Source organism: Gossypium raimondii, chromosome 5 (assembly GCF_025698545.1).
Source record: "Gossypium raimondii isolate GPD5lz chromosome 5, ASM2569854v1, whole genome shotgun sequence".
In the NCBI taxonomy this organism is placed as follows: domain Eukaryota; kingdom Viridiplantae; phylum Streptophyta; class Magnoliopsida; order Malvales; family Malvaceae; genus Gossypium; species Gossypium raimondii.
The window spans coordinates 45023227-45095315 of record NC_068569.1 but is presented as its reverse complement, the minus strand read 5'-3'; the positions used below and the strand labels follow the sequence as shown (position 1 = coordinate 45095315).

General features: G+C 32.0%; 2 protein-coding genes and 1 non-coding gene across 11 annotated transcripts; all 3 read right to left on the bottom strand.

Moving 5' to 3' along the window:
* Window positions 1-35889: 35889 nt before the first annotated feature.
* LOC105766194 (plant UBX domain-containing protein 11) lies at window positions 35890-40615 on the bottom strand. 2 transcript variants are annotated; one of them, XM_012585561.2, is made up of 10 exons: window positions 40473-40613; window positions 40082-40187; window positions 39893-39945; window positions 39713-39794; window positions 39101-39166; window positions 38919-38986; window positions 38574-38792; window positions 37870-38362; window positions 37094-37363; window positions 35890-36304 (listed from the first exon to the last, which is right to left on the bottom strand). In XM_012585561.2, exons 2-10 carry the CDS (start codon window positions 40185-40187, stop codon window positions 36090-36092), a joined length of 1572 nt encoding a protein of 523 aa, XP_012441015.1. In that variant the 5' UTR covers window positions 40473-40613; the 3' UTR covers window positions 35890-36089. The 2 variants fall into 2 exon arrangements, with proteins under 2 accessions (XP_012441015.1, XP_052487784.1); XM_052631824.1 differs by having other exon boundaries at window positions 36272-36304; window positions 37073-37363; window positions 40473-40615.
* A 10118-nt stretch (window positions 40616-50733) lies between these two features.
* On the bottom strand, window positions 50734-60692 carry LOC105766193 (uncharacterized protein At3g49140). 2 transcript variants are annotated; one of them, XM_012585555.2, is made up of 12 exons: window positions 60509-60691; window positions 58992-59115; window positions 58348-58579; window positions 57869-57971; window positions 57604-57668; window positions 56817-56933; window positions 56620-56724; window positions 55764-55917; window positions 54797-54906; window positions 54216-54365; window positions 52587-52682; window positions 50734-51245 (listed from the first exon to the last, which is right to left on the bottom strand). In XM_012585555.2, exons 1-12 carry the CDS (start codon window positions 60540-60542, stop codon window positions 51135-51137), a joined length of 1401 nt encoding a protein of 466 aa, XP_012441009.1. In that variant the 5' UTR covers window positions 60543-60691; the 3' UTR covers window positions 50734-51134. The 2 variants fall into 2 exon arrangements, with proteins under 2 accessions (XP_012441009.1, XP_012441011.1); XM_012585557.2 differs by lacking the exons at window positions 57604-57668; window positions 57869-57971 and having other exon boundaries at window positions 60509-60692.
* Window positions 60693-67599: 6907 nt separating this feature from the next.
* Window positions 67600-70933, bottom strand: LOC105766191 (uncharacterized). 7 transcript variants are annotated; one of them, XR_001125081.2, is made up of 5 exons: window positions 70736-70933; window positions 70369-70619; window positions 69150-70025; window positions 69023-69074; window positions 67600-68770 (listed from the first exon to the last, which is right to left on the bottom strand). It is a non-coding gene; the product is annotated as an uncharacterized LOC105766191 (transcript). The 7 variants fall into 7 exon arrangements; XR_001125087.2 differs by having other exon boundaries at window positions 67600-68773; window positions 69023-70025; XR_001125079.2 differs by having other exon boundaries at window positions 69023-70025.
* Between the last annotated feature and the right edge of the window lie 1156 nt (window positions 70934-72089).

Sequence of the window (72089 nt, the reverse complement as noted above, 5' to 3'; positions counted from 1 at the left end):
AACCCGATTATCGATACCTCTGGCCCAAACCTCAAAAACACAGCATATATGAGTAATAATCCATTTCAATTAAGTTCCTAAACATCTTACATCAATTACTTCAACAAATAATCATTCAGTGACCCAATTAACAGTTCAATATCACAAAACCGTGTTCGAGCAAGTAACGGCAATCCATTCTCATGTTCATGAACCCAAGTATAATAATAACATGTAACCTTCATAAACCAAACCAAAAACCAGCAAAATCTCTAGAATTTAACATGGCTATAAACAAGTCTATCATATTGTCTTTTTCCCGAAAATATACATAATATTGAACACTTACAAAATAATGCAAAAGTTTTGCTTGGATCACCTCTCAGGACCACACCGCTCACGCTGGCACACAACTAATCTGTGATGATTAAAGAATGGAGTGGGTGAGCTTATCAAGCTCAATGAATGCCTAGAACAACTACCATGCAAATAGTTCATCAAGCATTAACGAAACAACCATATAGTCTAACCTTATAGTTTCAAATTTAGTGACATAATATACTTACTCGTGCATTATTATTAGTTATTTTACATGGTAAACATATTCACTCTTAAGCATATATCCTAACATTCGAGCATATATCACAATATTCAAAAATAGGTTTATAGATAAATTGCATAATGGTCACGCGTCATATACACACATATCACAATACACACGTATTCATAATTTAAGATAATGTGGCACTTCAGCTATGAAACATAAAAGTGAGCTCTATCACCGCTCATTGGATATGCGGATCTCCAACACACCAAATATAGACTCATAGAGACAAACATATCCCAAAAGTGAAGCATAAAGCTAACACTCTCCTTATTTCCCTCACATGTCCCATTGAATGGAGCTTAGCTCACATTCCCTTGTCCCTCCAACATGTCCCAGGGCCTCAATGCCTGAAATCACTGTATATATAGGTGAGTACTCATAATCCTATGGCATGCCAACTATATCCAACGGTTTCAATAATTACAAGACCAAAATATCTGAAATCAAACACATATCACTTACCAATTATCCGTGCACAATCACCGTATATTTTCATCTTTAGCTAAACATTGTCACTAACATTTAACATGTACATATTTGCACTTTCTCAATAGTTATCATAACCACATATCACACGTTATAGCATTTTATCTCAATTCACATATTCACAAACACATAAGCACTTTGTTCACAAGATAAGAAAGGTATGTGAAAGCTTACACTCAGAATTTAGAGTAGGGGTTTAGGCTAACACTAAATTCCCAAATAATGCATTGAATCATGTCCACAAGCCATTATTCCAAACACTCACCAATTACGCTTTCATCGAAAAGTCGAAAGCTCAAACTAGATTTTCCTTTCCTTTATCTCTACCCGTAGAAGGTTTTATTGAATTCAAAACTTCAATGCGATAAATTCACGCAACAATACATCCAAAAATTAGTCAAGGACTCATTACAAGCATACAAAACATAAGCCTAAACTAACTTCTCATGAAACCGAAACCTTTAACATAGCCAACTTAAAACTCAAATATCTCGGTCTATACTCAATATTTTCACCTAAAACCAATTTTATTCATCTTATTATTCACCTACGACTAATTCCCAACCTTTAAAATACAATAAAATACTCAATTCATAGTATTAACTTTTTCAACATGTTTTATGGCTATTTTCTGAAAATTCATTAAAACTCAAGAGATCTTTAACGAAACTTCAAAGTAAGTTTAGAAACCTTCTAATCATGTTAAAACAAGTTGAAAAACACTTTGAAACCACATTTTTATGCAAAATCCTGAAATTCACCATTAAAGACCCGATTTTTGGCTTTTATTTAAAACATATGTTTCAATGGCTACAAATTCAGTTTAAGGGACTAGATATCATTTAAAACTTCTAGAAAATCGAATGGTTACCTTTGATGGAAGAAAACAAGCTTTGACACAAATGTAAAAAAACCCACGTTTGGAGAAGATGATGTAGATGATGAAGTTTTTGGGTGATTTTCTTGGTTTTTATAGAGGTTTATGGTTCAAGGGTGATAGAAATCAAAGAAGATTAGGAATTGGAGTTCAAAATTGATTGGAATAGGAAGAGAGAACAAGGGACGACAAACACTAGTTTTGGGGGGTTTTTTTACGTGAAATAATTTAGAGAATGCGGGGTTTTTAGCTTGAATTATAAAATCAGGTTCAATTGCTTCATAAAAACTCTAATTTTTTACTCTTTTACAAGTCAGTTTTTTTTACAAAATTAAAGGCATTTAGAATTCATTTTCTGAAATTTATTTAACTTTCTAAAAATCATAGTAAAAAATATTACTAATAAAACATGTCGCAAAATTCTGAACACTCCAATGCTAAAATTCCTAAAATACCCCTAAAACTCCTAGGCCCTATTTTGGGGTGTGACATTTTCTACGCGTAATTGTGTATTGTTGTCAATTCAGTTATTTAATTGAGTTATTGAATGGTCGTTTTAGGCTTCGGAAGTCTTCTACATTGTTCGTACTTCGAAACTACTTCAAGTGCGTACCGAAAACTCAATTTTTTGTGAATTTTGAATGCCAAAAAAATGGTTTTTGACACCACATAGCTGTGTGGTAGGCCGTGTAACCCACTGTCCAATAATAAAAGATGTATGGGCTAGGGACAAGGGTGTCTATCCAGACTGTGTGCGGTTATGTGATGTGCAGGATTCACATGGGCGAAGGACATGAACGTGTGTCCAGGTTGTGTAACTCACTGGTTGTGAATTAGGACCACACGGGCCAGCTATCCAAGACGTGTGAAACCACACAGGCATGTGGACCAATATTTGGAATTTTTTCCTCTGGCCACAAGTGTCATTTGAGATGAATGTTGGCCTTTTGTGGGGTCCTTATAAACTGAATTAAACTATATAAACTATTATTCTATGACCTAAGACTCAGTATTAAAAATCTATGCATGTATTGTATATGGAAATTGTTAATGATATTGATTTATTCTGTACAAGTATGAATTGTATCTAAGTTGTAGTATATGCCTCTATATTAGCTGTCATTTGAAATATGCAACTGCACTGGGTGGTAATTGAGCAAAGGAGAAAGTATTTTATTCTGAGACAGTGGTTAAACCACTGGTATCTGTATTCTGATATGGCAGCTAGTCTGTAATTACTAAAACATGTCAGACCGACACTATGTGGTGTGTAGGGTTAGATGGGTATTGAATACCCTATTTTGGTGTGTTGGGCTGGTCAGAGATGGTGTGTAGTGGATGGAGTTAGGAAAATTGCATTAGTCTTGATCTATTCTGTATTTGAAAATGATTCAATTTATTGTATATCTGAACTATCCTGATTTGTTAAATTGAACGAATTGTCTTCTGAATCTAATTTAGCATTTGAATATATAATTGGTTCCTTTATTGTAGTATTAATTCATTTTGTTTTTGAATGAATTACAAGTAACCCATAGTCTTGAGGAGGTTGACGGATCAGAAGCTCGGTCACGCTGTTTAAAACATCTAGTACTACTAGTATTATTAGTTAATTTCCGTATTTTCAACTTTGTAAGATAATAAACCTCAAACTACTTGTTATATTTTCTTTTAAGTCCTTTATGACAGACTCTGGAAGATTTTAAAAGTTAAGTTTCGAAAGTTATGTTTGAGAAATGTTCAATGTGACTCTCCAAACTTGGCATTGTCGTCTAGGCCGGGTATGGGGTGTTATATTTAGTGGTATCAAAGCTAGGTTTGCAACACTTGGGCTGTGTTCTAGGCTCCTATTTTTTGTACGGTGTTGAAATGAGTAATCTTCAAAATCAATTTTATAGAAGACTAAGTCTCCTACGCCGGACCTATAAGTATTTTTGTTCAATTATTGTGATTAGTTGAGATAATATAGGAATTGAAACGATTGTCTGGTTAAATATTTTAATATGAACTGGCATGAGAACTATGATAAAGACTTTAAACTGATCGGTGCACTATATGGTAAAATATTTCATAAGACCAAAACACGATCGAGAATAAAAAATTGAAGAGATATAGAGAAGTAATGGGTTAATGTTGAAAATATATGTTGAATAAGGATGTGAACTTGGTATGTACGAAGGTAGTATATGTCATCTGTGTATGTGTTACTTCTTGAATCATGACGAGTGCTGGCTCAGAGTTGAAGGATGCAAGTGATATATCGAAGACATTGAATGAGAAGGAAATAGTTTCAAAGTGAGGTATAGTAACTAATTTGTATAAAGGGATAGAACTTGAGGAAGCACTCGCAAGACAAAGTTGAAGGTTAAGAATAATGTAATCATTTATATAATTTATCAGTTGCAATGTACAAATATGACTCAGGTAATGATATTTTCCTCACTAAGTTTTTGTGAACTTATCTGTGTGCGCTATGTTACAGCTGAGTTGATGTGGGACTGTTGTAACACCCCAAACTCGGCCTGGACATTATGGCCGAATCTGGCGGTGTCACATGGCAGTGTTTTTCAAAAACTGAGTTGTCGTCAAAAACCTTTTATCTCAACCACCTCTTTACACTCTCTTATGCTTAATTCCAAGACGTGCTGATTAATTTCAACGTGATTCATATTCAAAAGTTATTCTTTTTCAAAACGTTATTAATTTTCAAAACGTCACTTATTGCAGAAGCTTTTCAAAATAGTTTGCATGTTTGTGCGAATTTTGTTAAAATGTTTGATCCATTTTGAAAACTCGATTACCCCTACTACTAGCAGTTGTAAATCAAAACAATAAAAACCCCAAATTAAAAATAAAAATCCAAAGAGGCCATTATTAGAGTAAAATACCCCAAAATAAAATCAAAATTTTAATTAAATACTAAGTCGAACTAAATAGGTCGTGTGGCCACCGTTGAGTCCTCTGTCGCACCGATCCGCCTATATTTGGGGATTACCTGTACAGTCAAATCAAAAGGGTGAGTTTACACAAACTAAGTGTGTAATCCCATATAAAGCAAACATTCAGAAGGCAATCGCAATCTGGGCCAAAGCCCATTTCAGTACAGTTTCAGTTTCAATTAGGGCCTTAGCCCATTACAATACAGAAGCAGTCATGCATTGGGGCCTTGGCCGATTACAGTATCAATATTCAGTACAGTAACAGATAAACAGTATCAAATCCAACCCATCCAGCCTCTACACTCCAACTCCGTCCAACCCTACACTCCATGTGGGGATATAATCAACCCACCCATCCCTACACTCTAAAAAGTACCGAATGCGGCACTAAATAGTAGTTCGTAGCAGAGCTATCAGTAACTTAGGCTCGAGGCCTTTCAGTACACTTCCTCCGAACATTATAATTCTCCAACCCAATGTAATGCAATATACAAATATGACATGCTGTAACATAATATCATGCATGTAAACAGAGCATACAATATCAAATCATTGGGACATCATCAGGCTTAATCATATCAGTCATACAATCACTTCAGTCAATTAGGGGTCTAGGTAAACTTACCATCCCTACAGTAGGTTCACAGTCCACTTGGGCGACCCGTGCAACCTTATCAGTCAAACAGTGAAATTGGGCATACGAGCCCATGAAGTTCGCTCGTGTGGGCCAATATGCACGTGTGGCCCACATGGCCCAAATTGGCCTTGGTCTCTTGATCCAATTTAGTGTAACCCCTGCTAGACAACTATTCATATGTGTTTCCACTATTTACTTATATAATCCTTCAAAGTTGTCTACTTGAGTCACTGTTACTAAATTATTTGTATCTTAAGCTAAAGAATTCTGAATTAAGATCCGAAAATTTTCCCTAAAACTAGACTCACATATCTTCTTACCATAATATTTTTAGAATTTATTTTAGCCAGTAAGTATAGTTTATTCTTTAAAGTTTACCCTACTCTGCTGTTTGGTAGTTTCGACATTTTTGCACTAAAAATTAATTATCTTCTCGTACAGATTTTAGACAATGTTCTTGCTTGTATATCTTTAAAATTGACTCATTCAGGATTATAAACATATAAAATATAACCCATAATTATTTTTATACAATTTTTAATAATTTTTAGAAGTCGGGACAGGGGATTCCAAAATCATCCTGACCCTGTCTCACTAAAATTCCATTATCCCATAATCTGAAATTCTTTTTCTTACTTCGTTTCTTCTATGAGAAATTAGACTCAAATGTCTTTAATCCCATATTTTTTCACCCTCTAACTCGATTCCCACAATTTATGGTGACTTTTTTAAAATTAGCCTATTGCTGCTATCCAAACAGCAAGCAATATCGGCTTTTCACCGAATCCCTTATTTTTGTGTTTCGAGTACACACCTGGTATCAATTGATGCTACAACGATCCTCGAGCACTCCAGAACCTATAATTGACCAATTCCACTCAATTTCTCACTTAATCGATAGAACCAAAACTAAATCTGAAACGACAAACGCAACCCTTAGGCAATGAAAAACTTAACCCAACACCTCGAAATTGTTGGTTATGCAATAGCACGATGAGACCCTTAATCCACGCGAGATGCTGCTACCAAACGTCACAAACCCCTAAATCAAAGTTGGAAAAAAATTGTAAGTTCAAGAGAGCAAAAACTCTACTTACCAGAACGTGCGACGAAAATTGACCCAACGGAACGAAGGTGTGGTAGCCAACAAAAGAGACGGGAACAGAAAGAATAATGGAAAGAAAAAATTCGGGTTTGACAAAAGAAAAAAATGTGAAAAAGAAAGGGAGAAGAGATGGCGTCAAAAAAGTGATGAGTTTTGGGAAAATCAAAATTTTACAAAAAGGAAACGATAATGCTCAGAAAATCTGATAACCCCAAAATCCACTCCCCTAAATTCTCTCTACCAAACTCCCACTACTCAGATTTCAAATACAACTCAAACTCTCCAACTCACGACCAAATAAAAATATATTTGTCTTTACACTCACGCAAGGATTCGAACTCCTAACCCTCTGCCAACCAACACTCCCCTTAACCACTAGACCAGCAAGCCCATTCTAGTAAGTACTTACAAACTTTTAATTAAAAGCCTACTAGCCAGAAATAGGGGTTAAGTCAGAAAAATACTAGAATTTACCAAAGTTAGGGCTTGAACTCAAGACCTCCCTTAACCACAAATGCCGATGCACAATTGTGTCACATTTTCACAATAACAAAAATAAGAATTTTGGGGCATTACAACTGCGCCAGAAGGGACAATACCAGGACTACACCAAGAAGTGGTATATCTAGTGGTAAGTTCGAAATCTGAATTGTTACATAGAAATCGATACTTTGGGGTATCTGCAATAGATTAGGATTTCAATTTAGATATTGTTGTAATTTAATTACCATGTATAGTAGTTGTATTTTCTTGTTGTATATACTTAGGTAATTTAGTTTGAAATCTTAACTAAGAGGGTTTAATTAATTGTAACTTGTTTAAGTAGATTAAGTTTTTGTATTTATTCTTTTGGTAACACCTAAGATCCGTATCCGACATAACGGATTAGATTGAAGGTGTTACATTTAATGCCCTAATTTTGTTTTAGTTACTCGATGACATATATTCACAAATCTCGTTATTGACGCATCACATAGATTATGATATTTCAATTAGGCAAGCAGATAGATTAACATTATCATTAATAATTTCTAAATCAAACGACAAATAATATATGGTTACAAAAGCCTTTTCTCTCAAGATTATATTTTTAGTTATCATGACCATGTCACAAATCGAAGGAATTTTCCACTTCACTTTTTCCTAATAATCCAACAAAAACCAAATAGATTTAGACATTAAGAATATGAAGTGCCCCACTTAAACTGAAATCTTTCTAGATGTAGAACCTTGCATTTTCCAAAAACATGTGTAGTTTCAAGAGTTTCTAAGATAGTCAACCTTTTCTCCATCTTCCAATAGGGAGTAGGACAAAAAGTATTTTAATTACCACTAATGTGCTGAGTGACACCACTGTCTATCAGCAACTATTTCACATTAGCCAAAATATTGACTTGAGAAATGACCACACAATTATATCATCTACTTTGAGCAAATTGACATTCGACTGAATAAGATTTTCATTTCTCCATTATTGATTTCTGCACCAAGTTATATAGTGGCCTAATTTGTCATCACAATTAGTTCACTACAGTAAAACAGGTTTTTAGAGCACCGCTAAACCAATTTGTGGCATTTTAATAAGTGCCGCAAAAAATGCCGCTATAGATAACGCCGCTAAAATTTGAGGCATTTATGTGGAAAAACGCCGCTATAGAACAAGACATTTAGCGGCGTTTTCCCTACAAACGCCGCTACAGAACATGACCTTTAGCGGTGCTTTCCCCAAAAATGTCGCTAAAGAACATGACCTTTAGCGGCTCTTTACCCAAAAACGCCGCTAAAGGTCATGTTCTTTAGGGTGTTTTTAGTAAAAGCGCTGCTAAAAGTCATGTTTTTTAGCAGCGTTTGTGAAAAACTACTAACTTTAGCAGAGTTTTACCAACCCATTTTCATTCATATAGAACCCGAATTGTCAACATAATTTCTTGTAACATCAAATCTAACCAAAAACTGTAAATCTAAATGATGCTGCAAGTCCAACGAAAGAAATACGTATATGATCTAAATTAATAAATGAAATAACAAAATATATTTTATTCAAAAGTTATATTGTTAAAATATTCTCACAATAAGAAAACAAACGTCTAAGATGGTAGATTCTACGGTTGCTGAAACATCTTTATCATATTCGTAAGTTGTAGCTGGAGTTCGTCATATTTTTTGCTTGCCTCTGCTTCCCTCGCTGCTGCCTCCACTTTAAGTTGTAGCTGGAGTTCTTCATATTTTATTTGAGCCTTTGCTTCTCTCGATGCTACCTCCACTTTAAGTTGAGCAATGTGATCAACTGTACTTGCTTGCATCTAAGCCATGTGGTCTCTTAACCTTTGAACTTCATCTTTAGCCGGATTCCCCGAAGGCATGTATTGATTAGGAGCTGGATCTAATATATTGGGTTGGGTTAACAAAAGATCCTTGAAATCAAACCCGACCATACCTTTCAGGACCCAAAACATCAGTAATAATTCAGTTATCAATGTTGTCAAGATTAATAGAACTATTACTTGAAGCGATCGCTTCACACTCTGCCTTTTTATCCTTTAGTTTCTCCTAATAAATCAATCAAAGAGCTAGAAACGAAATATATAATAAAAAAAATGCAACATAACTTAATATTATATGCATTACAAACGGCGAATTAAACCATTATAATTAAACATGATAAATATTTAAAATAATACAAATTTTATTAAGTAAATATACCATAATTTCTGCAGGTTCAGTAGTCATAGAAGATCCATCTTTCTTTCTATGAGTAATGTCAAAAAGCTGAAGGCGTCTAACTTTTTGACCAGACGACAGTTCCTACAATATAGTAGGAAAAATATTATTTAGTAGAAAGTAATTAATATTTGACACAATTAATAAATTCAAAATACCTCGTCATCAGCTACACAAGCAAAACTTTTTGACCCAGCTGTGTGCGTGAATTTTTGTTTTTGCGTACTTGAGTTTCAACTTGCTCACGATCCTACATTATGAAATTATTATTACGTATATAGTAAATACTATAAACTGAAATAATTCTAAGATTTTGGAAGAACGTAATACCTCTCCTTTCTTTGAATTCCAAAATCTAACTACATCTTCCCATTGGTACCTCAGCATTCCCAGCGGGACATTTCGCAATTTCTCTTCAAGGCTTATATTTTTCTTAAAATGTTCCTTCTTTAAAGCACTTTTATGGTCTCTCTATTTTTTTCCTAATGCGTTCTTCACATAATTATCCGAGACCTCTAAAGCAAATCTCTCCTGCAAATAACACAAGTTTAGAAAGTAAATATAAATAAAACTTAAACCAAAGTATTATAAATTACATTCACGTTATTATCTTAATATTATCGAAAGCTTTATTTTGTTTACTATCAGGCATATGATGCCATGAGTCGTAGTTGATAGGCAACAGATTGGTATTTCATGCTATAATGCCCAAGTATTCTGCTAAAAGTCGAGCTTCTGATCCAGTAGGCTGACCAAGACTGTTTCTACCTACTTTGACATGCTCGACAGAATTTAATTCGTATAAATCTTTTAATAGCGTATGTCCTTGAGTTTTGCGCCTCCCACCACTTTCAGCTAAAAAAATGGTATATTCTAATATAAGAATTTGAAACAAAAATCAATAATAAAAGTCAACATGCAAGTAAATTAAAGTTAACATTACTTTGAATTCCTGCAGGTTCATCACTTGTATTTGGAACATTCAAAGATCCAATAGCAGTCTGTTGTTCACTATTTGTTTCTTCTGAATTTGGAGGATTTTGAATAATACTGAGATCTTGCAATCTTCTTCTAGGCATTTTATCTGCAATACACATAAAATAGTTGAAATATTAGTAACTAATTACAACAATAATAGTACATATAAAATAGTTGAAATATTTAACAAGATCAAGATTTAAATTATAATATTACATATAATTAAAAATCGTAAAATCTTACTACATCATGATTCATAAATACCTTCATCCACATCCTAGCGAACCCATTGAAATTGTGTACTAGTACTGGGGATAGTTTAAATTAAGTTTTGTTCTGGAAAAGCCAAAGTTTCTGATCTTCCATCGATGTTATCTCTACTTCCATTGCCCATGTCAAACAAGTCTCTAGGGGTGTTACGGAGCACAACGTACCAACCCTCATTAGTTGGATTTTTCGAGTAAAAAACTTGTTTGAATTGAGAAGAAAATACATACGGCTCGTCTACCAATTGTTTTCCAGTGTGAATTAATCGAGAGAAGTTCACCATTGTAAAACCAAATTGATCTTTTTTAATTCCGCGAGTAGTATTAACATCACCCCAATCACATCGAAATAAGACAACCTTCCGTTTGCCATAGTAATCCAACTCAATAATGTCAGTAAGAAGTCCGTAATTCTCCACATTTCCCTCAACAGGATTACTGTCCCTAGCACTAGAATAACTTCTAATTGAATACTTAACAACTATTCCACAATTTTGAGTCCTCCTCAATCTTTCGCAGGATTTTGTATGAAACCTAAATCCATTAATGAGGAAGTCAATATATCTTTTTACTACTCTATTCGGACCTTGGGAAAGTCATTTAACTTCATTATTGACGTCTTTTCCACTCCAAACCTATTGAATCGAAAGTAAATTGATTAATTATAAATGTTATACGAAAACATTATTATTTGTCAATGAAAGCTTCAGTTGCATACCGTTTGCCCTAACCATTCATGAAAAGATTATGTGAATAACTTATGAATCTCTCGATGTTGTAATCTTTGAGAGTGTGAACGAGATCTCAAGACTTGTTTGTACTCACTACGTTAAAAAGTGGATTACTTGGTTAGAAGATAAAAAAATTAAAAAGATGAATATTTATCAAATTCTAAAACTTACTTGCGTAATGGTTCAATTGAATCATGGTGAAAAAGAACATATCGATGTGCTTGTACCCAAGATCTATCATCTAAGTGTGCAATTTCAACTTTACCGATTGGTTCTCCATAACTTCGAAATAGATAAGTTTCAACTAAGTTATGATTAGTGAGCCTAGCATTTCTACTTGGTCTACTCAGTCTTGTTTCAACATCTTCTAAATATCTAGAGCAGAAAGTCATACACTCCTCTGCCAAGTAACCTTCAGCAATTGATCCTTCTGGATAACGCTTATTATGACAATAAAGCTTCAATTTGCATAGGAACCTAAACACGATATACAACATTATCAAAAGTTGTAACTAAAGGTATATTCATGAATGAATGAAAACTTTACAAACAAATTAGCACCTCTCTATAGGATACATCCACCGATAGAAAACCGATCCACCAAGTTTTGCTTCATGAGGGAGATGGATTAGCAAGTGCACCATAATAGTGAAGAACGAAGGTGGAAAGATCTTCTCCAAATTGCATAAATTCAAGGTGGCTCAATCTTATACTTTCTCAAGTTCTTCAACAATCAAAACTTTGCCACAAATAGCTTTTATTATATTGGATAGTTCAATTATACAAGACGCCACATTTTTTGACATACAACACCGTAAAGCAACTGGTGGTAAATCTTACTTCAAGATGTGGTAATCATGTGATTTTAGGGAATATAGTCTTCGATCTTTAAGACTCACACATTGAGATATATTTGATGCATACGCATCTGGGACCTTTATACCCTTTAACACCGTACAGAACACTTCTTTTTCTTTCTTCGACATTGAAAATATAGAAGGCAACAACTGAGATTTTCCATTCGAAAGTAATTGGGGATGAAGATCACACCGAATTCCTCTGTCAACTAGATCAAGCCGACTCTGAAGATTGTCTTTCAATTTTCTATCGACATTCAGAATTGTCCCAATGATGTTCTCATAAACATTCTTGTCAATATGCATGATATCAAGATTGTGTCGGAAAATGTGATGCTCCCAATAAGGCAACTCAAAAAAATACTTATTTTTTTCCACAAGTCCTCCTCATTAGGATCATCCTCTTCATCAAATTCATCATCAATTTGTCGGTCAACATCGCCATCATACGCCTCCCTCAGTCTTCTCTTTGTTTGCGTGTTGGGTGGTTGATTCATCTTCCCATAACTGAAATTGATATCTTTTAACATGAACAAGATTTTAGATCCAATGGTCTGCTTCGGAGCTTTTCTGAACTCTTCAGTACCATTAAATAGATTCCTCTAAAATTTAAATCAATGATTTTCATCTAACCACCAACGATACGCTATATAAGAGGAATTTTTCCCATTATATAACAACTTCGAACATGTTTGCGCCGTACAACAAGGACAAGCATAATGTCCTTTGGTACTCCAACCAGATAAATTGGTATAAGTTGAGAAATCATTAATAGTCCATAACAAAGTTGTACGTAAATAAAAGTTCTCATTTCTTAAGACATCATATGTTTCAACACCCGCCCATAACTGTTTCAACTCTTCAAAAAGTGGTTGCATATAAATGTCAATATCATTCCTTAGACCTTTCTCTCCAAGGATAATCATAGATAAGATAAAAGAATATTGCTTCATGCAAATTCATGGAGGCAAATTGTAACGAACAAGCACTACAGGCCAAGTACTGTACGAAGTACTCATTATTTTAAAAGGATTAAATCCATCAGATGCTAGCTCAAGCCTCACATTTCGAGGATCGCTTGCAAAGCTTGAAAATTTAGTTCAAATGATTTCCAAGCTAAAGAATTCGCAGGATGCCTTAATAATCCATCATCAGTTCATTGATCATGATGCCACATCATAAACTCAACTGTCTTTGATGACATGAAAAGCCTTTGAAGCCTTGGTATTAGTGGAAAATATCGCAAAATCTTTATTGGCTTCTTTCTTGACTGTGTCTCACCTTCATTCTCATTCACATCTTCTGTATTCCTATTCATCCAACAAGATTTACCGCAAACATGACAAGACTGTTGGTTTTTCCAGTCACCCCAATACAACATGCAATCATTTAGGCAACTATGAATTTTGTCGTACCTAAGGCCTAAATCTTTTATCAGTTTCTTCATATCTTTGCATGAATGATGGATTTTTTACAAACGAAAACATACCTCTCAAAAACTTTAACAACGGTGTCAAAGAGTTTCTGGTCTACCCTCCCAAACATTTTAAGTGAAAAAGACGAATGCAGAATGACAGTTTTGAAAATTTTGATCCTTCATAAAGTTCTTCATTCATTCCATTAAGTAACTTGTAGAACTTTGTCGCCTCTCCATTTGGCTCTTCATCAAGTACACTTGTTCCCGTTTCGGTAAAAGAATTTCCACCAATATCACAATCATCGGATGAAATAATTTCAAGTGGAAACGATTGCAAACCATTACTATGCATATTAAATGTATCCCGCAACATACCTTCCACGTCATCTTCTCTAACAGACCGATGGTAAGCATTATGAGGATATGTCGGATTAATCGTTGAAAAGGTTCTACGAGGTGTACACTCCCCATGGAAAATCTATTTTTTATACCCCCTGAATAAAGCCATCAACAATTAGATGTTCATAGACAACTTCACGAATATGCAAATTGATGTTGCCACACTTCTTACACGGGCAAAGAATCATATTCTCTTGGCTTACATTTTCAAATGCAAAATTTAGAAAAGTTTGTACTCCATTTGGATAGTTGTTGCTTACCCTTGACAAATTCATCCAACTCTTATCCATTTCATAGTTCTTGAAGTCTAAAGTTGACAATAAATTACGGTTACTTAAGTGTTCTAAATTGATTTAAATCATGTCATTGTACTAAAATAGACAATACATATCAAGTATCAAGTATCTAATGGGTGTAAACTAATTTAGGTAAGTTGTTTACTTATAAGTATAATTAAAAGTAGGGAAAAACAATAGTGTTGCCCAAATTTACGTGATTTTTATATATTTTGATCCAAAGTTTTATGGAAGTTATTATATGATATTTATTTATGTAAGTTATGTAAGTTATGTAAGTTATGATATGATATATATTTATATAAGTTATGTAAGTTATGATATGATATATATTTATGTATTATGTAAGTTATATATTTATGAATTATGTAAGTTATATAAGTTATAATCCAAAGTTTTTTTATTCTTTAAATGTTTATGTAAGTTTTGATAATCATAAACTTTAAATATTTTTGTAAGTTATGATTATCATCTTTAAATCTTAACTTTAAATTTTAACCCTTTAATTATACTATTTTAATTTATAAATTTGTGTTTTTATCACCTTTATGTTACTATACCTAAAAAACAAAATTAACAAATTAATAATTATATGTTAATAAAGTTAATATTTGTTAATTTTTCATCTATTTTGAGTTAATATTTAAATTAAATTTCGATGAACATTTTAACTTTATAATACACATTAAAATCGATCAATTTATTTTTATGATAATATTTATGAAAATATTAAAATAATTTTAACATTAAGATAAAAATTATTTTAATTAAATAATATCTATTTCTATGATAAATGTTATATTATGTTTTATTTTGAAATTTGAACTTTAAACTATATACTTTTAAGGATAAACAAAAATATTATTTAAATTAAATTTTATATGAAAATTTTAACTTTAAAACTAAATATAAAAATAATGAATTTAAAATTAAAATTTAAAATAATAAATTAATAACACAATTAAAATCCAAAAGTTAGAACTCAATTATCTTCAATTTTAAAATAAAATAAAAATTTAGAATCAAAACTAAAATAAATAATAAAAATTAGATTAAATATAATGATATCAATAAAATAAGATATTATAATGAAGTTACTAAATTAAATAAGACTTATATCATAAACATGTAAAATATAAGATTTGAATATCCATTCCCATGTGAAATATCAACATTGATTATTTAAATTGATTATTCTCTTTTTTATTAAAGATATTAAAATTTGTCACTTTTTGTTTACTTGTTTTCATTTTGTTTATTTTGTCAATACTAAAATTAACCATATAAATAATATCACCGAATAAACGATTTTACTTAATATCACAACTCAATAAATCAAATTAATTTAATCTTCTCAAAACATATAACTTGAATAAATTGTTTTACTTAATATCGAAACTCAATGAATTGAACTAAAATAGCCTTTTAAAAACACATAATTGAATAAACGGTTCTACTTAATATCAAAATTCAATAAATTGAACTAAATTAACTTTTTTTAAAACGCATAATTGAACAAGCTGTTTTACTTTGTATCAAATTTCAATAAATCAAACTAAATTAAGCTTCGAAAATGTATAACTAAATAAACGGTTTCGCTTAATATCAAAACTTAATAAATTGAACTAAATTAACCTTTTAAAACACATAATTAAATAAATAATTTTACTTGATAATTAATCGAACTAAACTAACCAAATTTATTCAATGACAATCAAGTTTTAGTGCAACTAATGCTAAACCCTAATTATTGAGTTAAATTAATCATTAAAATGTAAGAATTAATTTGAATGTCACAAAATATGTACAGTAATAAACTTGAACATTTATAGACTGAAATGGAAACAAAAAAAACCCTCTGAAATGGAATCTTCAACACCATGGAACATTATGAAACCAAAACCGATTTAATACCTAAGGAGCAAAAGAGATCTCATACATACTCCACCAGCATACAGGCAAACAGTTTGCAAGTATAGGACAATGAAAGCTTTAAATATAGGACAATGAAGGCTTTAATAGTTTGCAAGTAGCATATCCAAAGAAAGACAATAGCATGCTCAATGTAAATGTTTTCACTAATCTTCAATTTCATTAAATGGCAAAGCATGCAAAAAAGAGAAAGCAATAGTTTTAAATATAATGGTGAAATTCATTGCTATTAACTTTACAAACTTTGGTCTGCTTAATTCAGTCTGACCAAAAAAGAGAAAGAAACAGAAATTTTGGAGCTCAGTAACTGCCCTGCAAAACCGTGCTCTATATCAAGAACTTGCTGATGTAAAAACTCAACTATACTAGCCTTAGTCAACAAGGGAAAATGATTGTCTACACTGATATGGACTAAACACCATTGTAAAGAACATATTTATACATGGGAAGCCCCTAATAAATTAAAAGCATATCCGAGTTTCGGTAGGTAAAAATTAAAAAAAATGAACATGAACGTGCTGATCATTTAAGAATTGTTCTGCATACTCTACGTGAGAAACAATTGTATGCTAAATTTAGAAAATGTGAATTCTGGCTTTGAGAAGTTGGTTTTCTTGGACATATAGTATCTGCTGAAGGCATTAGAGTGGATCCGAATAAAATATCAGCTATTGTTAATTAGAAACCCTCGAAAAATGTATCTGAAGTCAGAAGCTTTCTAGGATTAGCTGGTTACTATCAGATATTCATGAAAGAATTCTCGATAATAGCTTCGTCGATGACACGGCTATTGTAAAAAGATGTGAAATTTGAATGAACTGATAAATGTCAGCAAAGCTTTGACCGGTTGAAAGCCCTATTGACTGAAGCACCAGTTTTAGTCCAGCCTGAATCAAGTAAGGAATTTGTAATTTATAGTGATGTGTCATTGAATGGTTTAGGTTGTGTTTTGATGCAAGAAGGTAAAGAATAGCCTATGCTTCTAGACAGCTAAAACCACATGAAAAGAATTACCCGATACATGACTTAGAACTGGCTGCTGTTGTATTTGCCCTGAAAATTTGGCGACACTATCTCTTTGGTGAAAAATGTCATATATTCACTAACCATAAAGGTTTAAAGTATCTAATGTCACAAAAAGATTTGAATCTGAGACAGCGCAGATGGCTTAAAAAATTATGATCTGGTTATCAATTATCATCCGAGAAAAGGAAATGTGGTTCTAGATGCTTTGAGTAGAAAGTCTCTGTTTGCTTTGCAAGCAATGATTACCCGATTGTCATTGGTAGATGTTGGCTCAATCTTAGCTGAGTTAAAAGCTAAACAAACATTTCTACAGCAAATTTGCGAAGCTCAGAAAAATTATGATGAGTTACAGGCTAAACGAGTACAATGTGAGTCGACATTCGATTCAGAATTTTAGATTGGAATTAATGATTGTCTATTATTTCGGGGCAGATTTTGTGTACCAAAGAATTCAGAACTTATACAGAAAATTTTGCACGAAGCTTATAATGGTATTATGTCTATTCATCAGGGGAGTAATAAAATGTATAATGACTTGAAAAAGATGTACTAGTGGTCAGGAATGAAGCATGATATTTCTGAATTTGTATCTAGATGTTTGATATGTCAGCAAGTTAAAGCTGAACATCAGGTACCTTCGGGATTATTACAGCCAGTCATGCTATCGGAATGGAAATGGGAAACAGTTACCATGGATTTTGTGTAGGGATTACCCCTATCTCCAAAAAAGAAAGATCCCATTTGGGTAATCATTGACCGTTTAACGAAACCTGCGCACTTTATTCCAGTACGTATAGATTTCTCCCTGGACAGATTATCAGAGTTGTATGTTTCAAAAATTGCCAGGTTACATGGAGTGGCGGTCTCCATTATTTCTGATAGAGATCCGCAGTTTACATCCCGATTCTGGAACAAGTTACAAGAAGCTTTAGGTACGCAATTACATTTCAGTACTACATTCCATCCTTACACTAATGGCCAATCCGAACGTGTAATACAGATTCTTGAAGATATGTTTCAGTGTTGTGTTTTAGAATTCGAAGGCAATTGGGAGAAATATTTGTCGTTCGTTGAATTTGTATATAATAACAGCTATCAGTCAAGCATTAAGATGGCACCGTATGAAGCTTTATATGGACGCAAATGTAGAACTCCATTGTATTGGACTGAGCTCAGTGAGAGAAAGATACATGGAACTGATCTGATCTGTGAAACTGAAGAGAAAGTGAAAGTGATTCGAGATAGTTTAAAAGCAACTTTTGATCACCATAAATCTTATGCAGATCTTAAACGTAAAGAAATAGAATTTCAAGTTGGCGACAAGGTATTCTTGAAAGTTTCACCTTGGAAGAAAATTCATCGGTTTGGCCGTAAAGGAAAACTAAGTCCATGATTTATCGCACCATATGAGATTACTAAAAGAATTGGACCTGTTGCGTACCGACTGGCCCTACCGTCAGAGCTTACCAGAATTCATTATGTTTTTCATGTATCAATGTTACGACATTATTGGCCTGATCCTTCACATGTTATCTCTCCGGCGGAGGTTGACATGACTTACAGTGAAGAACTGATCAAAATTCTGGCACATGAGATGAAAGAACTAAGAAATAAAAAGGCAGTTCTAGTAAAAGTTCTCTGGCAACGACATGAAATAAAAGAAACTACCTGTGAACCGGAAGAAACAATGAGAAAGCAATATTCAAACCTCTTTACTGGTAAGATTTTTTAGGACAAAAATTCTTAAAGGGGGAGAGTTGTAACAGCCCGTTTTCAGTGAAATCAAAATAGTGGTTTCGAGACCACAAATTCAAGTCTAAAAATAATATTATTTTATAGTCTGCATTATGATTGAAATATCGTATTAAAAATATGTAAAGAAATTTTACCGATTACATGTTTAATTTAATAGAAAGGACCAAATTGCATAAAGTGAAAAAGTTGAATTCTAGTAGTTATAGGTATCAAATAGCTATGGAATTCAAAATTTGAGGTCCTTATATGGTAAATAGATCAATTATTGGGGTTAGTAGATAAGTGTGATGATTCATCATTGGAAATTTAAGAAAAGAAAAGGATTAAATTGGAAGAGAAATAATTAAAGATGATAAAAATCTAATATCATCTTATTTCATCATCTTTCCCAAATCAAAATATATGGAAATCCTAGCTATGGAATTTGGGTTTTGAGCAAACTATTTGGCTCAATTAGGTATGTTTTCTTGTCTCGTTTTTAGAAAATTTTATATTTTCGAGATCGTAATAACTTAATCTAGCTATCTTGGGGATTAATTTGTAAAGTTATCAAAGTATTAAAGTTTTTCCATGGATGAGTATGTAAGAATTGTGAAGTTTTATGGTAGAAACTGAAAGGTTGTTGATAGATAAACAACTTTTGTAAAGTGAATTTTCATGAAATTGTGATTTAGGGACTAAATTGAAAAGATGTAAAATTCATCAAAAATTTTGAATTTTATGAAATACATGGGCTGCTATTGTTATATGTAAAAATTAGTTAGGCTTGGAATAAGGATTAAATTGCATGAATTTCATTTTCTGAGCCTAGGGAGGAAATCAAAATTAATTAAAAGTATAAGGGCAAAATGGCAATTTTGCCTAAGATGTGTATTGGATTGAATTGAATATGAATTATGTTAAATTGATGTTAAACTCATTCATAGATCCGGATAGATCAAATACAGAATTAGATCGAGGGAAAAAAATGTATCAAATTAGTAAATGTTGCATACTCGAACATTGTCGAGGTAAGTTCATGTAACTAAATTGAGAATTCATATCTGTAAATTGAATTATATGTATGTGATTGGTTTGTTGCTATGTATATGAAATTAATCGCATATCCGAAAATGCCCGAGAAACATTAAATCCCGATTGAATAAAAGAAATTCGATGGATACAGGGTTCCCGTATTGGTTGTGGTCCTGCATATGTTGCAGACACACCACAACTCGAAAGAGCATCCCATTACTAGCCCTTTCCAGCTTCCCTTTATATGGTTCTTGCGAGCTTCCTGTTACTAGCTCTTCAAAGCATCCCGATTTGGTTGTGATTCTACGTGTGTTGTAGACACACCATAGCTCTTATGAGCGTCCCGTTATATGGCTCTTCGAGGCTTCTCGATTAAAGGCTTTTTGTGAGCTTCCTGATTAATGGCTCTCTAGAGCTTTCCGATATGGCTCGCTTGAACTTCCCGATATATGGCTATCCGAAGCTTCTTGATTAATGGCTCTTCAGAGCTACCCGTAATTTGCTCACATGAGCTTCTCGAATATGGCTCTTATGAGCTTCTCGTTAGACAGCCCGGATAAGCTTCCCGTTATACAACTCACATGAGCTTCTTATTATATGGCTCGAGAGAGGGTTTCCCGTTTATGTGCTCGTATGAGCATTCCCGAATATGAATTGATAAATTACAGTTTTGTACACTTCAAGTGTACTACCTGTGTATCCATCGATATTTCAAATAAATTCAACGGGCAAAGTTCCGACATGGGATAATCTCAACTTGAGATGAATTATTATGGAAATGTACATGTTATATGAATATATGATGTGGAAAGCATATATATATGAAAATTGTTACATGATGAGCTCATCCTTGTTTCTTGATATTCACATGAAGTACATGACTAACATGTTTCTTGAGGTTATATGTGTTTAGGAAAATGTCAAATTTCTTTGGATGAATTTTGTGTGCTTACCTTAAATGTAAATGAATGGTAAGTTAATTACCCATTATACAAAATTACTAAGCATAAAATGCTTATTCTGTTTTACTTTCCTCTATTCTTTAGTAATTCAGAGGCTCATGGGTTGAAAGCTTGACTGGGATATCATCACACTATCCTTCGGCCCATTTTTGTATAAATATAAAACTAATTTTGGTTATAATGGCAAGTACAGGTTAAATTTAGTCAATGTTGGCATGTAAATGTTTTGGTTGTAATTAGCCATTGGCATGGCTTGTGATTTGGTATATTTTGATATGTATATATAAGGCTTTGTCATGATTGATATGTGTTTTGTTATGTTAGAATAGCTAATAGGTATAATAAGACATGGTTTGAGATAGTATATTTGGTATAAGTAAGCAAATAGATGTTTTGATTAATATGGTAAATTCGCATGCTATTATATGAGGTATATGACATTTTTATGACTTGGTTTTGTCTTGGTTTAAATATCTTGGATTGGCTTGTGAATGTGTTAAAATGTTAATGTAGGTGGAAGATCAGTTGGGTGAGAAATATGGATTGGAAATGGCCTTATTTTGTTCACACGGGAAGCGACACGGGCGTGTGTCTCAACCGTGTGTGACACACGGCCTAGCACATGGGCGTGTGTTTTGTCCATGTGTCCCCTGCATCATTAAAATTCAAAACAGAATGCTCAATATTTTTCACACCGCCTGGCACACAGGCGTGTGGCTTGGCCGTGTGACCCCTGCACCTATTTAATGCAAATCATCATGTTCACACGACCTAGCACACGGACGTGTGACTTGACCGTGTGATCTAAGTCATAGAATTACACAGGTATAGACACGGGCTGGGACACGGTTGCACGCCTACTTCGAATGCCCACACGGCCTGAGACACAGGCGTGTCTCTTGGTCGTGTGAGCCACACGGCCTGACCACACGGGCATATCTCTTGGTTGTGTGAGCCATACGTCCTGACCACACAGGTGTGTCTCTTGGCCATGTGAGCCACACGGGCTTGTGTCCCCTGCACCTTGGATAAATTTTGACATTTTGCGAAAAATTCTTTGAGTACTCAGTTTAGTCCTGACTTGATTCTAATACGTATTTTAGGCCTCGAGGGCTCATATATGGGACAATATGATTGAATATGATTGATTTCTGATATGTATGTGAAGTGGTATGAAATGTTTGTATTTGATCTGTAAATTCCGGTAATGCTTAATAACTCTGTTCCGGCGATGGATATGAGTTAGGGGTGTTACAGCCAACCAGCATAATAACACAATGTACTTAACTGAAACATCATTTTGAGTCACTTCTTGGGTTTGAATCATTTTGAGCACCAGTCATTTTTAAATTTGAAACAAAATTAACATATTAGATAACATAAATAAGTAGATTAACATAATAGAACCTAAACTCTAATACCATATAAGCCTGTAACATAAAACTAATTGCTTTGGTATAAATGCTATATTCTAACTTAAAAATGAATACCACCAATTTTGAATTAAATAATTCTCAAATTGGTTTCCCTTGCCTTTTTAACTATGCTTCCTCCTAAAGGGGTTTTAACTCAATCAGCTCAAGCAATTGACCATGTCTTCTCTAATTATCTAAAAGACCATGCCTGCAATATTTTTTCACTTCTCTAATTATTTCAACCAGGCATTGAAAGCTAAATAGTGGATGACTTCAACTAGTCTTCTTTTAGCTTATTTGAGGCATTGAAAGCAAATCGAATGTTCAGTTTTCATCTGCATGTTCTGAATATGTTCTTCTGGTACTCCCTTATTGTGTTGGAGTGTATAAGTGTACATTTGAATATAACATACAAAAAATAATTAAAGCATAAGGTTTGGAATTAATTAACAATAAGTGCGCAGATAACGAGGTTGAGGAAAAACACAAAAATAAAAACCCAATAAAAAAATTAAAAACAAAGAAAGAAAGGAAAATAACCTATAGTATTTGTTCTATTACAACTTGATCCTTCTGCTCGTCAAACTTCAAAAACCAGGCACCTAAGATTAATTACTCGACAAAATTACAAATATCCAACCACGAGAGGAAAAAATACAAATAGTTAGAGAAGCAATCAATCAATAGTATATATGGTGAAATTTACAATTGTGTATCACACAACGGCAAAAATACAACCCAAAATATTATTGAAAAACCGTGCATGCCTCTTTCAAAATTAGCCCAAGATCAGCTTTGAGAAAAAAAAATTCTCATCCCATCAAGCATGCACATAAGCAGCCTTCAAAAGGCCATTTACAATAATGAAAAATAGAATGAATTTTAAAGAAAAAAAAGATATAAAAAATGTAGAATGAAATGAAAACTTACCAGAATTTTTTAGGTTTCGGTGAAGAGAACGGCAACGATGAGAAATTTTTGGTTGCTATTTCTGATAAAGAATTTGTACAAAAGAGAAAAGGGTTAGGATTTGAAAGATGACAAAAATGAGGGTATTTGGAGAAAAAAGTTAGGGATTTTGATCAGTTAGGGGAAATTGGGAAAGAAATAAAAGGATTTGGGAAAAAATAACTTAGGAATTTCGGGGAAATCTGATTTGGGAAAAACTAAAGGAATTTTGGGGCTAACAAAACGACGCTGTTTAAGTCAAAGCTAATAAATATTCGTGGCATTTATGAAAAACGCCGTTATTTCTTACCTTTTGCAGCGTTTGTGAGAAAACGCCGCTATAGTTCTAACCTTTTGCAGCATTTATGAGAAAAATGCCGCTATAGTCTAGCCTTTTGTGGCGTCCTTTTGCGGCATTTTTCTCATAAACGCCGCTATTGCTTTACTTATTGTGGCATTTTTCAGTTAGCGCCACTAATGTATAACCGTTACGGCATTTTCAGTCCAAACGCCACTAAAAACACCGCTAAAAGCTTAATTTCCTGTGGGGGATACTAGAATATTGAGCATAGTTGATATAGCTGATGAATAAAGTACCAAGTAGATTTCTTCAAAAGAGGGGTGGTGTATATGACACTCTGAAGTATCAATGTTTTCCTAACCATAACTGTTCTTAGACATGCACTTTCACACTTTCACATTTATTTCCAGCAACCAACTATGAATTTGCCACACAAAATAGCTTTCCTCTTTTTTATTCTTTTCTCAAAATTTTTTATTTTGAGTTTGTAATTATATATCATACATCATGTTTAAACATAAACTCAACTCACATGGGAAAGTAAATAAATTGAACTTGCATTTTCAATAAATATGATAGCATGGTAAATGAGAAGCTCTTATCATGGTTATAAATTAATATATTATTATTAAAACTGTAGTTTATATATATATATATATAACTCGGTGTTTGATCTAACCCATATTAATGGTAAAATTAATTTGAATAAGTAGATTCATATTATTACTATATTGATAATTTCACTTTTTAAATTTCAATTTAAAACCCACTAATCTTTTTAATAATAATAAACAAGTTGGTGCAATCTAAAATTGTCGATTCATGCTTCATTTGGACAATTAATCATAGAAACAGCACACTTTATATGCGATCAAAATTTTATTTTTCAAAATTAAATATTTTAGAAATATTTAGATCTTTACCCTTTTTAATACTAGTTAATGATTAGGATATGTATTGCAAGACAACAATAAAAGTAGACACATGGTACCTTCATGGAATTATGACATAAGTAACATCACGACAATAACGACAACAACGAATATGAGCATCGAAAAAGTGAACAATATCTAAATATCCTTAAGATTGTTAGAAACTAAATGTATAGAATATTAGAATTGCTTCTTGAGATGTGAATATCACTATTCTTAAAGATATTTTCCGGATTTGAGTATTCCTCAGGATGTAATAAGCACTTCTATTAACCAATAGGAGAATAGGGAGCAAGGAAGAATAAAGTAGTTAAATAGTCAACTAAAATCGTAGTAGAGAATTTTTTTGAGAGAATAGAGGATGATTTGAAGAGAAGTAAATTGATAGATTCACTCGGAAGACTATCATGCATTGCATTTATAGGCACCATGCATGTTAAAAGTGAAAAACATATCTGCTGAAAATTATTAAGAAAATTTGGTTTGTTTCTAACGTTAGGAAAATCAAGTAACCTAGTTTGACTAAAACAGAAAAATTAAAATAAATAAATAACGTAGAAAGCAAACTGAATCAGGCCTAATATCATGCGCGCGTGAGAGAATTAACCCGTTTAAACTAAATTGAGCTTTTGGGCTTAAGCCTCATTTATTTTTGCTCTTATAAGCCTAAAATAAAACAAAATATAAACATAATTTTGATAGGTGTATTTAAAGGATGTGGGATATGTAAATTTGTGAAATATATTAAACTTCTGACAGATCTACCATACGCAATTAAACTTGAGGTTGAATTGTTTTAGTTTTTAGTATGTTTGTACTATAATAATTTTATTATTTGTATTTGTTATTAGTTCATTTAATTTTATACTTAATGATTATTTTAATATGTATTTATATTTATACTATATAATGATTTATAATTTCAATTCTTTACTGCCAAATTAAATGACTGTTGACTAAATTTCTTAATTTTGTATTTGCATTTTAGCTTATAATACATGAAGCCGTCAAGTAGTTTAACCAGCTCGCTTCATCTCGATTTGAAGTGGAATACCTCCAAATGAGGCATAGTCATAACAACTCTCAAATTAAATCCATACATTTTATTATTTTAGGTTATAATATCGTAATGATGTCTATAATCTTTTATGTTTATACTTAGAGTTATATAAATATTGATATTTTCAGGTTTATGTCTATGTTCTTTTCTTGTTGCTTTAGATTTCATATTGTGTTTTAATGTTTTTTATACATGTATAACCATATGTTTATATCATGCTGAGAATAATTTATTAGAGATTACAAGTGTTATACCCATTCAACAAATTTAGCGTGTAATAGTAGAGTATTTTTCATTTTCAAAGAGGAAATTTACATTCGAGTCTTGAAGATGATATTGTTGAGAGAGACATGTTGGAAAAATCTAATTAAAAAACAATTTACGGTTACAGCGGAAGCTTAAAGTTTTCAAAACTAAGCTGGTTTGTAATATTTATAACAATATTTCTTTACCAAAAAATACATGTGCTTTGTGCGAAACAAATTAGAATCAATCTTAACTTTCAGTGGGTAACCTTATCTGCTATTCTCATATCACGAATTACAGCGAATGTGAGATCGATTAACACAAACCCAAAATAATAGAAACTAATAAATATCGTAATTCCCAAAAAAATTGTAACACCTTATACCCGGCCTAGTCGCCAAGCCCAAATACGAGATACCACACCACCGTCTCATCTCGTGCACATCAAATAGGAACTAGATCTAAGCAAACCGATCTTCTTTTGTGAAACCGTATAAGTTTTAGTCATCCAATTAGTTAATTAAAATTATTACATGCAAATCATTCATTAATCGATCTTACATACTGTCAGAATCATGCATAAGGGCTATTTAAAAAAAATTCATAAAACTGCTCGTAGGTATCGATACTAGCATTAAGGTATCGATATTTTCCTTGAGTGGTATCAATACTTCTTGGAAAAACAATACCAAAGTAGCTTATTATTTTTCGGCCAAAAATCTCAATTATCAAAACTTATCAGTACTTGTTATAAATTATTGATACTTTTGTCCCAAGCATCAATACTCGAGATAAGGTATCGATACCAAATCCCTATTTTATTTTTCTGTACGTTTTAATTCACAGAGGTATCGATTTTTAAAGCCAACTATCGATACCTCTGCTACTGAAGATAAAAATGTAGCATAGAAGAGCAAAAAATTCATTCAAAATAGTTCCTAAACAACATGCATCAAGTACTTTGTTTATTTCATCATGCTATGGCTAAGTTTATCAGTCCAAAGTGTCCAATCATCCAAGCAAGAATCGTTCTACCAACATCAATGTTTAAAAATTCTAACATAAAAATAACATGGAATTCTTATAAGCCAAATCAAATTGTTTAAAAATCAATAACCCAAAATATTTCTACCACATTACCTATTTCCCTAAAATGAATATAAATAATAGAGCACCTATGATAAATAACCAATTTTCCTTAGATCACCCTCTCATTAACCACACCGTCCACACCTTGACATCACTAATCTGCATATGTTGAAATGAGTGGGTAAGCTTCAACAAGCTCAATGAGTGCAAAGAATTTCCACAACGCAAACATAACATCATGCAACACAACCAATCATTTACTCACAAGTACCTTATTCTTAAGTCTAACATCATATAGTATTAAATCATGCATCATCTAATAGTTCATTCTCACAATGCATACATACTCATTCAAGCATAGAACATATTCCACACGATTACATAAAATGTGCAAAGATGACACTTGCGTTATGAAACATATAGTGAGCTCTATTATTACACATCGAATACACGGATCTCCATGACACCACATAGACTCATAGAGTCAAACATGTCTCAAAAGTGAAACATATAATTAACATACTCCTTATTTCCCCTCACATGTCCCGTTGAATGGAGCTTAGCTCTCATTCCCTTATCCCTCCAAACATGTCCCAAGGCCTCAACGCCCAAAACCACTATACATATAAGTAAGTGCTCATAATCCTATAGCATGCCAACTATATCCAATTGTTCCAAGATCATAAGACCAAAATATTTGAAACAACACATATTATTTACCGATTATCCGTGCACTATCTGTAACAGCTCGATTTTCAGTGGTATCGAAAATAGTGGTTTGAGGCAACTAAATTCGACTAGTAAGTTCGTAAATATTATTATTTAATATTTACGAGTCAAATGTGATTTTTTTAAAAAAATTAAAAAATATATATGCATATTCGGGACTCCGTTTCGATAAATCGAATTCGTAAATATTTTTAATAAATATTTACGAAGTTAGTTGTGTAGTTAATTAGGCTTTGATTAGGTGAGTTTGACTTAATTAATATTAATTAGATAAAAGGACTAAATTGAATTGATGTGAAAGTTTAATTATGAAATAGAAAAAATCAAGGGACTAAATCAGCAAAAATGTGACACTTGTGTGGTAATAATAAAATACATGTGTAATAAAATATATACATACATTTGTAATAAGTATAAGATATTTTAAATTAAAATATTATTATATTATTATATTATTATATATATAAAACAAAAGAAAGAAACAGAAAGCTTAAAATGAAATAGAGAAGGAAAGAAGGAAAGAAAGAAAAGAGAAATTTGGGGTTTTGAAGTTTCAAGCTTAATTGCTAGCGTTGTACCGGAATTCTCGACTAAAAAGGGAAAAAATATAGTTGACGAAGAATAGCTCGAAATTTCTTATTTGTATTTCTATAATCCGAATCTAGTTATTAGTTGTTGTATTTTGATTAAATGTTATAGTAAGTGATTGAGGTGAGAATTATTGTATTTTACAATTGAAATGGATTGTCTTGATATGTGATGAAATTATATTGATTGAATTGAATTGGAATATATATATTATGAATATATATATGTGTGTAAATGTGAAATTGTGCATATATGATAATTGGATTATTTTTAATATGTATAAAATTCAGTTTTAATGCCCAAGGAGACGGAATTTAGAACTATTGGGATATTAGTGGCATGTCATTAAGGAACTTTAGCACTCTCTGATTATTAGCACGTTAGTGCTCTCTGATTACTAACACGACAGTGCTCTCCGTTTAGCACATATGTGCTCTCTGTTTAGCACATATGTGCTCTCTGTTTAGCACTTTAGTGCTCTCTGTTCATTAGTGCATAATAATGCACCTCTGTATTTGTTCCGTATATCCGGTGTGTTCTATAAAATCTACTTTGGGCTAAGAATATGAGATAGTAAACTGAAAATAAAATGTGAAATATGTTATAAATACATGGAATACACGAGTTATATATTCATAAATTGATTGTGGAATGGATAGAGTCATTGTTTAAATGATACGTGAATAAATTATGGAAAGGTATTATATATAGCAAGTGATGACAATTGAGTATTGTGTGATTTTAAATGTTCAATTGTGCTTAACATTTTATTATACATATTTTATTGTTTTATTTTAAAAAAAATTCGAATTATAGAAATATCAATGAATTTTTACTCACCGTACGATTTTATTTTCCGTACGCAGGTTAAGTACTTAAGTTTGATCGCTGATTCAGCATCCAACAACGATCCCGAACTCAAATATGGTGATGTTTATTTCTTTGTGTCGGCATGTACCTAGAGAGTCTAAATATTATTTGTTTTGGTGTTTGATTGTAAATGAAGTTATAAGATCTATTTTAGAGAGTTTATAATTTGGATTAAAATGATGCTTTGATGACTTGTTTTGATGATATAAAATGTTTGAGATTTTTTTCTGTTTGATCTATAATCTCCGGTAATGCTCCGTAACCCGATTCCGGCGAGAGATACGGGTTGGGGGTGTTACACTATCGCTGCATACTAACATCTTTTGCAAAACACTGGCATAGTCATATAACATTTATATTACAAATTTATTTCATGTATATAATTACACTTTACACAACAATCACCACACTCGCTTATCACATTTCATGCACAATACATAACCAATAGATAATTATAGATTTAAGAAAACTTACGTTCGAAACTTAGAGTAGGGGTTTAGGCTACATCTAAATTCTCAAATAACGCATGACTTGTGTTTACGAGTAGCAATTCCATACCCTCACAACTTTATGCTTTTGTCGAAAAGCCGAAAGCTCAATTAACTCTTCCCTAGCTCGTAAAAAGCTCTAACGAATCTGAGGCTTTACACACAAAAATCATACAATAACCACAGCCAAATAACAACCAAAAATTCACTCAAACCAACTAAAACACAAGCTTAAGCTAAGTTCCCATGTAACTTAAACCATTAAGTTAACAAACTTTAAATTCTAACATCTCGGTCTATACTCAATCTTTTTGCTTAAAATCAATTTCGTTCATCTAATTAATCATCTACGCCTAATTCACAACCTTCAAACTACACAAATCTATTCAATTCATGGTATCAACATTTTTCGACATCTTTTAGGTAATTTTCACAAAATTTATTAAAACATGAGAAATCATTAACGAAACTTTAAGGTAAGTTTAAAAACCTTCTAATCATGCTGAAACAAGTTGAGCAACACTTTGAAACCACGTTTTTATGCAAAATCCCGAAATCTACCATTAATAGTTCAATTTTTGTCTTTTTTTTAAAACATGCGACTTGAGGGCTAATAATTCAGTTTTAAGGACTAGATATCATGAGAAACTCATAGGAATTCGAAATGTTACTGTCGATAGAAGATTAGACTAGCTTTGACGCAATTCCGAAAAACCTACGTTTGGAGAAGATGATGAAATCTATAAAATTTTGGGTGTTTTTCTTGAAGATTTATGATGATAAATGACTTGGGAATGATAGGAAATCAAGGTATTGTGGTTGGGGAATCAAAAATCAGTTTAAAACTCAAGGGGAATGGCAAGGGCGGCACAAGCTTGAAAGGAGATGGAAAAATCGCGAAAACTGCAGGTGGGTAACTTTTAGGTTCAATTTTAAAATTTGGTTAAATTTCTAAATAAATGCTCACTGTTTTCACCCGTTTACAAATCGATCCATTTTCTAAAATTAAAGACATTCAGTACTCATTTCCAAAAATTAACTTTAACATTATGAAAACCATTGTTGAAAACATTATCAAGTACCAACCTTACGAAATTCCGAGCTCATATAAGCCAAAATTCCTAAAATACTCCTAAATTTCTTAGGCTCTATTTTGGGGTGTGACAAAAAAAAATTTATTCTTAATTGATAAATTCTCACTACTTTATGACAGAATAACGATATATCAAAACTTATGGTTTTAGGTCAATCGATGTTATCTCTTTATAAGAAGAGAAGAATCTTGATTAAATAATACTTAAATAAATAATATTATTTTAATAAAAATACTCTCCTAATCTAACTACGAGAGGGGGGCACACCCTATTCCTTTTGGGTTATCACCTCTCACATGTTATGTGAGGTAGATTGGGTCTCTCTCATGCATTGAGTCCAATTACATGTGCATTCTGAACTTTTGAACCAACACTTTCTAATTTAATCAACTCAATATTTAGTTTTTATTTCTCAAAATAATATTATTTATTTAAGCTAATTGAATTAGTTTTTCAATTAAATAAATTTCTCAACTCAATTCTAATTTCGTTAAATACATGACAAATTTACCATAAAATAATCTATCAAAAATATATTTAATTTTCTTATTTAATGGATTCATGATAACTGATTAATTTAATTTCATTTTGAACATTAATTATTTAATTATAATTAATTAAATAATAATTCAAAATCTTAAATTAATTATCAAGTCTTTTTGTACTTAGTGAGAAAACACATTCATTTGTGAAAGCCCCACTTTTCTAACTTTATCATTTTCATTTATTTTTACTCATTTTGTTCTACATGCAATTCATTTCGATTTCAACAAGCTAACAGAAAGACCTATTGTACATATATAATTAGGTTCAAATAATTTATAATTAGGTTTCAACTTTTCGCTTATTAATTATAAACTTATTTAATCACGAAGTCATTCTACTATAGTATTGTGAATGAGTTTTACCTAGTTACATATCACTACAAAAGCTATTTAATAAGTGTTTGCCCAATAATCTTGTCATAAGTATGTAACCCTCCTATATATATTTAAAGAGATAAATTCATTCTCCCAAAATGATCCTATTTCATCTCATGGTAATCATTACATCTTCTTTCATGAAAATCAATTATTATCGAATAGTAATTAAGTCATTATAAATGACTTGTGACCACGTTTACTTTTCATCTATCATGTAATGTCGATAAGAGGATTCATTTACCCTTTAGTTAGGCTATGAATTTCACTATTGTAAATTATGCTAAATACTATAGAAGTCATATACCCAACACATCTATATCACTAACTTTTGAGAGTCATCCATTCTGATGCTCATGACAAAGCATCACCCTGATTGAATTTGATACATGACATTAATATTCCAATTGGTTTACTCATTTTTGATTAAATTAAGAACATATCTACTAATACAAGTTATTTTTTATGACAACTCTGAATTTCAATGGGTTATGTCACCAAGGAACATACTCGAGCATGAGAGTTTGTAGTGACATGGTTCCCCATGAAAACAATCAATGTGTGGTGGTAGGTATGTGTTGTTGTTTATGGTGTTGAGCTGGGAAGAAGGTGTGAGTTGATGGATACCTTTCATTTTTTTTTTTTGTTTGTTATTCTCCTCTAATGTTTGTATCTTTTCTTTGCTTGACTTCACCATTTCAAGTGAAAATTAAAGGAAAAACATGACTATTTTTCACTAAAAGTAATCCCTCACCCTTAATAAAGTCGTCAAAATGTAGAGGGTTCTTTTTTGTGAGTTAAGGAGATGTTACAATCTAAAAGAAAAATAAGAAGTCATGAAGAGATGATAGAGAGACATATTGAAACATACTTCGAAAAACAAGTGTGATAACAAATGATAGTAATCGACGCAATAAAAGACTGAAAAGGATAAGAGTTACGATAGTTGTTGCAATTGTAGAAAAAAAGTTCCAAAGAGAATTTAGTGTGCTAAGTTTGCCAAAAGATCAAAAAGCCTCAAATGAGATATTCAAACCTCTATTAATAGTCATTTAAAAAGAAAGTAAAAAAGGAAACGGTTATGAAAAGTAAGTCAGCATGAACATGTTGAAATGAAGAGTAGTGAAATTGAAAAGGGTTACTTAAATGAGAGAAAATGAAAAGTAAATTATATGGATAATAGGTACAATAGTAATTGCATGATAATTATACCTACTTACGACATTTTAACAAGGAGAGTCTTAAGTGAAATTGCATTATTCGTTCAATAAAGAAATAATAAAGCACTTGTATTCTAAAAAAGGTAAAAAAAGTAAACTTCTTAAAATTATCTTTATCTAACCCTCCAAATCATGCTCTTTAGGACACACTAAAAGTGAAACAACTCACCAATCCTGCCAACCTTCCAAAGTTGTTCCCAAAGATAATTGTCCCCAATTTGAAGTTATTCTCAACGAAGTTATTCACAAAAGTGCTCAGACAAAAAATAATATTTATTGGGACTACTAATAATAGAATAGTTGGCAACCAAAATCAAGTATCTATGGTCCTAAGCCTAGGCTAACAAATGATCTAATTTTTAGAAACTAGGGTAAATTATATAAATAGTCAACAAACTATTAGTGTGTTTCTATTCTAATTGCTCAGATTTAAAATTTTCTATTTGAGTCACTAACATTATTGAATTTTTTTTTACACATCCATTAAATTTTTAACAAGATGCTAAGGTGGTCATTTTCAATGGCATAATAACAAATTTAACCTTCTAAATTTTATAATTTCTATCAATTCAATCATAATTTTTTCTAAAAATTCAATGATTTAACCCTCATCTTTTCATGTTATGTCAATTTAACCTTGATTTTAAAAATTCAAAAATAAAACTTCAAAAAAATTTGATAAAAGTACTTAAGGTCACATAAAATGCTTACAAAATTATAAATAAATGAATACCAACATTTTCTCTTTTTAACATGAAATTTATTTATTAAAATAATAATTTATAAATAAAATAAAATTTTTAAAACACCCACAAACAAAATTTTAACCAAAATTCAATTTTTATTTTTATTTTATAAATAATAATTTATTTATTATACGTCTAGCCTTGTTTCATAGTTTTCACTAGGGGTGAGCAAAACTCGATTCGACTCGAAAAAATCGAAAAAAAATTTGAATTTCGAGTTAAACGAATCGAGTTATTCGAGTTAATCGAGTTATTCAATCAACTCAATTTTTTTGAATTCGAGTTCGAATCGAGTTGAGTTTTGAATTGAATAACTCGAATAATTCGAATATTAAACTATAATATTTGACAGTTTTACCCTAAACTCCCAAACTTTTTTACTTTTTCCTCAAAACTTTTACTCCTTCCCAGTTTCCCCCCAAACTTTTACTCCTCCTCCCAACCCCCCAATCTACCCAAAATTTATTTCCCACCAAAATTTTACTCTCCCATTTACTTTTTCTCAAAAATTTTACTCCCAAAACCCTCAAAACCTTTTATTTTCTCCCAAAATTTTTACTCCTTCCCACTTTTCCCCTAAAACTTTTATTCTCTTCCCATCCCACCTCCGACCTCCGACCTCCCACCTCCCACCTCCCATCTACCCCAAACCCTCCCCCCTCCAATTTTTTTATATTTTCCTCCAAAATTTTACTCCCCTATTTACTTTCCCTCAAACTTTTATTCCCCAAAACTTTTATTTTCCCCTAAACTTTTACTTCTCACCCTTTACTCTCAAATAAAAATCAAAATTATCCAAAAAAAATCACTAAACATAAATAGTAATAATTTTATTTATATTTACTATTTATATTATTAAATTAAATTTCACATTTTATATTATTTATATTATTGAATTGTTTACTCATATTGAATATTTATATTAAAATTGAATTATTAATTATGCCATAAAATATTCGTGTTAACATTTTATATTGGTATCAATTTCACATTTTATTTTTAAAATAACTTTTATTAAAAAATCATATTTTCACATTTAATATATTTTTAATTCCAAAATACATAGTGACAAGAATCTGAAGATAATTGAAACAACTAAGTAAGCAAAGAAGCTAACCAGTATATAAAAAATTAATAAATATATTATGAGGTGATGAAAGTTAATAAAAAATTGATTAAGGTAAACAAATTTTATTACGATGGGTGACAACGGTTACAAGGACCCAAAATTATTTTTTAAAATTTAACTCGAACAAATATATTCGATTCGATTCGATTCGAATTCCATCTCACTCGACTCGATTCGAGAAAACTTCAAATAAAATTAGGATGATAAAATGAGATTCGAAAACTCGATTAACTCGAAAATTTTTTATTCGATTCGATTCGATCGAATGCTCACCCCTAGTTTTCACCAAATTTGTAAAGTGTTGGGCACTACCTTCGCTTAGAACCACCAACACCAATAACTCTTATTCCAAACCCCTCAATTTCCATGTCATCATATCATCAAATTAAAAATCAACAATGAAGAAACCCACATAACCTTCAACAAATCATGCTTATCCTAAAGTACAACCTCAAATACAACAAACTTGTCGCTTACAATAACCTAAAAACATCAATTCTCACTCCATTCAACCTCAATCAATGTTGAAAAAAAAACATAGTTGAATTACTTCAGTATTTTTCCTTATATTGTTTTATTTATAAAATGTTATTTTTAATAAGTAATATTTTGTTCAAAAATGAGAAAATAGATATTTATTAAATAATTTTTTATTTTTAAAGTTTTTAATTTTAAATTTTGAATTTTTAAAAATCAAGACTAAGTTGTCATATAATATGTAAAGTTGAAAGTTAAATTTATCGAATTTTGAAAATTAGAACCAAATAAATAAAATCTGTAAATATTAAAAGACTAAATTTATTATTATACCAATAAAAATTTTATTACTATACCCAAATTATTAATAAGAACCACTGGCTGATATAAGTCGAAACACATTGAATGGCTAGTAATATTAAAAGACAAAGTATTCAAAATTTCTGTTATATAATTTTATCAATTGTAATGATTTTGTAATTTCTATTATCCTAAGCCAAACGTCTAAATTTGAGCATGCCTATGTAATCAAGTAGCACCTCGACATGGCATAGTGTACAGGAATACTGTTCAAAAAGAAAGTGTCACACTCTTGTTCGATATAACCTTTTTATCCGTATCCCAACATTATATACTCCAAACATATGCAAAAGTGAAAAAGAAAAAGAGAAGATATATTAGTGTCATACATACCTGAATGTATCTGCAGTCACTAACCTACTAGAAAACTAGGATATAGACAAATAACGTATTTTAAGTTATTGACATACGGTCAATTATGTTTAAAAGGGTATTGACTTTAAACATCAAAGATAACGTGTGATAAGACGAAGCAAGACCTACCTGACCCTAATTATTTGCTGTCGCTACTACCACCATACTGTGTAGAATTTCCATTCCAGAATGGATTTCTATCAGTGAAACTGTCATCGTCTTCATCACGTTTTAGAGTGTGAATATTGCTGCCATGTTGAGTGGTCACAGGTCGTCTGTTCCTGCCACCGTCACTGGCCGTTGAAGTGCTTCTATTTCTTCCACCCAAGTTATTCTGCACTGTAGGATTTGGACCTATAATTGCAACCAAGCCAGATGAATGAGAAATGACCAATTTCCGAGTATGGCCCTAACGATTAACAGACTATGATACCCCACCTCTTCCCCAAGACAAAATGCCCGCATACATGAAAAACTAAACAAATAAGATTGTTACAAAAATGCAGGCTAACCCCCTTCAACAACATCTCTCTTAGAATTCACCAAGAAGATCCAAATTTTGGGCCATCAATGACCGGGACAGAGTTGTTTTGAATCTTTTTTTTTTTCTTGAGTACCTGTTTTGGTGCATATTCAGATATGGGTACGAGGATACGACCCTCTAAGGATCCTCCACATACATGAAAATGTTACCCATGTCCGACACATATCCATATCCAACCAAATGCGACGGAGATGCAATTACTAAAGATGTGAAAAATAGAACATCTAGGAATTGCATTCTTGTTAGATAAGATGGCAACTACCTTTTTGAGACTAGGATTCTCAAAATCCCAGTTAATACATTTATATACGAATAGACTTAAAATAAGGAAAATCGAATAATTTTCAATTATATCACCTTCAATTATACGTGGCATTCTATATCCTAATCCTCATAAGTAAATCCAGCTTATATACAGGCTTGCTCCCTTCATGTACACCACATGCAGTATATTTATGTGACTATGTATAACGGAACAGACATGTATACTTAGCCTAAATTAGCTTAGAAGATTAAATAGGCCATGGAATAAACATTTTAACTCATGGCCTTCAGCCTAGCAGAACAAAGAAATTAACCTCAACAGCAGAGTGACTCACTGTATTCCCAGATGCTACTTTGAGATTCCTGTCCAGTAGTTGAAGAGCTGGCACCACCACCGAGATAAGCAAAAGGATTTACATAAGACAAAAAGCTTTTGATGTATGAAAAATATCCCCCACTGCTTCCTGCAGAATCTTCTATAGGTGTCAAATTTCTATTGTCATCAGATGGTCTTTGCCCTTGGAAACCAGCGGTTCTCCGACGTGGAACTACTATCAATGCTTGTCTGTTAAACAGACCCAAGTCCAATAAAGATTTAATCAGATCTGCAGGCAAGAAGAGAGCAATAGTGGTGAATGGCAGACATTTCAAAAGCATGTTCCGTCACATAAGTATATTTTAAAGACATGGAACAATCTTCATATGCGAAGGCAATGCAATGTTACAACTTTAAGAACATCTTGGCCAAGTTCCAACACATCTTCAATGCAAAGAAATTAGCAAACGTATATTATCTACAAGTAACCACCAAAACGAGATCACAGAACAGTGTTCACATGAAGAAAAAAGGGATCATCCCTTGTAGTATTAAAAGAATGACCTTCAAATGCCAAAAAGAATTACATTCAATCTGTAATAAAGCACCTGAACAGAGTTACAGAGCATCCAACATCCAGTAATCTGGCCAGATATTCAACATTACTAATTTGCAACATTCTTCTTGATACCAGCTTGGGATGGGCAAAGTTCAGCTAAAGTAATGCAATATCTGAACTGAGAAAAAACTAAATAAGCCACATTGATTTTAAAGATGTAAAATGCACAGTCATACCTTGATCACCAAATAACCTGCGAGGATAAGGAATGGCAAGATCATAGGAGCCCATGCCATTTGATTGGTTTCTATCCACATAGTCTTTAATCATACTCAGTGTGTATGTCACAGGAAACTTCTCCTGTAGGCTACTACTGTCAGGTAATCGGATATTTAAATGAACATCAGTTGGTATGTTTGCAGTTGTAGTATTTTCTAATGCACCATCTACTTTATCCTTCACATGTTGCATGTCTTTCTCTGCTTCTGCAGCACTCACTGGCATACTTCCAGCAGGACAACTTGGCTGATGATCAGTGCCCTTTACTGGGATGAGACAATCATCTTCAGGATGAGAGGATGCATGAACTGCTAGACTTGAAGTAACAGAACTAACAACTGTCCTCATTTCTTCATTGGTAATATCACATTGTTCATCCACAATGTTAGCTAAGTTGTCAGTGCTAAATGATTCTGAACTACCATTTTCAACCAATTCAGGATTTTTCTCCTGCAACATCAGCATAGAAAAAAATCTTATATAAAGCAAAGTTTTTAAACTTCCAAAGGACTTCCCCTTCTACCTGGTGATGACAGCACATGCCTCTTAATTTTGCACCACACCCTGTATTGAAGTCTAAGTGTCCTCCTTCACCGAAACTCCCAATTATAACACAAAAATTAGAAAGCACTTACAAAAAACAGCCAGCGTTCAAAATTACCTTAACTGTTTGCTCACAATCTCTGTTTTCCTCCATCACCACAGACATAACAGATGGGTTAGACTCCAAGGTCTGGACAACATTGGCCATTGTGGTTGATGGAACAGAAGCACTTGAAGAACTTCCTTGTTCAGACTGGCTAACAGTAGATGACCCAGAACTAGATGATTCATATTTCTTTGAAGCAAGTGCAGCACTAAGGACAGCTGCCGTTGTTTCCTGCAGTTTTGATAAGAAACTAAGAATGCTAAGAAATCCAAAATGAAAACCTGAATGTGGTAAATGTTTTTTTAGCATTTTTCACTAACTGGGGAATAGTCCTAAACTCAATCATCACCAGCAAACCTGGATATGAAGACTCAACCATGCCTTCTCTAAACTGGATGCCAAAACTTCAGCACTAATACTCCCTTCTGGAAGAGTTCCACAAAAGAAAATAATTGATTATTTAGAACACCTTTCCATACATATTACATGGTTCCTCAAAATTAGAGGAAAAAACGGATTTACATAAGAAAATTTCATACCACTTTGCCAAACTTGTACACCATTATATCCAATTGCCGTTATACATGGGACAGATTTCTGCGGGTCTGTATAATGTTGATGCAAGGATTTTTTTCTCCCATTAAAACTGGTAACAGATACGTACAATAGGAGTCAAGAAATATCAGCTGAAACATGTCTGAATCAGCTGCACATTATAAGTAGCCATTGAAATGGTAGACATGGCTGATTTAATCCAACCATTGCTTGGCAGATTAAAAAATGAGAGGAAAAAAAATGAAAAGTACATTGTTTTATAATTATACTCGTTGCGAGTTAAAGATAGAAAAATAAAATAAAATAAAATAATTAAACATTTAGTAAATACACATATTAACTCATACCACTCTCATTTTCTTTCATCTTTTTGGTCCAATTTGAAGTGATTTGTGTTTGTTAATAGATGTGGAAAATAATATTCTGCCTTATTTTTTCCTCACACTCCTATTTCTGAGCAAGACATGCCAAAAGTTCATATTCTTTCCATTTTTCCACCCTCTTCTATCCATCCTTACACTTTTCCATCCTACCAAGCATGCCCTTAAGAGTAACTATAAGCAAATGATATAATTAACAATCGAGGATTAGGATACATATGGCAGAAAAATTTGCAGCATCGGTGCTTCCACCACAGATATGCAATAGAACGCAATACTTTGACAGTGACTCTTTTAACTGAATCCACCATGATAAGATATAGAGCACAAATATAAGAAAAAAAGTTAATTTAAGACGAAAAGCCTTAAAATCAACAATTAAGAAAAAAAAAATACTTTTAAGTCAGTCCAGGTAGAATCCTCCATGTTTTTCGACTCAGAATCTTCACCTTAAATCCCAATAAGCATAAAAAACTAGTAATCAGTATCACAATAAAACAAAAAAAAGAACAGTCTTTTTCGATCAAAATACTACATTAAAAAAAAAACTTGTAAAAACAGATCAAATAAAGAAGAAGAGGCTACCTGAAATGTAGACCACGAAAAGCTTCTTCTGGATTTTAGCTTCAAGAATTGCTTCAGGTATTGAACCTTTGAATGTAAGAGATGAGAAAGATTCGGACCTTTCCATCTGTTATGAAACAATTAGATTTCAAAAACTTAAGATTTGCAATTACGTATCTCTTTCGTTATCGAAATAGATTGTCTCAAATATTCCAGTATACATTTCTATGTGCACTCGTAAATATATATTGAACAATCCGTAATTTCTAAAAACCCTAAAATAACAACAAACTGAGAGTACAAAACCCCTAAATTAATTAGAACGTTTGAAAATATGATGAATGATTAAATCAAATTAGATTAGATTAAAATTAAATTAAAAGAAACAGAAACAGAAAAGATTTCGGCATACCTTGGACTTTTAGAAAGAATCTTAATCAATAAAGATATGTGATAAGAAGGAGCTCTGAAGAGTTTGAAGAGCGAATCTATGAAGGATGGACGCGTCATCTCTTTAATCTCGCCACGTATACTTTACAAAATTACTATTTTTGTTTTTTTTTTTTGGTTAATTCGAATATCTTTTTTTTTTTCGTCACTAGAGTTGGTAGCCGTTAAAAAAAATCAACCAATGGGATTGCCTCACCTCTTCATCCATTAAAATATAATTAAAAAATAATTTTATATTAATATTAAAAAAAACTAAAAAATATTACCCCTCCCCACCATCCCTCTCCCTCTCCCTCTCCCTCTCCCTCTCCCCGTCCCATTGTTTGAGAGATGGTGAAGAATTCTTTGTCAGCATTTTCTTAATCATGAAGGGCGTGCAGCAGCCGCTAATGAAAAGCACTAACTAATTTTCTTTGATGCTAATCCCAACGTGACGATAACGTAATGCAATTGTTTATCTCAAGAATGATGCACTAATTTGATTAGTCATAAAATTTATCAACGATCATAGCATTTAGTCATTCCAGATACTAACCTGCAAAGTATATATAATAATGAAAAAGGAGGAGAAGGCGAAGAACGGTGGCGGAAAGGGACAGTGGGAGGAAGGGACAAGTGAGGGAGGGTATTTTTTATTTTTAATATTAATATAATCATTTTTATTTAATATAAAAAAATTAAATTATATTTTAATGGGATGGTGATATGGCGTAATCTCTTTTGGTTGGAACTTTTTTTTTAAAAGGACAAGGATTAACTTCAATAACAAAATCAAAGTTTAGGTACTCAAATCAACCAAAAAATAGTTTAGGTAGTTAACTCAGACAAAGTCAATACTAGAGGTGTTCATGGGTCGGGCCGGGTTCGGGCAGGGCCCATAAAAAATTCCGGCCCGCATACTAGGTCTAGGCCCAGCCCGGCCCGAAATATGGGCCTAAAATTTTGTCCGAGCCCTACTGAAAAATTCTTAGGCAGAGCCCTGCCCTACTGCTTTTTAAAAATAAACACCAATTTTTAAAAAATTTTAAAAGTATTTTAAAATATTTTAAAAATATTTTAAAAATATTTTAAAATTTAAAAAATATAAAAAATATTTTTTATTATATATTCGGGCCGGGCCAAAAAGTCGTGCCTGAGGCCCGGCCCGTTTTTTAAACTAGCCTCATTTTTTTGCCCAAACCCATATTTCGAGCCTATATTTTTACCCGAACTCTCCCATATTTCGGGCGGGCCGTCGGGCCGGGCCGCCCGGCCCATGAACACCTCTAGTCAATACTTTAAGGGTATTCTATTCAATTAAGTTTTTTCTTAAAATGAAAATTGAAAAATAAAAGTAAAAAACATAAGGCTTAAACAATAAAATTATACTTAAATTATACTCATTTTTTCAAATTGATACTTAAACTTTTTTATGTCACAAGTTATACCTAAACTATACTCAGTTACCCAAAATGGTTCCTAAACTACACTCGTAAAAAATCTCTAAGCCAACCATTTTGTTACATGTGGTAATTTTTAAATAAAAACTCCAAAAAAGGTTAAATATTATTTCCTTAAGTAAAACCTTATAAACATATTCATCTCTTTTGTTCTTTACCCAATAATTCTAATGACAGAAAATTCAAGAACTCGTCGAAAATCTCATCCAAACCCAGTTTTCGGTAACAAAATCTAGATTCTAACGAGCTTCATTTCCTTTTTAAATCTCGATTCTAATTCCTTTCTCACCCCCAATTCAAAATCTATGCATTATTTTTCTTAAAAATAACATTTTTCATTCTTTTCTATGTACTTTAAATAAAATAGTTAATATTGGGTGAACTTCTATAATAGAAAAAAAAACAGATAAATCATGAAATTCAAATACAAAGAAGAAACTAAGTAAAAGAAAATGGTAAGAGGATTGTGATTTGCCACAATTCGTTGTGGCAAACTAAAGTCTTTTCAGCACCTAATGAGTTTGTTTTCAAGCCATTTCATGTTATTTCGTTACGTTTTCTATTTTCAATAGCTTAGATTTAATTTTAGTAAAATAAGTGTTTTTACGCATATTTTGGTAATGTAAATGAGTTTTCGGGCCAATACGGGCCTAGGGAATGACTGATGAGTCACTTTACTGTGCAGGAAACCATTTTCAGGCTAAGGAACACCAAAGACGACACCAGCATGCAGTGTTGCAACACCTCATTTCGAAGCTAAATATGTACCCTGCGAAGTTCAGTTTCGCGATATCGGTGCAACAGAGTGCAATTTAGGGCCAGGGGTGTTTCCATCCGCACAATGAAATTTTATCAGTTTTAATGCTTGTAGTTGACCTAATTAGGGTAGCTAATATTTTAGATTGAGCCAAGGAAGTTGTTTAGAGAGTAGTTTTTCATATTTTAAATTTAGTTTTCAATTTTTTTCTTTAGTTTTATTTTTTTATGTTTGCTTAATCGGGAAATCCTATTCCGAAGTTAGATGATCGCGAGCGGAGATTGTTCAGGAGTATTCTCTATCTCTTATTTTATTCTTTTACTTATATTTCTTTCTTTAACTTTATTAATTGAATATTTATGTAAATATTAGAATAATTTGTGCTTTATACATATTTTGCATAATTTGATTGTTTCGTTAATTCATTGATTAAGTAAATAATAACCAAAAATTAAGTATTTATTCGAGAGTACTTAATATACTAGGAAATGACGCCCCTAGCAGAAGATCTGGATAGGTGAGATTGATAAGGTATCATGTTAAATAGAACCCATACCAAGCGGTGAAACCAAGAGGGTATTCGTATGCCTAGGTGAGTCCAAGAGGGTATCTTAGGTGGTAATTGGAACACCCCATACCTGACCCAATCGCTAGATCCAGACTATAAGGTGCTACATTTCAATAACTAACTAATTAACCCGTACCTTATGGAAATATGTTGCTAGTTGGAAATCATATAATATTAACTCTTAAAATATAAATTTAACTAAGAACATTTCGCATGCCAAATAAAATCAATCTAATAGACTTTATAACATAGATGAATTAGTTGTTAAACTTAAGTAATTTACTACAAGGTTAAGACCCATAGAAAAACACTTTCAACAGTCATTCCACAACAATGAATTAATTACTTAACTTGAAATTTAAAATTCTACTTTAAATTTTATTTACAACTCGACTCGGACCCTGAGACTCCGCATTTGGGTTGCCCCACTCTATATGCATCACTACAACCACAAACTAAGCTGCCTGAGCTTGGTGAATTCTGGCCTGGTCTCTCATTGATTCCTTGAATCAACCACCAAACCTACAATTCATAATGAACACTCTGGTAAGTTCAATTGGCCCTAATGAGTGGTCCATACCTGGCATCAAAATAACACTATTGAACTGAAATTTGGACATTCAGAAACCACATGACTTTGCTAGTGCAAAACACATACGTCAATATTGATGGCGTCATCTTGATTGCATAATGTTCCATTGATGAAACTTTAACAATGTACAATAAGGGATAGACAGATTGAGATGTTGATATGTTAGCAAGTAATTTTTGCCAATCCTTTCTTCAATGGTTTTCCTTGTGGACCCTTTCGTAGTGACTTCTTTACAAGATACTTTCTGCGGATTTTCACTTACGTACCTAAGAAAGATACTCATGCATCTTTCTTGCGACAAATTTACAATGAAGGATAGATCATGATGAATACCTTCCACTATGAGCCATTATTTGTGCTTACTCTAACGGACTCTATTAGTTGGATCCTTACTTTCGGCCACATAGTCAGATAATAATGTTTCGTACAGTAATCTCAGACAAAGTACTTAACTACATAAGTAGCTCATCCATTTAGAAAGTCTAGGAGAATACCCTTGTATCGTCCCCAAATAAAACCCAATGGACTGTCATATATAATATAACTTCATCATAGTTTACTCATACATTTGGTTTGAACGTAGAATGTGTTATTAACATGAGGGCTCACTCTTGGTGGACTTATAACACTGGATTCGAATCCCCAAATGAGCTGTGAAATGGGCCTGCTCATATAAACTGTGGAGAATCCACAACAATGTAGGACCTCAGCCATCGGTAGGGCATTCAAGACCAGTACCCGAAACTTGAAATCCCTAATGACATGTTATTTGTATCCTAATAATTCTTAAGGTTCAAACGGGATTCGTTATACGTCAATTCATCATAGCATTGATACAAATATATTCAGATTCATTTATATTAAAAAAATATAGCAATTAGTCAATTTAACTAACATTATAACGATCATAGTTCATACGAACTTACCTCGATAACTAGGGTTGTAGAAGTATAGCCGAACCCTAATCCGAAGCTTTAACTTTTCCTTGATTTAAGTCTGATTGTGGTTTATCTTAATCTAAATAAATAATTTCATTCAATTAAGTACTTCTAGAATTCAATTTAATCCATAATTCATATTTATGCAAAATTACGAATTTACCCTCAACATTTTTAACTTTTCACAATTTAGTCATTAAGCTCATAACTTAAATATAACTCATTTTAGCCTAAATCCAACTTAACCAATGTTACAAGGGACCTTGAAACAATCCATAATTACTAAAATTCACAAAAAAACCTATGTATTTATACTTTTAATAATTTAATCCCTATTTCTAAAATTCAACAAAATCACTTAATGAACATGTTTATTTTACAACAAAGATTAATAATCTATCAACTAACATCAAAACACATTCAAAAAAATCCATGGAAAGTCCCTCAACCTTTAAAAGTTTCATAAAATAGACCCCATACTAGCTAGATTAAGCTAAAGCAAGCTCAAAAATATAAAAATCATTAAAAAAAAGAGGGACACAAAATCATACCATGCAATGTATTAAGCCCTAGCCAAACTTCAAGCTTCTCCTTTCATGGATATTTGTTTTGTATTTATTTAACTAATTACTAATTTACCCTTACTAATTTAACTTAAAACTAACATAATCATGTCTAAATTTGTCCACTTCTAACATATATGGTATATTTACCATTTAAGTCCATTAAATTTCCTTTCCATAACCATTTAGCCCTTTTAACTAATAAAATTCAACTTTTGTACCTTTTTCAATTTAGTCCTTTTAAACTAATTAACCATTTAACCGTCAAAATTTCTTAACGAAACTTTAATACGACCCTAATATAATCTGGTAGACATTAAATAAATATTAAAATAATAACTCACTCGTCAAAATTGTGGTCCCAAAACCACCATTTCATACACCACTAAAAATGGATTGTTACACAAAGTGTCCCCCACAAGAAGAAGTATGGCAATCGCTAAGAATATCCCCCATTTCCTTTTCTGTAACATATCTCCAAATGATCTGGTCAGCACACTCTTGAAAGGCATAGGTTTCCTTCCAAATATAATCCCTAGCATCATGAACAATCTTTTTCTTGTGCTGACTAGATGCTCCTGCAGGGAAAACTCCTCGCACTAAATATTAACGATATCCACATACGAAGGCATGGATTTAGTTTTGTCATTCACATGATAATTGCCCTACCATAGGCATCACAAGGAATGTTATACACATAAGTTACTTACCTAGATTTATTCACATAATTGACGGATGCTTACTCTTTCATATCAGATAATCATAGGCAGGCTTTCAATTTAACTTCTTACTCAAACAATACCTTTCTCATGTAGGATTTTTGCATTACTTCTTATACACACTTACTAGTTGTTTTAGATATCTTCTTCATATGTATTTTAATTGAACAGTCCACATGCAAGAGCCAAAATAGAGACTTACTTGATACTCATCAAAACTACAGCTTAGAGTTCCAAAACTCAAACATCCCTCTCAAACCAGCAGTAGCAACTGCTTAAAGAATATGGAATCACCATTAAAACTCATATATAGACAAATGACTAGCATCTCAATTACAAACAACCCCCATGCAAGGTCTCTTATTCACAACTCACTACTCAAATGCTTCTTACTATCTTATTTCTTTCAAAAACTTAACATGTAACGGCCCTTTTTTCAGTGAAATAGGAACAGTAGTTTCGGGACCACAAATTTGAGTCCGTAAGAAAAGATTATTTTAAAAATTATTTTATGGTCTACCGTATGATAGGAATATTGTATAAAAATTTTGTTAAGAAAATTTTACCAATTATATGTTTAATCAGATGGAAAGGACCAAATTGCATAAAATGTAAAAGTTGAATTCTAGTAGCTAAAAGGATCAAATAGTCATGGAATTCAAAATTGGAGGTCCTTATATGGAAAATAGATCATTAAGAGGGGTTAGTAGATAAGTATGATGATTCATCCATGTAAAATTAAGAAAAGAAAAGGATAAAATTGGAAACATGAAAAATAAAGATGATAAATAATAAAATAAAACAAAATATCATCATTTATCATCTTTCCTAAAATAAAAATACATTGAAACCCTAGCTAAGAGAAGAGAACTCAAGCAAGCTTACTTGGCTTAATTGGGTAAGTAATCTTGTCCTGTTTTTAGTAATTTTTATGTTTTCGAGATCGTAATAGCTTAATTTAGCTATCTTGGAGATTAATTTGCTAAGTTACCAAAGTACTAAGGTTTTTCCATGGATGAGTATGTATGAATTATGAAATTTATGGTAGAAAATGAAAGGTTGTTGATAGATAAACAACTTTTTTTAAAGTGAATTTTGATGAAATTATGATTTAGAGACTAAATTGAAAAGATGAAAATTCATGGAAAAATTCTAAATTTTATGAAATACATGGGCTGCTATTGTTATATGTAAAAATTAGCTAGGCTTGGAATAAGGATTAAATTGCATGAATTTCATTTTCTGAGCCTAAGGACGAAATTGTAATTAATCAAAAGTATAGGGGCAAAATGGTAATTTTTCTAAAAAGTGAATTGGATTGAATTGAATACGAATTGTATTAAATTGATGTTAAATTCATCCGTATAGATCTAGATAACTCAAATACGAAGTTAGATCAAGGAAAAAAAGTGTCAGATTAGTAGAATTTGCATACACAAACACTTGTCGAGGTAAGTTCATATAACTAAATTGTGTATATTTATATGTTTGCATTGAATGTTATACACCTAAAATCACATAGAAATTTGATATTTGATAAGCTCATCCTTGTTTTTTGATATTCATATGAATTACATGACTAACATGTTTCTTGAGATTATATATGTTTTGGCAAATTGCCAAATTTCTTTGGATGAATTTTGCATGCTTACTTTAAATGTAAATGAATGGTAAGTTAATTTCCCGTTATACGAACTTACTAAGCATAATATGCTTACCTTGTATTATTTTTCTTGTTTTATAGTAATTCGGAAGCTCGAAGTGGTTGGAAGCTGGTCGGAACATCATCACATTATCCTTCGGCTCATTTCGGTATATGTAAAGAATTAAATTTTGGTATAAAGGCATGTATAGGTTCAATTGGGCCATTGATGGAAAATATGTGTTTTGGTTATAAATAGCCATTGGAACGGCTTGAGTTGGCATACTTTTGTTATGTATATATATCTATGGCTTCTTCAATTGGGCCATCAATGGAAAATATGTGTTTTGGTTATAAAATGGCCTTATTTCGTCCATACAGGCAGAGACACGGGCATGTGTCTCAGCCGTGTGTGACACGCGGTCTAGCACATGGGCGTGTGTCCCCTGCATTATTAAAATTCAAAACAGAATGCTCAATATTTTTCACACGGCCTAGCACACGGGCGTGTGGCTTGGCCGTGTGACCAAAGTCAGAATGCTCCCAAATTTGGACACGGGATAAGACACGGCCGTGTGCCCTATTTTGAATGCCCACACGACCTGAGAGACAGGCGTGTCTCTTGGCCATGTGAGCCACATGGCCTGACCACACGGGTGTGTGTCCCCTGCACATTGGAAAATTTTTGAGATTTTACGAAAACTTCTCTGAATATTCGGTTTAGTCCCGACTAGGTTCTTATGCATGTTGAGTCTCAAGGGCTCATATAAGGGACTTTATGAACAATTTATGACATGAATGTTAAATAATATGAAATATCTGTATTTGATCTATATATTTCGGTAATACTCCGTAACCCTATTCCGGCGAAGGATATGGGTTAGAGGTGTTACATAACATGTAGAGCTATCAAACTTAGTAGGAGGTGGATCATCCACTCATTCCATCAAAACTTTTAGCTTCCAATTTAATAAAGAAGAAGAAAAGGTATAAGTTTGAAAAGAAGAACCAGAGAGTGGTATTGAAGAAAGAAAAACCATCCAAACGAATCTTTCTCACAATTTATATATATTCAATTTTCCCTTTATTAAAACTTGACAAGTGTCGATTGTATCCTGAATTTGTCCTCATATTTGGCCTACAAAACCCGAGGGAAATATAAATGAGGATCATGTACAAATATTACTTGACCAGATAATTCAGTTGGCTCCTAACCAGCTCACATTACAAAACCCAACTAACAAAGTGCTCAGGCAAACTGGGCATACTATGCATACGACGATAACTCTTACCAGGCTTACTCTTCGCTTGTCCTAATATTTTCTTAAATAGTTGAATAACCTAAGTTAAACTGTTTAATTATTTCTATGGTGGATACTCTATACGCCAATCATCTGTTCACCAAAAACTTATAAATTGGCGGATCAATCACCTAAGTGCGCCAAAACAAATAACAGTCACCACTATATGTATTTCTCTAAGATATGTCAAATTTGGGATGTGACAAAAGGTTTGTTTGATGTGAACTTCGCTCAACGTATAATCATTTGTGGAGGTGGTATAACGCAAGTTGAATCATTTTAGGGCTTTTTTTTTATCAATTTGAGACAAGCCAAAAGTAGGGTTGATCCAAAATCGTAACTATTGAGAATAGATTAAATTTTGATTCATGTAATACTTAAATATAATATATTCAATTTTATTCATAAATTTAAAACTAAAATTTTTGAACCAAATCGAAGGTAATTTTCTTTTGATAAATTTTAAAAAAATATCAATTTCTAAATTAATGGAAAAAAAGTTAAAATTATTAGACAAAAGGAAACTTTTAAAATTTTTAAAAACTTTAGAAAAACCAACCATCAATAAGATGAAATTTAATTTATGTCACGTTGAATTTTATTTAAGTTTGATTTTGAAAATAAAAATATTGCATATAAACTACCAATTTTCTCTAGAACTAAACCATTCCAAAATGTAGTTCTTTCTAGCTTAGTCACCACTGATGAGATTCTTTGCCAGGAACCATTGATGGGTTGATGAGCAAATTTGGATCCAAACGGCATTTGAGAAACAAAGCTATGTATCATGTCTTCTCCAATGATATTTGGATGAAAACACACACCATATCTACCATTTTTATAATATTTAAATTCAAATTTACCCAACTTTTTAATAATCTAATCTATTCAAATTCACTAAATATTTGAATTTAATAAATAAAAAATTAAAATAAAATTTTAAAACGTAAAGTGGATTAATGAATTTTTATATCTAAACTCATTTTCACCATCCATCCAAAACCATCATTCATAAAAACAATGCAAATTTAGATAATTAATATCTAAAATTAATAATCACATCCACATAGAAAAGGGATTGTATGAAATTGGAATACTACATCATTTGTATCTCTTTCCACCACATCAACTTTTTCCCTTGAATTTCATCATTAAACTATTGAAAAGAAGAAATTATTTTATGGAACTGTCTCACCATATCATTTATGGTCTTTTTTCAATTATTTAATAAAATTTCAATAAATTTTTTCATGTCATTGACACATAATTTTGTTAAATATTTTACCTCAAACCCAAAACCTTGAACCCTCCTAGAACCCTGAACCTTGAACTTGAATCCTAAAATTGGGTTTCAAGGTTTAAGGTTCGAATTCAGAGTTCAAGGTTCAAAGTTTAAGGTTCGAGGTCTGGAATTCAATGTTCAAGATTTGAGTTCAAAGTTTAAGGTTCAAGGTTCAAGGTTCAAAATTCTAGATTCGAGATAAAAAAATTACCAAAATTATGTGTCAATGACATAAAAAAATTTGTTAAAATGTCATTAAATAATTAGAAAGAAACCATAGATGATGTGGTGAGAAAAATCCATAAGATAATTTCTCATTAAAAAGGGATACAAACGACATGACATCCCAATTTCATAAATCCCTTCTCATTTTACATATTATCCAAATTCACAATATCCAAATTTAAAAAATAAGTCACAAATATCTGAATCCGCACTATCCATTACCATATATCAATCTAAAAATGTACAAGATGCCACATCTAACCACCCATTTATTACAACATCAACCTAAATTGTTGAGCTACCAAGCTTAAAAGATAATGCCTACCTAGCCACCCATTTATTACAACTTCAATCTAAATGGTTAAACTTCCTGCCTTAAAAGGCAATGCCTGTCTACGATACAAGGACCCTTCATTTTTCTTAAAATACTCATAACACCAATGGATAATACGTTTGAACATGGATATCGAGATACGAAAATGATTACTTTTGTTGAATGTGCATTTGTATCCGACGCTCATTTTTTGACTCCGGATGACATTGATACCCTCTTTGAATAAAGCCACAAAAATGGTTGATTGGCTACAAAGGGTAAAAACTAAGAACCTGGGTCTCTAAGTTCATCCCCATGAGACTGGAATTTCTTCCGGCGAGACCGGGGGAAGAGTAGTTGTCGGATTTTCTTTTCAGCTGCAGCTTCAGACATAGCCTGCAAATTGACATGAACCGTTGTTTTAAACCCACGAAAAAAATTATTTTGAACGGCTTATGCATCACTAAGTTCCAAATGCAAGAAATCTTTAAAAAAGAAAAATTAAAGATACTAACACATACATATATCCAAAACTCACATGAATCCGAATAACATACCTTTTAAATCTCGATATAAGTGGAGAAATTGGGACCACTATTATATGTAGCATTGGTTTAAGTTGATGAGCTTAATTTAGGCATTAAATTGTAGGTTTTAGTGTAAATTTGTCTCACGAATATTGAAACTTACCACTATACTTCATTTTAATTGATATTTGCCATTATATATTTTGAAAATATGCTTTTATGTGATTGGACTTTACTACTAAACTTAGATTTTTATTAAAATTGGCCACGAACTTTAATTTTTTTAATTAATTTTACAACTCAATACTAATTCTGATGATTAGAAAGCTTAATTTAGTAAGAAAATTTCATTCAAATATTTTATTTTAATAATTAACAATAAACTTATTTAGAAAAGATTAAAAGTTAAATTTGAGTTTTGTTTAATGAAATAAAGACTTGAAAAATAAAAATACATATATCCAAAAAAAAAATTAAGGTTTTTTAATAAAATAACCATTTTATATTAATTCAATTATTTTGTTAAATTTAAAATAAAATATAAAAATATATTTTTATTAAATTTTGTCATCAATTTATTTTAAATTAAAATTGAATAGCAAATTCAATCAAAAATCAAACTTTAGCAGCAAAATTCAATGAAACAAAAGTAAAGCAGCAAATTTGAATCAAATAGGAATCAAAGTGAAGTATAAGTTATCTTAGGCACCTAAAGGATAATTGCAAATTTGTACAAACAGTTATCTTAGGCATCACCTAAACCATGATGAAAATGCTACATCTTTGAATGCAAGCTTGAAGTTAATATTAATTGAAATGGGAATAATAGACCTAGCAATCAATGCATCAACGCTGTGTCATAATCATGTTTAAAGTACTATACAATTTATAAAAAATTTCACACTTAACTATTTTTTCACATCCTATCATGCTTTTATTATTTTATCTTGTGATGTGTTCACATGGGATAATTCAGGCCAGGATTGAGCCATCATGCTGATCCATCTGTTCAGGTTTCTTACCGGTTTCGGCCTATTTCTCTAAATTTTCAATCCACCAGACCAAACATTATTTCAAATAGAACCAGCTGGTCCGTTCCAGTTTTTTAATGCATGAGTAGACTCATATCATATGATCTCAGAAATGAAGCAAATGTTTTGGAACGAAAAAGAGCATTTTTCTTCTTGTCAATATCTTATAAGTCACTTACCCGAATTTTGAATGGAAAACGACAAGTCCGTACTTCCACACCAGAGAATATTCTTACATCAATGCCGAGACTATCGACTCCAATCAAATTAGCTTCCTATTACAGCAAAGATGAATACTTCAGATTGCAACTAAATTAGTAGCCGATGATATCAATGTAGAATTCTCAAGTCATGACAAGCATGCAAATCTGTTATCACTCTTCTAAACAAGTAAACACATTTCAAACTCACGGATGACATACTAGTTCCTTGAAACTTAGTCAGTTTGCTTGTGTTGGAAATGGAATCATGTTTTTTTGTTTTTGAAGTACTCGTGTCTGATGCATATCAAGACATGGGACAAGACTTTAAAAGAATTGGACATACTCATGTCAAACACATCTAAATCCAACACTAACACCCAAATCTGATGAACATAGTTTAGGGTCATATATCCATCTCCCTATTCATGAATAGTATATATCAAATGCATGTGTTGGATGTGAGAACCGGACACGGGTGCTTAAAAGAAAAATAAAAAACCGGAGTAATATGGGTCAAAAGATCTAAGATTTTGTTTAGGCTAAACTAATTGGCAGGTCTATGTACTATAAGTTTATGAGCAAATTAGTCCTACTATAAACATGAGTAATTAATCCTTGTACATTTAATTTTGAAGCAATAGTTAAAACTATACACGGCGGTAAGGTTGAATATTGAGAAATGGTGACTTGTCATGTTTTAAAGTAATGTCCAAAAATTTGAACATTTAGTCTTTGTTGTGTTTTGCAAATGTTGAATTTTAGTCTTCATGTCACTTTTTAAACACAAAAATCAGCAATTTTTAACGTTCAGGTTTACAGCATTTAAAATTTTACCTTTTTACTTCAAAATTGAATGCACGGTAATTAGTTTGTTTCACTAAAAACAGATTCTGTAAAATATTTCTTGAAAAATGGATTGATTTTCTGAAAAAGTTTATATTTTTAGTGTTTAGATGATTGTGCATAAATTATTTTGTTTGATAATTTTTTCTGAAATCATTTTTGAAACATGTTTTCAGTTAAACATACACAACATAAATTATATTTGTTACAAAATATTATAAAAGTATTTTCCTTCAAAATCGAAATTTATTTTATAATATAATATTTTATAATAAATAATATCTAATTAAAACTTAGTTTGAAGTTAAGTATATTAAATGTTAAAATTTATTATTAAAATAGGATCGTAATATTCAATAATTTTGTTAAAATAATAAATTATAGAAATTATATTAATAATTTATCATAAAATTAAATATAAATATGTGTTTAATAATATTGAAAATTATAATATTTGGGATTAATATTTTAAAAATTAAAATTTTATTATTAATATAATAATATTTTACTTTATTCAAGTTAATTATTTTATAAAAATCAAGTTACTCATAAAGAATTGTTTTCTGAAAAATAACTTGGGGAAATCATTTTCCAAACTAGTAACTAACTTTCCGTTGACCAAACTATTTCCACGAAATAAATACAGGAAAATGCAAAAAACATTAACACACCCTAAATTGCTCAGCTTTATTATAAAGGGACTAATTTACTCTTCAGCCTAGTACAAAGACTTGCCAAGTAAGTTAACATTTTATCTATTACCTCTATTTGGAGACCCTTTTTCTTGCATAGAGATTTTAGAGCAACATTGCACCAGATTCCCTTCTCACTGAAACGCTCCAAAATTGCTGAAGTAGAGTGTACAAGAACATCAGGCTCAGCATCTTGAAAGTCTTTCAAGCTAATTAGGGACTGCAAATATACCAAAATAAAACAGAATTACGAATCAAATAACCACAACTCATGAAATGAAAATTTTGGTTGTTTTGAGAAACCATGTTACTCGGACTCAAGTGTAAGTGTTGGTATGAGTACATGTCCACCACAAGTATTGTTAGACTTTTCAAAGTGTCTTTCTATATTTGGAGAACCTTTGAAGGTTGTATCCCATATTCATGTATTATTATTGTCAAACACGAATACTTCAAGAAAAGTGAAATGTTCAAACAACACAACTGAGAAATCATCTATTTCAGGATTCCAACATTTTTCAAGGCAATCACTTTATAAAAGAAAACAAGATTTTCATCCATGCTTCTGTTCATTTGAACTATATATGTCCAATTCACCACCATTCTGAATCAAATCCTACAATTTCGTGATAGAGAGAGTAAATTACATGCCTGGGCACCATATACAGAGAACAGTTCAATTTGCATTATCTCCAACCGATAAAGTATTGAGCCGCTTTTACTTCCACCATATTTGGAACTTGGTTTTGGAGCTTCGCCATCTACACAAGAGCAAAACCAAGCAGATCAAAGACAAATTAAAGATTTAATCAACTCTTAATTTGCTAACCAAAAAAGTTATATTTCCCCTTCTGAAAGAAAAAGACCAAAAGGTAGTAGTGTTTGCAAGCTTCCACAAGCAAACCACTACTAGAAAAAAGCTAGGGAGATCTCCAAACAGCTTGAAGAAATTCCGAATTAAGTAATTTCATCTATGTTGCTCCAATTCTTCAATTTTCTTGAAGTACTGTATTTAGTGCGTGTTAGAACATGGATACGAGATATAACCAATTAAGAATCCTCCAAATACATTAAAAACTTATAAAAATTTAAACATACCATACCTATGTAAAGTATACTATGACAAACCTGAGTTTTAGTAACAGAAGTTCAAATGAAGTTACAAAAGTCTCGTTAAGAGACTAATTCTTGGGATACGCATTCCAAACTGAGCTGTGTCAACAAATTTGATAAGGGTATGCGTCCAACATGAGTATGTTTTCTTTTTACTTTTTTTAGTTTTCTTGAAGAGTCATATTCCCACACCCATGTCTTAATATGCCTCAAACACAGGTGTTAAGACACAAATACTACAAGAAAAATGAAGAATTGAGTGATAAAGAGGTCTACTGTGCTAATATATGCTACTCGAATTAGGATCCAAGCATTGGATACGGATAGGTGTTCGACATGAGCATATTCAGTTTCTCTCCATATCCATGTCTGTATACGTCTGATACATATTTCGAATATGATTACTTCAAACAAAATGAAGAGTCTGAGCAACATAGATTTTTTTTTTTTTGAGTAAAGCAACATAGGTTCTTGATTATGGTATTAGGGTGGAAATATAAGAAACCTTTCCAATCTGAGGTGTATCCTTCATCATAGTCAAAATGGAATAGCCTTCTTAGATATGATTCTTCATCAGCAAAGGCTGGTCGAAGGCAACCGACAATCGAAACACCATTAGAGGGATGGTCCATTTTCCTGTCATGTTCTACATGAACAGCCTGCATGAATGCAGAAACTAAGTGTAAACAGAGTTACCTATAAAATTCAAAATGCAAATATGCATCTACTCATCATCTCATGAATTCTCTTCGATCCAATTAAGACTTCTGCCTTACCAAACTCATGATAAAAACTGTCTTAGCAGCATATTGGAGATAGAAAAGGATAAAACTCGTAATATCATTCAGGGACTGATATAAAATTATAAAATCTAAGGAGGGCCAAAGCTAAAAAATTTTGTTAAAAGGGTTTAAATTGAATTACTTTTTTTTTTTTTGGTTTGGCCAAAAAAAAACAGAATTACTACTTTTTTTAGAGGGAAAAATGCAATTTTTCCATGAATCAAAGGGTCAAAAAAGCTTAAATTAACTAATTGATTATTACAAGGGGCTATAACTGCAATTATCCTGTTTAGCCGGGGGGGGGGCATACCGGGCTTGCTTCATCCCTGATATCATTGATCCATGTTACTTGGAACTCTTTATTTTTCTTTAAGTATCAGTGTCCAAGACTTGTGTTTGACACATACTCAGCATGGGTATAGGGTATAATCCACCATATATATAGAAAAACTAAGAAAACTTGAGCATACCCGTGTCAGACGCATAACCCATCAGTCTAGAGTCCGAGTAACATAGTCATTGAGTACAATTAAAACTTATAATACAACTAGTACTTAAGGGAAACTCAGGCACAATCACCTTCATCAAGCACTTGGCAAAATATATAGGATGAACCCAGCTGCTATCAGCCGAATCTGGCATCCCCCAACGAACCGGAGCCTCGTATATTTCAGAATCCATAACCTATTTACGTGAATGGGACTTGAGTAGCCAAAATTAACAAAAGAGAATATCACAGATTTCACTTCAGAAGTCAATAATCAGTGGTTTCTAACCTCAAAATATTCATCGTCAAAAGGAACTTCATCATCAATCCCGATGTCCGAATAGTTGAAGTCACCGACTGCCTGGTTATTCTCTCGTACGGGAATGTCCATCCCAATCAGAACATTCTGAAAGAAAAGAAATCATTACAAATTTTAGAATATGGCACTCATTGAATAGGAATTAAAGTCAAGTGGAAATGTAGAGTTACTTAGAAAAAATAATTCCATTAATCAACTGTTAGCATTTCTATTTTGAACATTTGTTGTAGTCTATGGTGTTCTGGCTCTCTTCACTTTTCTTAAAATAACCATGTCCAACATATATTTCGGCAAGAGTATAACCCTCTAGGAACCCTCTAGATACACGGAACAAACTTAAATATACGTATGTTGGACACACCCTTATTAAACACTCACACTTGAGCCTGAGTAACAGATTTTGCTATGATATCTCAACAAGCTTAACTAATCACCATTCCGTTGGATTCTCATACTCATATGAGAGCATCGGATGCAAGTATGTATTTGATACGAGTATATTCAATTTTTTAAAGTTTTTTCCATGTATTTGAAAGATCTTTTGAGAATCATATTCCAATACCCATGTCCAAATATGTGTCACACACATATACTTAAAAAAAGATGAAGAGTCAAAACAACGTTGCAATGCATGAAAACTGTTACACTAGCAGCTTCTAAATGATTAGCCAAATGACACGTAATTTTGAAGTAACGAGTGGCACCAAACTTGAGCTAGAAAATCAAAACAACATTTGAGTAGAAATGATATCCTCACCACAAGGTTACTCGCTCCGCGATCTTTTAAGATGTTCTCATCATCCAAAATTTCAAAAAAGATATCTAAATTTGAAAGAAAAGATAACACATAAATTAGGTTAACACATAAAGAGAACTAATGGTTTAATATATATATATATATATATGCATATGTAGGTGTGTGCTCATTTGTATACATATACAAGGAAACTGGAGACAAATCCTAAAGCCTTGACGGGAATAAAAGCCTAATAGAGCTCAAAGGTGGTCTCCAATAAACTTACCTCCATAATCATCAACAACATATGGAAACTCAGCCCATGAAATCTGTTCATGAGGTTCAGAATGTACTGTTCCGGGAAAGACTAGCAAAGCACTGCTGTTAGCCTAAGGCAAGCAAAAACTAGAAAAGCATAAACATGAATTCTTGTTGCAGAGGAAGTTATGTTTATATATGTTGCTCCGACTCTTAATTTTTCTTCAAGTGCACATGTCTGAGACTTATATTGAACACAAGTCTGTTCATAGGTATTTGGAACCTCGAAGAAATCTCCAAATACCTAAAAAATCTTGAAAAAAAGTTTAACATACCAGTGTTGGACACATCCTTGCATCTGACACTCACAACTGAGTCCAAGTAACAAGGATGCTTATGTCGTCAGTCTAACAAACACACTGATGACACTATCAAATAAATTCAGCTCATTTCAAATTGTCTAAACTAAGGTTTTTTTTTTTCCAATTGAGTAATTATAAAATTCACCTCGACGGTTGTCCTTGCTATTTCAGCTGATGACAGTTGTATCTCCTGGATCCTTTTGCAAACTTTAAGTTCTTCAAGAGGGTGATAACCTTGGTTGCTTTCATAACTCGATGGATTAGGAACAGAATCAGAATAATCCGCGGCAACTAAAACTTTTGAAAGGGAAAGATCACGTCCCATAGACAACCAATGAAATTGTGTTGATCCAAAAAACGGGTTCCTGCATCTGACACTGAAATGGAAAACTGCATCTCAACCAATTGGATTTAAAGACAAATCAGCTGAGAAGACCAGATAATAGAATGTCATCTGGTGATGACCTTCTCATCAGATGACATTACAATAATACATGAAACTCTCCCCGGAAACAACCATAACAAAACATATGCAATGATCATTATTTAACTCTAAGTTACTATACTCAAGTATGAGTGTCATACAGGTACTAGTCCGACACAGGCAGGTTCAATTCTTTTTTTGAAGTTTTTCCACATATTAGGAGGGTTATATCCCCATTTCAATGTCTTGAATACTCATCAGACATGAGCGTTGAACATAGGTAATTGAATAACAAAATTTTTACACAATACAGAAACGGTTTTCTCTTTTCCAGATAAACTCAGATCCATTTAACTATTGCACACCTTATGCCGGGCGAGTCTGTCACTTTGCAGCCATCAAATGTATGTCTGATCCAACCATTGTTGACACCAACTAATGGTGAGTAATAAGCCCCTTCTACTTGACATAAATGACACTGGGAAGAACCTAATAGCATAGTTCAACAAGAAAGAGTTATCAGAAGATGTCATGAAAATGCAAATGCAAATGCAAACATTAGAATTAGCCACACTAATAAACTAAGATGTATGAACAAATATTCACAAAATGTGCATAACTTTAGAATTTTATGTCGGTGTAAGAAAGAACTTGAGTATAAGACCTAGCATAATACACTGAATCATATACTCTATACATTTTAATCGCCCCTCATTGACAGAGGAAATCAAGTATAGAATCCAGAGCATGCAATCAACCTGCTCGGTTAGAAAAACTGAAATTGACCCCAATTTAAAATAACCAGTAACCATCTGACCATGAAATCATAATTGAAATAACCAAACTGAGTTAGTTCGGCTGGTTATCTCGATTAACCAACTTAGTGAGAATGGTAATTGGGTTGGATTTAGATAAAATATTTGTATATTATATATTATATATTATATAATTATGTTTAAAAATACATAAACATATTTATTATAAGTTGGTTGAGTCAATCAGTTTGGTTACTCATTTCACAATTTGAAAAAAGACCAAATTAACTTATTTAAACCAAAGCTCATAACCAACCAAGTATGACATCGTTTTAATTGAACTGAATTGACCAAATCATGCCAGTTCTGGTCAATCTTGTCGGTTTAGACCGAATTCTGCTCACCACTATTTACCAATTACCTAGCAAGAGGTCACTTCTTGTGAAAATGAAATTTATTATTGGTTCACTATTAGGCAAAGCAATTTGCTTTCCCAATCCCTTTTCATAAATTTAAAATAATATTAAAAGGGGGGAAAACCCAGAAAGACAACTAAATTAAAGAACATGAAGTGTGCCCATTTGCACGTAGGTATTCTGATGATTTCCACAGAAAGGGTTACTGAATCTAATAAACCGTTCCAAGCGAAAGTTTTCTTTTTTAGCTACTTAAATATTTACAAGTCATCTTTTAAAATTCCTTAAATATTTATAAATCATTTCCGTTCCATTGCATTCCCATCCCTAATTTGAGCATGAACAAGAAAAGATAGTGAAGAAAAACAATGATAAAACCAGACCTTGAACAATTACACTTTTTTGCTTCATATTTTCATCACATCAACAGAAATCAACTTGAATAAAGAGAAAAAAACATTACATGCATGTAGGCACATTTAAGATAATAAAATTTCATCTAATTTAGGCTTTAAACAGCAAATCAGGCATCGAAGATTAGAAATACAAAAAGGGTTTGCTTCAAAACATGGAAATCAGAATGGGAACTTAACCAAAACAATAAGAAATAAATAAATCTTTGTTCTTCATTCGTCTATTCCCAATTAATCCACAATCATAAAAAGAATTTGGGTGCAAGTAAAATAAAAAGATGGTTTTGAATGTAATTACCGACGGAGAAGGAAGAAGCAGCGGCGATCGCCATGAAATAAGAGGGAGAGATGGGGAAAGGGATCAGAGAAGACAGTGACAAAATGATTGATCCATCCAAATCTTTTGTCGGAAAGAGTGTTCAGAGCAGAGCTTTGAGAAAAAAGACACTAAATATCGACAAAATCATATTAAAGAAATGTCTGTTACAAACCTAGACAAAACAGATTCGAGTAGTGGACATAACTGTCATTTTCACTTTCGGACTAGGATAAGGAAAATAAATTATATTATCTTTTATGAAAAATATTATTAGCACTTAGCTCGCTTTTTTTTCCTTATATTATTTACGCTTTCAAAAATTTTGATTTTAGGCATAAAAATAATAAGCAATTTAGGCTTTCACACTATATAATCCATCATTTTAGTCACTTATCTTAAAATAGTAAACGAAAAATTATATATTTTAGTCACTTATCTTAAAATAGTAAACGAAAATTTAACGTGAAATAAAATTTCCTATTAAATAATAATATTTTAAAAATTACCCTTAATAACTTTGGTTTCTTTGTTTCATCATCATCTAATCATCATCACCATAACCACCATCATCAGGCCATTGTCATCTTCTTCTCCAACATCAACCCCTAAGATCTCTTTGACAATTGTTTCTGTAACGGTCTGATTTTCAGTGGTATCGAAACATGCGGTTTTAGGATATCATTTTTGTAAATAGAGTTTGTAAATATAAAATAGGAATATTTACGGAGTTAATATAAAAATATGTTGAAGAATGGTTGAGTAAACTAGCCAATAAAATAGTTAATTAAGGCTCAGTGACTGAATTATAAAAGTCCAATCGTTATAGAGTTTTAATTAAGAAAACGCTTGAGGACTTAAATAGAAATTATCCTAAGGGGCTAAAATGGTTATTAAACCAATAAATAGCATGAGATAGTAGATGTTGATGTTAATATTAGCATCCACTTTTGTTTAATTATGGGATTAAATATATAAGTATGCTTTATTAAGGTAACTAAACATGATCTATTAGACTAATTAAGCACTAATTGGCCTATAAATAACAAAATTGGTGGAAAGAAATAGAATATTATCATCTTCTTCTCCATCCTTATTCATCCACCATAGTTAAAAACCAAAAGGAAGTTTCAAGCTCACCTAACATTCAGTCAAGCAAAAATTCAAGGTAATCAAGCCTTTTTCCATGTAATTTTTACATATTTGTGATCATGAGGCTTAATTTAGCTAGCCCATGTATCAATTTGATCAATTGTTAAAATTTTAGCAAGTTGTCATTGTTGATAAATTGATGAATTAGACTTGGAATTGATAGATGTTGAACTCATATTATGAAAAGTATTAAATTGTAAAGTTAATTAAGCTTGTTTGTTAACTTTGTAACATTAGGGACCAAATTAAATAAATGAAAAATATGTCCTGAAATTTTGCTAGAAATAGAAAGTATAGGGTCTCTAATGAAAGAATTTGAAATCATATTTTAATCTAAAGCTAGGAATTCAAAGTTATGTTTATATCGAGTTTAAGGATTAAATTGAATAAAATACAAAATATGTTTGAAATAAAAAAAAGATTATTTAGTATCATGCATCTTACGATATTATTGTTGTAAGCCATTAAATGGATATTGTGTGTTGTTATGTGCTATTAATTGGTATTTATATATATAATTGTATAAAATCGAAACTCGGTAGAAGTGGAGCTAGTAGCTAAAATTGCATAATAGGCCCTGAGAAACCTACATGTTTTGCGTTTTGAGGAGATAAGTACCTTGTGTTATATGTTTGCTTGTGTTTATTTTGTTATATCAATGCTTGACATAAGTTAGGGCTTGATGGAAATTAACATACATAGCTAGTAAGTGTGATTTGAATTGATATAGGCAATTTATGTTATATCTATTGATTATAAATAGGAGAATGACAAAGATCATTAAATGTATGTATAATTTATGTACAAATTTATTCGACAAAACCCGAAAATTTATATGAATGATTACAAGGTATAAAAATGCAAATATGAATGATTACAAGATGTGAATATGCAAATACGAATGATTATAGGGTATGAATATGTAAATATGAATTATTGATGCCCGTGTGAACTTAGTAAAAGGTTAGGATACAATTGGCATGCCAATAGGGTCATATGCGCGCTTGTGTATGGGATAGTTGATAATATGAAGATAATGACAGGTTATTTTGAGATCCAACATCTATTGTGGATCATTGAGTTTTCATTGTCTCTACAAAGACCTTCGTGTGGTGGAGGGATTTATTTGAATATGTTTAAACACTTGATGCCTACAGGCTTTGCACTTTGGTGTCTTGGTGTGGTGTAGTTTATGCTCAAACGAGCTATCTTGGTGTAGTGTAGTTCACTTGTGTGTCTGAGTCCATTTTACTAGGGTTCTCTTGGGTAAAACATTGAAATTGAATCTTGAAATTGGAAAATAAAATTGTAACAGCTCGTTTTCAGTGGTACCAAAAGTGGAGGTTTTAAAACCCCATTCTTCAGCGATCGAGTCAGTAAATATTATTATTTAATATTTACAAGTCATTTATAGTGTTATAATGATTTTTGGTCTAGTAATTTTATTAATTGGTTAGTTATTGTGAAAGACTAAATCGTAAAAATTGCAAAAGTTAATCACTATTAATTTATATGTGCTAAATGAGTAAAAAAACATATTATAAAGGTTTTAAATGGAAATAATGTCATAATGGATTATAGTGGATGGTTTTTGTATAGATTAAGTAAAAAATATGTTTTTTTATTATATTAAATAATATATGTTAAAACATTAGAAAACATCATCACATTCAATTTCTTTTTCTTTCACAAACTGAAAACACCATTGAAGGGAGCTTGAAGAATTTGGTCAACTTCTCTTTTGCAATAAGCATTTTTTAAGCTTGTTTTTTTTGTAAATTTTATGTTTTTGATATCGTTATAGCTTAATCGAGCTATACCAGGGACTATTTCGTAATACTGTCAAAGTTTTAAAAAATTACCATTGTTGATTTTTAAGGTTTTTGATGTTAAATGGTTAAGTTTGAAGCTTTATCATGAAATAGGACTATTTTGTAAAGTGATTTTTTTGTTAGCTTTGAGTTTAGGGACTAAAATGAAAATATGTTAAAATAGGCATGAAATTTCTTTAAAAATGGATGTTGAGTATTGTATAGGGATGAGTATGAATTTGGTTTTAAATTTTGGGGCTTAAGTATGAAAAATATGCTTGTTACGATTTTAAGGACTAAATTGAATAAATTGCAAAACTTTAGAGAGATTTTGGAAAATGATAATGGGATGTCATATGCATTAAATAAGATGTTATAAGATATTTAGAACTGATAATTTTAAATGAATTGTCGTTTAGATTAAGAAACGAATCAACTAGTTGATAATCAAGGAAAAGGAAAAATAGTAAAGTAGTTTCTAACACTTCTTCTATTATTGTTATTCCCTAGTAAGTTTATACGGTATAGGTGAGGAAAAGGATTGAATTGAATAGTACTATATTTCTATATGTATTGAGCTTGGATGAACATGAGTTAGGATACAATTGGCATGCCAATAGGGTTATTTGCGTTCTGTACGAGTTTTATATGAGATGAGATGTTGACGTATGATATATATATTCACTGAATGTACCGGAATCCAGCATTTGTTGTAGATTACCGAGTTATATCCACAGTGATTCAGACGTGTTTTTGGGGGAGGATATGTAGCCTAACGGCTTGGCACTCAATGCCCAAGCTTGTTTTTGAAAGGATGTTTAGCTTATAGGCTTGGCACTCAATGCCTTGGCGTGTTCTTGGACGGTAAAGCTAGGTTGAGAAATCATACGTGTTTTGGGTGGATAACCGCGTATTCATTTATTATAGTTCATTGGGATAAATTGGTATTGTTATTGAATTAGATGAATGGTAAAAGTATTATAATGAGATGAAGTAAGTTATATAAAGTAAAAGTGCATATGTTCAATGGGTTGATGTTATAGCTTCGATCGAGATTAAATTATTTTGAATGAAATGTTTTATGTGATATATACTCGGTGAACTCACCTGATTATGTGAATTGTGGTAACAGGGAAATTTTTTAGTTAAATATGTTATATTGAAATTGTGGGATTTAAGGTAAGTTTTATTGTTCTAAACATATGAACTTACTAAGCTTATTTAAAGCTTACTCTGTTTCATTTTCTGTTTCCTATTGTTATTGATTTATGAAACTCAGTGATCGGGTCATCTTAAAGATCACACTATCTAGCCACCATTTTGGTAGACTTTTAAAAGTTCAATTCGATTATGTGGCATGTAATAGGAGTTGAATAATATATAAGTGTTTTGTAATAGTAAAGTGAGAATGGTATTATATAAAGTATATGTGCTTGATGACCTTTTGATATGTTTGATTATGGCCTGAATTGGTAAATTTTGACTGTGGTTGTTAAGCATGGAAAAAGTGATAGATTCATATGAGAGTTGGTATGGTTAGTTATGTTGTATAATGTTTGAATAGGTGGGATTGAGTTATAAAATATGGTAGGAAGGCTTGATAATAAAATTTGATGTTTTAGGTATGACAAGTGCATGGTGATAGGTATCAATCTCATTGGTTGTGTATTTGGTATTTTGATAAATAATAGGTGAGTGAAAGTTGGCATTTTGTTTGTGATTAAGGTATATGTTGGTCTTTAACTTTTTTGGCATGAAATGGGATGAAATTTGGTATTGATTATTGTTTGTGATGGTGCCTTGAGGCATATTGGTTAGAATTATGAAAGTGATATGTTTTGTTACATTTTTTGTGCATTTTGAATAGGTTTAAGGAATGGGCAATTGCATACTTATGATATATGTGAGAGTTTGGGTTGTAACTTGCATTATAAGGCATCTTTTGGCACACACGGGCAAGTGACACGATCGTGAGCTCTTTATGATTAGGGTGGTTTTGGTTAAACATGGTTACAGTCTCTCACACGGCCATGTGAATGTTTGTAAGATTTTGCATTTAGGTCCACACGGCCTGGATACACGATTGTGTGTATGACACCTCACACCTAACCTGACCTCCGAATTCGAGTATGGAGTATCACAAGTTGACCCGATTTGAAAACACATCTATTTATTTTTCTTTCTCGAAAAGTCCATAATCCATTTTGGCGAATACCCCCTTTTTCCAAAGTGGTATTCCTAAGTATAAGTCCACTTATATTTGGAAGCACAATTTAAATAAAAGTTCCACTGCATTAAAGGTGCATGGACGATCCCTCTTGTGGCTACTTAATCAACATCAATGATCATAAATATCGTTATGTTATCAAGGCTTCCATTCAACATTCTACATGTTCAAAATATCATTCAATACAAATTAAAAATTTTAAAGTGGCAGTTTCTAACAATTAGCCTACACCCCCCAACAAATACATGTTAATCCCAAAATTAAGAAGGCTCACAAATGGCCACAGATATGGTTGTGTCCCACTTTAATTACTATTCGACAATAAGGTAAAAGGGACTCGATTAGTCCACCATGTCTAGCGGATACATTACTCTGACATACAAAATAATTGGCAAATGATACAACAAATCAACTCAACTGATTGGCAAACTCATATAGAACAATCACAGGCACATCAGCTCCACGAACATGCCACTTATGTGGATGGCCATTTATGGAAGACAAGTTTACTATTTATGTTGTCATGCAACATGCAATACCACATGCACCATTTTTCTACGTACTCTCTTCCTTGTGCTAGCTTCTAATCCTCAATTCCAGAAGATATAACGGCCTAAAAGTCAGTTGCGTCAAAAAATATGGTTTCAGAACTCTTTTCCATAAACTAGACATGTAAATATTTTTATTAAATACTTAAAGATTTTATAGTAGGTGAATTGAATTTTGGACAGGTAATTTTATCGAATTAGTGATTAGATCTAGAGAAATCTCTAATTAAAACATGGAAAAGGAACTTAAGTGGAAATTAAACCACTATGCTATTGATAGTGGACAATAATGGATGGTTTAGTTGTAACACCCCTAACCCGTATCCGTCACCGAATTAGGGTTACGAGGCATTACCGAACAAACACAACCATCTCAAAATCAATACTTATATATTACATATATATTTAAATATAAAGCTTGCACTACACCAAAACAGGCTTTTGGCGGCGCTTTTTTAGGCCTTTAGAGCGCCGCTAAAAGTATTTGCGGTGCTTTTAGAATCGCCGGAAAAAACGCCGCTAAAGACCGCATCGCTAACTTTAGCGGCATTTTTCAAGACCTCTAGCAACGCTTTTCACACAAACGCCGCTAAAGACCAAGACCTTTAGCGGCGCTTTACCAAAAATGTCGTTAAAGACCAAGACCTTTAGCGGCGCTTTACCAAAAATGCCGCTAAAGACCAAGACCTTTAGCGGCGCTTTACCAAAAACGCCGCTAAAGACCAAGATCTTTAGCGGCGCTTTACCCAAAAACGCCGCTAAAGAACCAGACTTTAGTGGCGCTTTTCCCACAAATGCCGCAAAAAACCAAGACCTTTAAACGCCAAGATCATGACCTTTAGCGACACTTTTATCACAAACGCCGCTAAAGAACAAACCTTTTGCGGCGCTTCTCGCAAAAACGCCGCTAAAAACATAATCTTTAAAAAAATTTATTTTAATCAAATAATATTTATTTTTATGATAAATATTATATTATGTTTTATTTTTTAAATTTGAACTTTAAATATACTTTTTAAGGATAAATAAAAAATATTATTTAAATTAAATTTTCTATGAAAATTTTAACTTTAAAACTAAATATAAAAATTAATGAATTTAGTTTTAGAATTTAAAATAATAAATTAAAAACACAATTAAAATTCAAAAGTTAGAACTCAAGTTGTTGTAAATATTAAAGTAAAAAAAATTTAGAATCAAAACTAAAATAAACAATGGAAAGATAGATCAAATGTAGGTTTTTGCTGCAAGTTACACAGACAGTAACGAAAAATTAAACACCACACATAAAATTTATCAAACTAGTTAAGAAATACATAGTGCAACCATGTAGTATAAATACAATAGAATCATAGGGTAATTTTCCATAAATATCTTCAGTGTACCAAGAACAATTTGTCACAAAATTATAAAACATGATAAAAAGAAAAAGAACAGGTAGTAGACAAGCTATTTGTTACTTTTTGTTTTGCTTCCAAGGCTTCCTCAGCTGCCTTCATCTTGGCAACAAAATCATCTTCATCATCCCTACCTAAGAAAACAAAGAACCTATTGTTAAACAATTTAGAACTTGAAAAAGAAAAGAAACATGTTACTCGGACTTAGGTATGAGTGTTAGGTGTCAGTATAAAGACATGTCAGATATGGGTATGAAGGCATGTCTGAGATGAGTATGTTCAATTTTTTTCCAAGTTCTCCCACATCCATGGGTTCCGGACACTGGTACTTAAATCATAAAGAGTCGGAATAAAAAACATAACCATAATAATAAAGTACGAACCTAAAAGAGCAAGTACATTCAACAACATATTTTTCTTGAAATCCCATAGAAGCAAGATAGCAAATCATGTGGCAACTCTTATCATATAAAAAATAGAGGAACTAATAGATCATAAAACTATAAAGACAGCTAAGGGCAAAAGTGGACATTAGAACCAAAAATAACAAAATAAAGGCACTAATATAATAACTTAAACTTTTAGGCTAGCTATGCTATTAACAGATTCACAGAATATCAAGGTCATTTTCAATAAGAATAGGGGAGATTAAATTCTTTTCAATGTTTTCTAAAATACTCTCTTCCTTCTCGTTAGACAGCAAAACAAGCGTAATAGCCAAATAAAATTCTAAAAAGAAATTTCCATTCTAAATCACATCCCAATAGCAGAAAATATTTGCTGCAACTTAACTAAGAAAAATGCCTGACTACACCTCCACACAGTTCTGAATTCAATTTTGGTTCCATTCCACATGAGACATGACTATATTATATTCAGTTAAGGTAATCATAAACAATGGATGGAGGCGACGTGACTTCTAGCGTGTATGATAAAACACCCATCTATACTAGCAAATACATAAGAGGGTTGAATGTCAACTGCAATATTCTTTCAAGACAAAATCGACGCCAAAAACTTGACAGATCTCACCACTGGTTTACAGCAAACATAGTAGATCAAGGCGATGAGTTAGATTTCGGCAGGTTCAACTCCCTAAGTTGCTGGAGCTGCTAAAACAATGAAACTATCACGTGTTATGCTAGAAATTCAATAAAACATGAAAAATAATCAGACTCAGACAAAGCAAAAAATATAGGAGCCAGCTTTGTAGATATTGCATGTGTAGTACTAGTAGAATACTGTATGCCACTGGTCAAGCCAAACATGAAACCCAAACAATATTTCAAGATTCAAACTCGGAGTTCAAAAAGAATCAAGAAATTAGGGGAAATGGAAGGTGTGAAATGGAAGTAATTAACCTTTAGTGGATGGTTCATCCTGAGATTTCATGGCTGGGAAGAGAAGAACTTCCTGTTCAAAGAGCACACAAGATTATGAGTCACCAGAGTCAAACTATAGAATCACATATGAGAGAGAGAGAGTGACCTTGATATTCTGTGAATCTGTTAATAGCACCTGATCAAATAAGATAACGAATTAAAGAGACTGAGACCTTTGCAGTCTTCCACACAAGATAAGAAGTATTATAACAATTCCAGTTATGGAAGACACAAAATGAGATCGAAAAAGATATGGCAAATCACAAATTCCACAAGCAATTTGTTAACTGCGGTGCAAGGGATAGCATGATGAAAGATAAAAAAAATATAGAAAAATACTACACACAGAAAATAAATAAATTGCTGATCAACAAAAACTTGCAAAATTAAAAATTAAGCCATTTTCAATAATTCAATTAAAGTTCTAAAATCTCCAATGATAAACATAAGACTCTTACCTCAGACAATTTTTCTGATAACGATGTTATCTGAGAATTGTATAACTTTCTTTTCTCTTCAATAGCTTCAATTGAAATATTATATTAAAAAGGTATCTAGCAAATCAATGGAAATATTAAAATAAAAAGGTATCTTAAATGCTTTAAAGCTTATTACTCCAAAAAAAATCAGTAAAAAATATTATACAAACCATTCATCTCACCTACCTTTTTTATCCAGTGAACAATCATTGTCCCTGTACGAGGGCACTCATCCAAAATTTGAATAGAAAAGATAGTGAAATTTGAGCAGGCCAATAGAGATGTTTTTTGGGACATAATTAAAGAACCAAGTTCAATAAATAAAGAATCATTAATCTTCCAGTTCATAGCTAAAAAATACTTACAGAGCAATCTTCACCGCACCAATCTCAGCCACATTGGCATCATTTGCTGCTACTGAACCAGAAAATAATTAGCATGAGGAGGAAAACCCCCATACTCGAACAGCCTTAGTAAGTCACTATATTGCCCATGTATGTCACCTAAAAACACAAACAAAAATTTTACAATTAAGATACAGGAAAATGATGGTACTACTATTAAGTCCCATTTGAATGATATCTCCATTTCTATTCATTCGAGTTTACAATCATATTCAAACATGTCATATATATATTTTATTTGCTTCATATATCAATCTTATTCCCTAAAAAATTATTTATTTAACACTTACAAAACTACAACCGTTACCGAATCTATCACGACCTATTTAATACATGTTAAATTCTCAGCTTTCCTTTAAAACCCACAAAATATTTTCTAATAACAATTCCCAACGAAACATAAAGCTAAAAATTAAAAAAACAAAAAGCCCAAAAACTTTACCGCAAATTTTGATGGGTGCTTCGAGTTCAAGTAAATTAGGTTGTTGAACGAAGATATCTTTCGAAGCAACACAAAGCTGTTTGATCTCAGATTCAGATAATTGCACTTGTTTCACTGGCTTGGCTGACCGGACTTCCGTCGGCCATCTGATTATATTGTCTAGTACCGCTGGGTCCATCCCTTGCGCCGTCGCTGCCGCCATTAAATCGTCCTCCTTCAATGGCCTTTGATTAAATGAAACCCTAAAAAAACTGAAACGAAACAAGATAAACGACCCCTTTTTGTTAGGGAGAGAAAGAGCTTGGGGAAAATGGTAATAATCTTTTTTTAGAGAAATTAAATATAAATTTATTTAACTTTGGAGAACCTTGCAATATCCAGTTTCTAATCGAATCGTATGTAGCTAACTTTGGAGAGCTTTGGAGACGGAAAGGATTGAAGAACTTTGGAGAGAGGGAGAAAGAAGATCCGAGAAAAAGAACGAAAGGAGAAAGAAATGAGTTTGAAAAGGGTGAAGAAGCGAAATCCTCATAGACCACGAAGAAGAGGGGGAAAAATTAGGGGTTTCAGCGGGGGAAAATTTGGATAAAAAGGCGCGATTTTATAAATAAAATAATTTTTTGTGGCGTTTTTTTCTAAAAACGCCACTAAAAATTAAAGTTCTAATCATAAACGGCGCCGTTTTATTAAGCTTTAATGCCACAAAAATTTAATTTATTTCATTTCTAAAATATAAGAATTATATAAAATTATAAATTTTAGATTTTTTGTCTTTTGTGTTTGTATTTTTATTTCATTTCTTATAGTTTTGTCCTATATATCCAAAAAAACTAATTATACATACCTAAATATATATCCATCCATATATATATATCAACACTATTTTTAACTTATTTATTAATTCTATTTAAACTAATATTTAAATATATCAAATGGTTTAGATTAAATTTTAAAATATATTTTTAAAAAACTAATTAATCTAAACCCAAAACCTTGATTTGACTCCAAAATCCCTAAACCCTAAATCCCTAATGCTTAACCCTTAACCCCTCTTTTACAACTATATAAGAACTTAATTAAAATTTAAATTAAAAAAATACTAATTAATCTAAACCTTAAACCCTAACCCAACCCCAAATCTCTAAACCCTAAATCATTAACTCTTAACCTCTAATCCCTAACCCCAAACCCCAAACCCTTAACTACTAACCCCTAAACCTTATTTAATATATAAATTAAAAAACACTAATTAATCTAAACCCTAAACCCTATCCCGAATCCCTAACCCTAACCTCTAACCCCTAAACCTTATTTATATAGATTAAAACATACTAATTAACCTAAACCCTAAGCCCTAACTTGACACTGAATCTATAAACCCTAAATATATCCCTAACTCTTAATCTCTAACCCCTAAATCACAACCCTTAAACCAGAATCCCTAATCCATAATCCCTAATTCCATAATCTATAAACCTTAAAATTGTAACTCCTAAATCGGCCTTAAATCTTAAATTAACCCTATACCCTAAACCATATACCTTAAACCATATATATTAAACCCTAAACTATAATGATAATTAATTAAATATTTTAAAATTAATACTATCGTATCTTTTGTAATTATATATGAAATTATTTAATATATAAATTAAAAATCAATCATCATGTACCCAAAAATTTTAAAATTATTTTAAATAATAGTATTTTAATTTTCTATT

Bases quoted from the DNA above. Each gene is read 5' to 3' on its own strand.
- LOC105766193 (XM_012585555.2), bottom strand. From the start codon at position 60,542: ATGGCGATCGCCGCTGCTTCTTCCTTCTCCGTCG. The intron at 57,972-58,347 runs GTGAATTTTATA...TGCTTGCCTTAG, and splicing joins TAGCAAGGACAACCGTCGAG to GCTAACAGCAGTGCTTTGCT. The intron at 52,683-54,215 runs GTAATAGATAAA...TTGCTGTAATAG, and splicing joins AAAAGGGTCTCCAAATAGAG to GAAGCTAATTTGATTGGAGT.
- LOC105766194 (XM_012585561.2), bottom strand. From the start codon at position 40,187: ATGGAAAGGTCCGAATCTTTCTCATCTCTTACATTCAAAGGTTCAATA. The intron at 39,946-40,081 runs GTAGCCTCTTCT...TTGGGATTTAAG, and splicing joins TTTCGTGGTCTACATTTCAG to GTGAAGATTCTGAGTCGAAA. The intron at 39,167-39,712 runs GTATCCTAATCC...AACATTATACAG, and splicing joins TGCAAATTTTTCTGCCATAT to ACCCGCAGAAATCTGTCCCA.